At 45.6% G+C, this 72,089-nt stretch overlaps 1 long non-coding RNA gene across 1 annotated transcript; it reads left to right on the forward strand.

Annotated features, from left to right (window-relative positions):
- Positions 1-17,396: 17,396 nt before the first annotated feature.
- LOC123935467 lies at positions 17,397-37,516 on the forward strand. The gene is made up of 3 exons (XR_006816914.1): positions 17,397-17,432; positions 17,505-17,631; positions 36,998-37,516. It is a non-coding gene; the product is annotated as an uncharacterized LOC123935467 (long non-coding RNA).
- The last annotated feature ends 34,573 nt before the right edge of the window (positions 37,517-72,089 follow it).

Raw genomic sequence — 72,089 nt, forward strand, 5'->3', positions numbered from 1 at the left:
TTTGGCTTCAGATATAGCTGGCATCTCTTTACACCACAGCTTCACTCTGTAATCCACCTGCTCCCTGAATTTTGACTGGCTTTACCTAGTAAAGGTGGACTAGGTGGAACTCCCATCTTATCAAGACCAAAAGGGGCTTGGGAGGTCAGGGCCTGCACAAACCCCTGGAGATCATTCCTGAGCTTCTTTTGAATCTCCTGAGGTGAGTGGGAGTGATCCTGCCTCATAAAGCAGCCTGTTCCATAGCTGGGATATTCTGGGACAGGGTTCTTATGTATCTTCAGCTTCACATCACCCCTCTGTAATTCTGCTGTGGCAGAATTCTAAAACTAGCTCCTCATCTATAGTATGGCTCATCAACCAGTTTAAACCTACTCTTGTTGACTCCTTGTGTCTTATCTCCACGCACAAATGTCCCATTTCTTCAATTATTTCTTATATATTGAAGTTCCCAAAACCCTTACCTTCCTGGTCACCAGGCTCTGACATGCTCTATTTAGCAGTATCCTCCTTTCCCGAGCCTTCTCTGGTATGGCCTGCCTAAGCCCGGTTCTGAATGTCTGTATTGGCAGCCATGTTTTGCTTGTGATTCACACTGAACCAAAAATTGCCCAGGGGATTTTCAAAGGAAGCAGTTTTCCAAACTGGGGCCGTTGACCATTTGAATCCAGTGCAGATGGTTACATTTATCTTTCTTGAATTTCATCTTGTTTCTTTCACCCATTCCGTCCATCCGTTGAGATCTTGAGTCCTGAGTCTCTCGTCTACTACGTTATGGCTCCTTTCCAGTTTTGGTCACCACAAATTTGCTAGATACTTCTCTTTTATCTTCATTGTTGGAGAAAATACTTGAAATAGATGTGACCAAATGCTGATCCCTGTGGCCTTTTGCTAAATCAATTTTCCCATTCATTTATTCATCTACTCGCTCATCCTTCCAATAAACTCTGGTGAAGGGCTACTGTGTTCTGGACACTGGGCTTGCTGCTAGAGACACTGAAGCAAATAAGGCATGATTTCTGTTCCTGAAGAGCTCAGTGTCCAGCAGGATGATAATCTGCTTCCAAACCCTCATCTGTGATAGCCTACTCATTATCAGGATACTCATATCCTGTTGGATCATTGTGACTCTATCACCTGCCAGGCCAGTCAGGCTCCCACTCCCCTACCATTTACTTTCCTTATAAAGTGAGGACCAAGATCTTGGGATTTGGAAGAGGAGGACACTGAGACTGAGAATATCAAAATGCAGTAGGCTTTACCGAGAGGAATGAAAAGGGAACAGGAGAAGGAGGGAGAGGGAGGGAGGGAGGGAGACGGAGGGAGAGAAGTGGAAAGGGGAAGGAACGCCCAGAGGAGGCTGGGAGGGAAGGAAACCCTTTGACCTCTTGGCTGGTTGGGTAGTCCAGTGCGGCTGGCTGGATATGACTGAATGTATGTGTGAGGTGAATAAGCATCAATCAAGACATGCCTGTGTACACATGCCTGTGTAACCAGTATACAGATACACGGCATAGCTTCTGCCGTGAACAAAGCAGCGCTCGGTTGTTTGACTTGATTCAGGGAGGATAATCTTCTCCAAAACCTGTGTGCAAACTAAGCAGGTCTTATTTTTATTTATTGTTAGGTAATAGATGGTTACAGTCACTTCAGTTCACACTTGAGCAATGCAGATGTCCCATCTAAGACGGCAAAGTCAGAACTCCAAACTTGGCTTGGCACTCAGTTTTTCCCTGCATGCGTCAGGCCCCCTTTAGGCAGAAAGGCTGTGACGGGGAGGTTGGGTGGGGAGTGGAACTTCTCCTCTGTCCCTGCTCACCACCACCATTTGTTGGGGGCCATTTTGCCCCAGCCACCATTGGTTGGCCCTGGGAGAGGGACAAGAGGCCAGGAAGCAGACAGCTCTAACTCGCTGGCGCCATTGCCCTTCTTGGGTCTCATTTTCAGGTTAGAGCTGGGACCCTGGATGGGCATGAAAGATAAATAAAACCAGCTTTTCCTCTCCTGAGGTGTTCTCTTGGGCCCTTCAGAGGTCTCATGGCTGGAGACCTCTCTCCAGTTCTCTTGACCTTGGACTGATAGGTCACCATGAAGGGTGGTGGTCTAGGCATGCTCCTGAGGTAGCCAGCTGGCAGGATCTCCTTAGCCTCTTTCAGCTGGGATTATCTTGCCCTGTGACTCAGGACCCGAGTTGGCTCCACATCAGCTCTCTTTCTTCTGTGGCTGCTTCGAGTCTGTGGGTCACACTCCTACATCTCCTGTTCCAATATATTCTGGGAGACCAGGGTCACCCCAAGGCAGTAGTCTCTACTGACTTGGCCATGAAAGCACCTAATGGCCTTTCTGTCCCCCCACGCACCCAAATGGCCTCTGGAGGCATGGTCTGAAAGCAAAACCCAGCCCACAGTCTGCTTTAGCTTTCAGGGGCATAGGTGAGCTGCTCTGGGGCTCCCAGCTGCAGGGAACATACTGCAAAACATCTTGAAGACCTTCACCAGGCTTGGGGGTAGAGTGACACCGCAATCCTTGCATTAAAAGGAAGAGAAGAGGGCATTCACTGTGGAGCTATGGCTCTTTACCAGTGTCCTCACATGTAATCCTCTCCTCCCCACTCTGATGTGTTTTCTACTCTTAAAATGGGAGATGGGGCTCAAGAGTCAAGAGCTGCCATTTAAGAACACAGTTTGGTGTTAACGTCCTAAGTTGGGATTCACACACCTAGGTATAGACCCGAGGGAAACCTCAGCCTGTCCAGTGGAAGACACATATAGACATGTTCGTAGCAGCTTTGTTTCCAGACTAAGGCTGTCAGATAAAACAGAGGATGGCCGGTTAAATTTGAATTTCAGACAAGCAGTGAATACTTTTTTGGTAATAAACACGTCTTAAATGTTTCATGGACATACTTATCCTAAAAAAATGGTCTTAAAATCAAAGTTAACTGGGTGCCCTCTATTTTTTACTTGCTAAATCCGGCAACGCCATCCCAAGCCAAATGCCCACCAAAAGGTGAGCAGAGGAATAAATTGTGGCATAGGCGCACTGTGGGAAATTACACAGGAGACTGAGTGACAGTGACATAGGAAAATAGCAAAATCTGGAGGGAAAAAATGCTCCAAAAGATTATGTGCAGAATGTTCTTCTTTGTTGAAGTTAGAAACAAGTAAAATAAGGAGTTTTAATTTTAAAAGAATGTACATAGCTGCAGTAAAATATATAAAGTATATAATATATATAAAATATATAAAGTAAAATATAAGAAGGAAGGAATTGGGATGATGAATATATGGTTCGAAAGTCTGATAAACCCTGTCAAACAGGGAGTCAAAGTCATAGGTTAATGAGGGGTGGGGGACGGTGTGTAGGCTAGGGTCACGGTCCTGCCTGGCTTTGCTTTTGGGTAGTAGCTTTGCTAGTGCTTATGGAGTATGCATGAGCCAATGATGAGAGTAAGTCATTCATCAGTAATTATAAGTCATGCAGTGATTGCCCTTGATATCCAGAAATTAAATTAAATTAGAAAGATGAAAAAAAAAAAACAGAGGTAGGGAGAATCCCATCGTGAAAGCCTACTTCTAGTGCTTTCCCACGTAGGAGGGGGAAGAGTACTGGCAGAAAGAAGAGGCAAAAGCCGAAATGGACCTCGAAGGATGACTGAAAGTTCACCAGACGGAGGAAGAAGGGGAAGCATTCCAGGAACAGTATGTTGGAGAGCCACACAGTGCCACAAAGCCTGGTCTGCTTCCAGAACAGCAGCAAAGCCCAAGGTGGTCCCAACCAGAGGAGGGTGGCAGTGGTGAGTTGAGATGGTAGGGGAGGAAGTCGAGATGTGGAAGAGCTTACGTCCCCTGCCACGGAACGTGGCACTTACCCTTGAGCTTCAGAGCAAGAAACAGCAAAAGGGTTATGAGGGAAGCTGTCCTTGGGAGCCCCTAGAAAATCCTCGCCGTGAGAAGGGGAGTCTCTTGGCTTCACCTATGCAAACTATTGCTAATAAGGCTTTCGCAGATGATGGAGGGTAGCGAGGGCTGGCGAGGCAGAGGCTTTGTGGATGCTGAGCAAAACATGGTCAAGGGATGGGTTATACCTCGGGTTTAAAATCATAAAATACAGGATGACTGACAGGTCGGAGAATAGAGGTGGTTATCGACTTGGTGGAAGAGGGAGCGAGTAGCAGTAAAGGTTGGCTAATTCTCCAAAGGCGATCCTAAGAAAAATTTAAAAACCACTAACAAAGAAATATAGTAGAATCCCTTGGTGGTGCCTGTGGATTTCTTGTGTCTTGCCTGCACCAGCTACTCCTGCCCTGCTAAACCCACAGCATTCGTTTTTTGAATATGTTCTGTTCTAGTAACCAAGCTCACTGACCACCCCATGTCAGGTACTGGGTCAAGTGTTAGAAAGACCAAAATGAGTAAGTTATAGCTTATGCCCTTATCGAGGCCACAGCCAAATGCAGACCATCTACGACTAGTTATACTAACATTTGGAAAGTACCAGAAGGGAGGATCAAACAAGTCACTACAGGAATACAGAAGAGGGGGCTGTTGGTGCTTGTCTGACGCGGGGCTGTCAGAAAAAGCATCGCATTTGAGCTAGAGGCTGAAGGTCAAGCAGAAGTTGGACAAGCTCAGGAAGGGGGGGGTGATGGGCACACATAGCAGAGAGAACAGCAAGAATGTAGGGCCTGAAGGTGAAGCAGCCCAGTGCAGGCTGGCACCAGGTTGGGAAAGGCCTTCTAGATCCTGTTGAGGAGAGTGAACTTTGTTCTTCGTGTCCTGGCTGTTCGGCAGGGCAGTGCCAGGAGCAGATCTGGGGCTTCAGAGCAAGCCTCCTGGCCACGTGCAGAGGATGGAATGGAGGGGCCAAGGTTAAGGTCACAGGGACCAGCTGGGAGGCAGCTTCCAGGGTTCCTGTGAGTCCTGATGAGCCTGCGGAGGGGCTGCAGGGATGGACACCCGGTGATGCTGGGACCAGAAAAGGCCTTGGTTGGGAGGTAAGTCATTCCCCTCCCTGCCAGCCACATGGGTGGGTCGATGTGTGAGGGACATCAGCCTGCAGGGAGGCTGGAGCCCAGGCCAGGAGAGGCCATGGATTTGGGAAGGGCTACAGCGACAGGAAGGGTGTTCCTTCTGTACACCTGCCAAAAGAAACCTGTGATTCAGTGGATGGCATTGTCTCATTACCCAGAAGGCTTTAAGTCTCCGCTTATCCTGAGTCCTATCTACTTCCGTAATTCCACATGGCCTCAGAGCTGGGATGGCAGCCAAGGGGTGGCATTTCAGGGAAGCTGCTCTGTAGAAGGCATAGACCATGGGAAGGTTGATAAAGAGCAAGGAAAACATCTTCTTTCAGGACTGCAATTCTCCCCTCCAGATTGGTGTGATTTCTTTGTGCCAGAATTGTGTTACAGATATCAGTCACTGATAATATCAGGTGACCTCCTGTTGCGAAAGCACGCACTATAGGCTAAGAGCCGGGTCAGCTACACTGTCCGATTTATTCTGCAGAACACCTCAACGTGGTAAACCTCACACGCTCCATTTTAAAGGTGGGGAAGTAAGGCTGAGAGAGTTCGAAGTGCGCGCTCATCGGGAACCATCTAGAAATAGTCTCCCTCTCCAACAGGGTGATGGACGTGCTTACAATCTAACCTGTATCTTGTTTTCTTTGCTAATGAACACTGGCCACATTTTCTGATGAAAAAGCCTTCCCTGCCTCCCACACAACAAAGTACTTCTGCAAGCAGTCACTCCGAGAGCCATGTTTATTGAGTTGCAGGGTCTTTAAAAACGCAGCCACCGTGGGAATCACGTTAGTGCAGGGCCGGGTCTGCGACAGCATTCGGCGATGCCTGGTATTCTCTTTGCTTCAGATGATACTTAACAGTCCAGCGGTTAGGAGATGGAAAATAATTAGTCCGTCTAGCCGGGAGATTGAGTGATAAAAGGAAACTGGGCTGCTGATTAAATTGTTTATTTAAGCTCAAGTTTAGCTATGTTTTCGGCATAATGTGTTGTCGGAAGAGGATAGGGATCTGTCCTCACGGAGAGACGCCGCCAGCGTGGCCGTCATCCCCACCTCCGCTCACTCACCACGGTCTGCTGTGCCTTCCTCTCCTGCCTGGCTCTGGACTGTGAGGATTTGGGGACTGGACAGAATGACAGGAGGGCAGACAACGGCCTGGAGTCAGAGTCCATTGAGCTCTGATCTCGTGTTCTCTGTCTTGTGTTCCTCCGAGTATGTGCTGTCCCCACCAAGACACGCTTTGCCTCCTCTTCCTCCTGGCTCGTGTCTATATTCTTCTCTCCCTGGCTTACGAAACAAAAGTCAGCTTCCTTTCTTCTCTGGTGTCACTGTTCTCCTTAATTCCTCCTTCTCTGTGTTAGAACACATGTAATTTATATGTAACACATAATTTCAACACTCACTTTGCCCATACTTTGAGCATAGGCAAGCCCAGCTTTCTAGGAATGTACTACACCAGCAAATTACAGCCCACAGGACAAGTCCAGCTTGTTTCTGTTTTTGTAAATAAAGTTTATTGGACACAGCCACGCTACAGCAGCAGAGTAGTAATTGAAGTAGAGACCGTATGGTCTGCAAAGCCTAAAATATTTACTATCTGGCCCTTTACAGAAAAAGTTTGCCAACCCCTGCCCTAGACAAAGGTATTACAAGCTAAATTCCAGTTTAGATCATTCTTGCCTCTAGAGAGTCCTGGGCGTAACTTTTATGTCTGCAGAATATGGGAGACCTGAGCCATGTTTGCACTGAACTGTCAAAGAGGATTCAGGAAGAATGTTGTGGTTCACTAACCAAAGTACAATTTCATTTTTAAACTTTCATTTTTGATATGCTGAACATTAAAGAACCTCAGATTCAGTTTCCTCTCCCACTTTAAAACAAAACTAATTTTTTAGAGCAGTTTCAAAAATTCAGTTGATTTAACATATAGCGTATTATTAGTTTCAGGGGTAGAATTGAGTGATTCATCAATTTTATATAACACCCAGTGCTCATTCCTTCAAGTGCCCTCCTTAATGTCCCCTACCCAGTGACCCCATCCCCTCAACCCCCTCCCCTCTAGCAACCCTCAGTGTTTCCTGAGATTGAGTCTCTTATGGTTTGCCTCCCTCTCTGTTTTTGTCTTATTTTATCTTTCCTTCCCTTTCCCTATATTCATGTTTTGTTTCTTCAATTCCACATAGGAGTGAAATCATGCAGTATTTGTCTTTCTCTGACTGACTTATTTCACTTGGCATAATGCCCTCTAGCTCCATCCACAGCACTGCAAATGGCAAGATTTCATTCTTTTTGATGGCCGACCAGTATTCCATTGCATATATATACCACATCTTCTTTATCCATTCATCTCTCAATGGACATCTGGGCTCTTGCCATATTTTGGTTATTGTGAACATTGCTGGTGTAAACTTTGAGGTGCATTTGACCCTTCAGATCACTATGTTTGTATCCTTTGGATAAATACCCAGTAGTGTGATTGCCGGATTATAGGGTAGCTCTATTTTCAACTTCTTGAGGAACCTCCATACGGTTTTCCAGAGTGGCTGCACCAGTTTGCATTCCCACCAATAGTGTAAGAGGGTTCCCCTTTCTCCGAATCCATGCCAACATCTGTTGTTTCCTAACTTGTTAATTTTAGACACTGACTGGCGTGAGGTGGTAGCTCACAGTGGTTTTGATTTGTATTTCCCTGATACTGAGTGATGGTGAGTATTTTTTCATGTTTCTATTGGCCATTTGGATGTCTTCTTTGGAGAAATGTCTGTTCATATCTTCTGCCCGTTTTTTGACTATTTTTTGTTGTTGTTGTTGTTTTGGGCATTGAGTTTGATAAGTTCTTTATAGATTTTGGATACTAGCTCTGTAAATGGTAAGTCGTTTGCAAATATCTTCTCCCATTCCACAGGTTGCCTTTTAGTTTTTTTGACTGTTTCCTTCACTGTACAGAAGTGTTTTATCATGATGAAGTCCTAATAGTTCATTTTTGCTCTTGTTTCTCTTCTTGCCTTTAGAGAAATGTCTAGCAAGAAGTTGCTGTGGCCAAGGTCAGAGAGGTTGCTGCCTGTGTTGTCTTCTAGGTTTTAGATTCACAGCAAAATGGAGAAGAGGGTATGGAGATTTCCCTGACAACCCCTGCCCCCAACACATGCACAGCTTCCCTGTTATCAGCATCCCCCCTGGAGTGTACATTTGTAAAAGTTGATGAACCTGTTACTGGTACATCATTATCACCCAGAGTCCATAGGTTATGTTAGGGTTGACCCTTGCCGTTGAACATTCTATGGGTTTAGACAAATGTAGTGATGTGTATCCACCATTATAATATCATATAGACTATTTTCCCTGTCCTAAAAATCTTCTGGGCTTCACTTGTGCTTCCCTCCCCTATCTCCCCAGCTGCCCACAACCACTCATCTTTTTGCTGGCTCCAAAGTTCTGCCTTTTCTAGAATGTCATATAGTTGGAATCGTATGTAGCCTTTTTAGATTGGGTTCTTTCACTTAGTAACATGCATTTGAGGTTCCTCTTTGTCTTTTCAAGGCTTGATAGCTCATTTCTTATTAGTGCTAAATCATATGGCATTGTCTGGATTACCACAGCTGATTGACCCATTCACCTACTGAAGACATCTTGTTTGTTTCCAAGCTTGGGCAATCATGAATAAAGCTACTATAAACATCTACATGCCAGTTTTTGTGTGGGCATAAGTCCTTTCCCACTTTTTTTTTTTAAGATTTTTATTTATTTATTTATTTGACAGAGAGAGAGATCACAAGTAGATAGGCAGGCAGAGAGAGAGAGGGAAGCAGGCTCCCTGCTGAGCAGAGAGCCCCATGCGGGACTCGATCCCAGAACCCCGAGATCATGACCTGAGCCGAAGGCAGCGGCTTAACCCACTGAGCCACCCAGGCGCCCCAGTCCTTTCCCACTTTTAAGTCTTCAGTGTCTTTTCTTCCATAGGTCAGACCCTTATAGCTGTGCCAGCCCCTCCCGCTGGCTGGCCTTTGCACCTTGGATGTTTCCTGGCTGCGATCTGAACCACCTTGCTCTAGGCAAGACATACATATACTCCAGCAAAATTTGTCCCCCCTCTTTGGCATAAAGATGATTTTAGGCTGATTATTTTTAAGGAACAGCAGACTTTGGAAAAACTCTGAAAACTGAGCACAAGTTACCATTTTGTAAGAGAAAATTACATGTCTAAGGGAGCTCTCCTTTTGTAAGGGTGTCTCCCTCTCTGTATGAGGATGACTCAATCTCTAGAAACTCTGATCATTGGAGAAGGCAATGACCTAAATCTGCATAACATCTTTACTCTTGATTACTGTGCTTTGCTGGGAAACCTCCTAGAACCAGCCTCTCCTCCCCCGATGTCTTCTCTGGCCTTTAGCTGGAGATGGTATTTAAGGGGGTGGCTTGGGCCAGTTTGGAGCTAGTCTATTTTCCTGGATGTCTTCCATGTACATGGAAGGTATGCATATCATTAAACATCTGTTTGTTTTTCTCCTGTTAGTCTTTTATATGGGGGGGGGGAGCTGTCTGAGCCAAGAACCTAGAAGGGTAGAGGGAAAGTGACTTTTCCTCCCCCACAGACAGACATCACACAAGGCGCAAGTCTAGAGGGTGTAACTTCAGGACCATAGTCTCATTCAGTGTTGTACCCACTCTGCCCCATAATAAATAAAAGTTCTTTCTTTCATCAGGTACTCTGAACTAAGGTATTCCTTCTGACATTTTCCTTTCCTTTTTTTCTTTGCACCTTGCATGTGCTGAGACAGGAACCTCTAGTATTACATTTTATTGATGATCTCCTAAACTCATGGAATTTCAAAGAAGATCCATCCAGCCTCCCTTCTCTTGAACAGCCACGTTTTTATGCCTCTTCTTTTCTTTGGTCATAAATGAGTCTCTCTATACAATATAATTTTTTTCCATTTCCTTTCTGCATTTCTACCTCTTTGTCTCCTCCCACCCCCTGCAGTACCTAAGAACCGAGTCTACAAAGAGCCTATTTTGTCGAAAGTTCTTCATGGATTACAGTGCTCACCTAATTTGCTGAGAAAAAATTGTCATTAGGTTGTGTTAGAGTTTTCTGGAATCACCTGGAAGCTGAACTCCTAGAGAACATGTTTGGGTCTGGATTAATTGAACGGAGCATGGGCTTCATTGCCTGCTGCCACCACCTCAGTGGGTGACTGGCATCCGTCCAGCTGCATGCTGGATCTGAACTTTACTACCAGGGAAGACAGATGATAATGTCTCACTCCTACAGACCTACGATAAGGTGGGAAATGAGGCAGTGTGTGTGCCCATGGAACGTGGAGTTCCTTTGAGGATTAAGGCTGAGACTCTGGACTCAGTCCAGCCAGTGGGGCCTCCCGATGTCGCAGTAGCATCTGGGCTGTCCTGGCACCTCCTTGTGTGATGCAAGTTGACCTGGTGGAATGCGCTGCCCTTGATGGCTTGCCAGTGAGGGGGAAAAGGAATTGTTACTGTAACATGGATGCTCTTCAACAGTTTCCTTCAGGCCAACAACTAGATGTCGGGGGTGAGGAAGCTGAGGCCTGAGGTCAAAGTCACAGTGGTGGGTTTACCATAGTCGCTAAGCGGGAACTATGCTTCACAGAATTCTCGCCTTTTCCCTCCATGGTCGGGGTTGGCCAGAAGAGAAACTTGTGTGAAGTTTCTGCGGTTCGACCGTCCGAGCAGGACAGGCACGGTCCCAGCTCACACATGTCACCCATCTGCCTTCTCACGTCATTGGTGTGGGTAGCAGCGGGTCCGCAGCCATTGCCACCCCCGCACCAGGCTTCTCTGAGTGCCGGGGCCGCTTGGGTGTGCGTGCTGGAAGGCCCCCCACCTGGCCTGTAGGTCACCTGCATCTATGAAGTTGGAGGCTGTGAGAAACTGGGAAGGCTCCCTTCTGTCCAGCTGGCCTCCAGTTTGTCCTTGCCCTCCTCCACTTCACGTCCATCTCTCCCTCCTGACTGCCTGTGCTGCTGTTTTCAGGGTCCACACTGCAGACCTATCGCCTGCTCAACAGGTCCTCAGCTGTGGAGCGTTCTGCCCTATCACGGGGCACTTACTCCACAGCCACGGCCCTTGTGACCCGCTTCTGGCCGAACTGCAACATCCAGTCACATAGCCTTGCTGCAGAACCCAGGTCCCTGGGCTTCTGGAATGAGCTCCTTGCTTCCACGGTCATCCCACTTCGAGGCTCTGTCTGAGTGTTGCAATGCCTGTGTTGCTAAACGCTGAAAAGCAAACAGGGAGGTTCTGACCAAGGAAATCCTCGGGGCATTGAGCCAAGAATTTGTCATCAAAGTGCTTGGGCTAGCCCTGAGCTGCAGCTTCCCAGTATAAGCTAGACCCTGCTTGCATCCCTCTCTGAGCCCGGCCAGAGTCTGTCAGCGCGGTAGACCCTAAATCAATCCTGGGTGCTTGCGTCAGAGACTCAGACCAAATCAGAGGAGTCCAGGACACAATCGAGTCTCTTCAGAGGCGTCTCCATGCTTTCTGTGGGGAAGGGTCAGCCAAACTTTTATTGAATCATTTAGTGTACGGTGACAGTTTTTGTAGGGACCTGGGGGTGGGGAGCGGAGAGGGACACTTTCAGATCAGCCTCCCTCTTCCTACACGTCTGTGGCCAGGATGCCCCCATCTGTGAGTTGAAGCATTGGGGGCTTTGGTGTCTGTCCAGGAAGTCGGGGGTGGGGCTTCCCCTTTAGTTAGTAACTAATCAGGACCCTCTCAGGGACTAGGTGGTAGCTGATGGAGAACCAGGGAGTATAGGCCCCTAGCGACGGCTCTTAAGAGACCAGCCCAGCAGAACAGGCTGATGAGGTGACCTAGGCACTGGCTATGATGTTCGGTGACATTCTACCACACTTAGAATCTGCAGCGACAACCTTCGTGTTTCCATTTCAGCTCCACTGGCCCCCATGGTGCCCTTGGTCTCTGGCAGGCCTGCTTCGACCTCAGGTCATTGGCACTTACTTAGAAGGAGCCCTCTACTTGGGTCCTCCTTCCCTCAGAGTGCCTCCTAGAGGGGCTCACTCCTTCATCTTTGCTCAAAAGTCGCCTCCCCCATTCTCCACCCCTCTCCTGGATGTATTGTTTCTTCCTTTTTAAAGATTTTATTTATTTATTTATGGGGGGCCAGGCAAAGGGAGAGGGAGACAGAGAATCTCAAGCAGACTCCCCACTGAGCACGGAACTGGATGCGTCGTTCAATCTCATGACCCGGAGACCATGACCTGAGTCGCAATCGAAAGTTGGATGCTTCACCAACTGGGCCACCCAGGCGCTCCTCTCCTGGATTTACTAATTAGAATGGAAGCTTCAGGACAGAGACCTGCTCTGTTTGGACATTGGCCTGTCCCAAATGGTGGTTCATAGTGGATGCTCCTTAGGGCATTCGTCTTGGCCAGTGACACCTCTAGAAAGAACTCCATGGACATCTGTGGGAAGAGGGCCCCCTAGACCTGCGCAGATCAGCGGTACAGGGCCTGGTGTTCGTTGAAAGGAGGCCAGCTCTCCCTGCTTACCTCCACGACCCACTGGCCTCTCTCAGTTCATTCCAGTGGCTTCGAATTCCGCAGCTGTGTTTCAACCTTCCCTGTGTCAGGATGGGGAAGCCAGCATGAAGATCGGGGCTGATTTTTTTTGTTCATGGTTTATGTGCAAACTTTGACATCTTATTTCAGAGCGATGTGAGAAAGGCACTTGATAAGCTGCCGGCAGGCGTTTCTCCTAAGGGGTCTGCCAAAAACTGGGATTTCAGGGTCTGGTTTTCTTCGCCTTCTTCAGGTAAGCTTGTTTATAAGGAGGAAACATTTGTGCCGCTCAGCAGGTTTGAGAGACCCTGTGGGAATGGCTGTTTATTTGTCTTTTGATCACAAAGCCTGGGGTTTGACTCCGAGGCCAAAGTTCTTGAGGCCTCTTTATCTCCTCCCCTGGAGACTCGAATCTCTCCTCTGACATTCCTTGGGCCCCTGGAGTGTCTGGGGACTGTGGGAGGGGCTCCTGTAGGTGGACAAAATCCCCTAGCTGCCTGCACCCCCGTGCCTGCCCCTGCCCTGCTGTAGCTGTCCTTAGCCTGACCTCCCACCAGGAACTGTAGTTCCTCCAGAGCCAGGCCCCAGAGCCTAACCTCTCCGTCCCCTTCGTCTTACACACCACCAAGAGGAAGGGGAAACAAAGTTACCCACCCTCCCCCAAAGCCCTGTCAACATTTATTCAGGGGAGCGAGGCTTTTGTGTTTTATGCCACATCTTAGCCCTTGCCTTCTACCGAATCTGGGGAAGGGTCGCAGTGCAGTTCACTCCCTCTTCTAACACGGAAGCCAGCGGGCCGCAGAAGCTGGGGGGTGGGGCTGTCTGTAAAAGTGGCCAGACCGGGCCCTGGCTGTGGGATACCCCCAGTCTGTGCTCGGGGCGCCCCCACCGCCTGGTGGAAGGCGAGCTACCCACGACGAGCCTTCAACCTCAGCGAGCAGAGAGACGGTTTTCCTTGAATCAGCATATGCGACGCCACGCAGCGTTCCCCGCAGGGGCACATATTGAGAAAATGAAATTCAAATCACCCCTCTGGTACGCTTTTCATTCCCTTTCCTGATAACGCACAGAGAGAAGCCGATTCTCTAGGTGAGCAGGTAGGTGCTTAGAGGGTCTATCTTGTGTCCCCAAGTGCTTGCAATGGGACTGACAGCCAGCAGCCTGGGCGGAGATCACAGTCCCCTCTAGGACCTTGCTCCTTGCCTTGCGGCTTGCTTGCTTCCCCAAGGAGCGGGACAACCTTCTAAGGTCAGTCCCTGGCTGTACCCGCCTCCTGTCTCCGCCACCTCCCTTGGCACGAGACTTGAGCGAACACCTGCATGTTTGGCAAGCTCGAGATCACGCCCTGATTTTGAACTTGCTTTCTCAAGTCATTCCACTTCACAGTAGATTGCCTTACAAATTTCTCTAAAAATAAATAAATAAATAAATAAATAAATAAGTACAAATAAATGAAAAGTCTTTAGCTTGGTGCCGTGGTTTTACTGATGCAGAAAAATGTAAAGAGACAGTTCCGGAGGACGGGAATGAAAATGGCGGCCTCCTAGTCTCCGGCCCGGAGGAGCCGAGAGCCTGGGGCCCCACTCCTCAGTGCGCCCCCAAAGGACAGCACCCAATCACTCCCGTATCCCCAGCCTCTAGCCACGCTCCGAGCTCACCCAGCCCGCGACCAGTTCAAGGGATTAAAAACAAAACTGAATCAAGAGCAGATTATCATGAGGGATAGAGGAGAAGATGATGAACAAGAACCACAAGAAATAGAACAATGAGATCTCAAGTAGTTGGAGAGGCAGGCAGAGAGAGAGAGAGGAGGAAGCAGGCTTCCCGCTGAGCAGAGAGCCCGATGTGGGGCTTGATCCCAGGACCCTGGGACCATGACCTGTGCTGAAGGCAGAGGCCTAACCCACTGAGCCACCCAGGCGCCCCGGACTGAAGGGTGAATTCTGTAACCTTTCAGAAACAGCCTGAAGGACCCCAAGGAAGGGCACGTGAGGATGAACGAGGCCAACCAGACTAGCATGCAGGAGTGGATTCGCAAAATACTCTCCTACATCATGATATTAGTGCCACATCATTTATGTGCATTTTATTGAAAGCTGCCACAAATGTTTTTAGGGGTCTCTCATCAAGCTGGAGTTGAGATGTTGAACAGAGCCATGCCATCAAAAGGCTTACCTGCTGCTGGAAGATCAGCTTGCAAGATGACTCATTCATGCAGTTGTCCCTCAACAAACAGGCCTCTTCATCAGTTGAATGACAACTGGGTAGTTGGCTGGCACTTTTTTTTTTTTAAGGTTTTATTTATTTATTTGACAGACAGAGATCACAAGTAGGCAGCGAGGCAGGCAGGGAGAGAAGAGGAAGCATGTTCCCTGCTGCGCAGTAACCCTGATGAGGGGCTGGATCCCAGGACCCTGGGATCATGACCTGAGCCGAAGGCAGAGGCTTTAACCCACTGAGTCACCCAGGTGCCTCTGGCTGCCATCTTCCTGTCTGACTACTACTCCATGAAACTGCTGAGAGTTTAAAGTTGCTTAAACTATACCTGGAATATGGTAAATAATCTGAAAATGCCATTTATTATTTATATATTTTTCTGTGTATAATACTATTTAAGCAAATTACTAAGGAAGCCATAAGAAGGAACAATGATTCAGATGGTTGAGATAAATGAAGAAACCATAAGTAAATGGCATTTAAGTTGTGCTTCAATTTAAAAAATGAAAAAGGAAAATCCCTTCTAACAGTTATAAGAGAGACAAAAACACTCATTTTTAAGAGAATGAGTGTATATAGGATGGATTTTTTTTTCTAATTTTAGAAGTTCACAGGATGCCCTGTGGGAACTGAAGAAAAGGTTGAAAATAAAAATCCATAAGATAAATTGAGATTAGATTTTGAAGGGTCACACCAAAGCAACCTAAAAAAACTGAGTGGTCTATTTTGTTGAATAAGTAAATATAACTGAATTGCAAAACATGCACTTGTATATAGGAGGAGGCTGAGGGCTATAGGGAACAGACTGGGCAAAGTCTAGGTTTAGATGTCATTCTACATTAATAAGTAGCCATCAAGATCTTACTGGAAGTAGTTATACAGCAAGGAGTTTGTTTTATCAATAAAAATTTTTAAAACACACACACAAAAAAAAAAGAAAAAGAAAAATGTAAAGATAAAGACGAAACCCCCCCACCCCCCCAGAGCAAACCTTTGTGCTCTCTGGCTCTCCTGGGAAAAGAGGCCAGGCAGGGCCTGTGTGCACGAGGCAAGAGCTGCTTTTGCAGAAATGGAAATGCTCCCCCATCTTTCCTTCCACATGAAGTCGCTTCATTATATTTTCAGGCGAGCAAGTCATGGGTTCCTGGTGCGCGGTGCTGTCTTTTTCAATTAATGCTTTTCACAGAAGTTCAGGTTTTAAACATCTCCCCCTCTCTTCCCAGGTCTGTTACATTTCCCAGAATGGTTCCCAGCGCTGGAGATAATTCCTTTTCGGAGAACCTACATTTCTCACCTGCTGATTGCAATTAGCCACTGCCAGCTGGGGCCTGGTGTGCAGCTGAAAAGCTAACAAGAAGTGGAGACCACGCGGAACCCAGACAGGGCAGAGGATGTGAATAAATAAGGAATAGTGCCCGTGTGCATGAGCCGCTCCCGTGAATCCAAGGTTTCCCAACCCTCTGGATGGCCCTCCCTCTTCCGGCTCTGTACTCCCCACACCTCCCCCTCACTATTTTATTTTTTATTTATTTATTTATTTTTTGGTCTCTGGCTTTGTAGCCTACACTTAACATCACAGTCACGAATTTACCACTAAGTACATTTTGTTAGGCAATAAACAGCCTCGGAAGAAAAATGAAATCGGACTAGGGCTTCTGTTCCAATCATGTTTGGGAGCTGTGGTGGAATCAGGCGGGCCCTATGTGCAGGCCCTGGAGCTAACCTCGGATATGAGGACTGGCAGGACCTGGAGAGGCCTTGGGGACCACTGGATCCGAACCCCTTCGTTTTATGGGTGAGGACATGGAGTCCCAGAAGGAGGGAGCATGACTGATCCAAAGACTTGGAGGAAGTTGCAGGGCTGGCTGAAATCTCTGTCTCCTGACCTCCAGCCCAGTCTCTAACCACTGAACGGCCTTGCCTTTGTCCATCCTCTAGAGTGTGTGAGGAAAGCACCAAGGAGATCACCAAGGGTTGGAAGGTAAGCCTCTGTTGGGCAATGTCATCTCCAACCCAAGCAGATACTTCCTTCCTTTCTTCATGGGCCAGGCCTGGCCCCAGGACCACAGTTATCACCCCCGACCCCCGCCCCGGCCAGTGTCCTCCGGGGTTGTACATACTCATGTTCCCATGGCTCACAGCTGCTGACCTTGATCCCCTGCCTGGTCTCTAAGGAGAGAGTGCTGGGCCTTCGGGGTTGCTTTGTCTACGTACTGCAGGCAGTGGTAGGGAACAGACAACCAGCCAGGGGGAAACGAGCAGCTCTCTCTTCTAGCTCCACAGTGGAGAGATCTGGCCCAGTGAGGTCTGTGGCTCCTGATGCAACCGTACCTACCTGGTAGGAGCAGGCTGCGTCCCTCCTAGCTCTCCTCCCCTCCCCACAACTCACACTTAGAGGCTCAGGCATTCTCTGCCTAGCTCACTTTTCCACAGGGAGACGTCGCCTTGTACGGTTTAGGGTCAGAGAGTGGGTAAGCTCCCAGGCAGCCAGCAGTAACCAAACGTGCCTGGACTGTGGACGCCAACCTGGCCGTGTTCTATGATAGGCATGTTCCTTAGCCTGTCTCGTCATTTGAAACTTGAACCCTCCTAATGCCTGGCTCACTGGGCTAGCCGAGAGGATGAGGGAAGGTAACGTAGGTAAAAGTAGGTTCTGCATAATCGTTCATTTTCCTTCACTCTAGTCCTGTCTCCATTTTACAGGGGAGGAAACCTGAAGTCAAGGATGGTAAAGCCACTGTCTCCAGCCACCAACTTCGTCTCCTGTGAGGCACTCAGGGAAGAAGCCTAACGCAAAGTCCGTTCTCCAAAGACGAGCAATTCTGAGCAGGTAAATGTTCAACAACTAGCTGGGGGTGGTGGGGAGGGGGAAAGAAAGGGGAGGGAGGAAGTTCTGACTTGCAGGGTTGTTGACTTTTATTTGGAGATAATCGTAGATTCACATACAGTTGTGAGAAATAATATAGCAAGATTCCCCTGTACCTTTCATCCGGTTTCCCCCAGTGATAACATCTCAGAACACTGCCGGGCAATCTCACAGCCAGGATATTGACATGATATCATCCAGCAGTCTTTGTGTTTTCCCAGTTTGACTTACACTCATTTGCCCATGTGTGTACTTGGACCTGCGCAGTCGCCTCCCACGTGCAGGCACGTGGAGACAGCACACAGTCAAGACAGAGCAGCGCAGGGTCCCCCTGTTGCCATCTTTACTCCCTCCTGCTCTACCCCGTCCTTAGCCCCTGACAACCTCTACTCTGTCCTCCGTTCCAAAAGTCTTGTCATTTCCAAATCTCCTATAAATGGAATCATATAGTACGTAACCTTGGGGATTGGCTTTTTTTCCCCCCACTCGGCATAATTCCATCAAATTTGATTCCAGTTTTTATATGTATCAGTAGTTCATTCTGTTTTATTGCTGAGCAGAAGCCCACATTATGGATGTATGAGTTTGTTCAACCAGTTACCTATTAAGGGACATCTAAGTCATCTGCACATTTTGGCTATGATGTATAAAGCGACTATAAATATTCATGCCCAGGTGTTTGTGTGAATGTCAGGTTTCCATTTCTTTGGAAATTCTGCCCTCTCCCCAGGGGTGTGATTGTTGGCTTGTATAGTAGTTGCCTGTTTACTTTGATAAGAAACTACCAAATTGTTTTCTAGAGTAACCGTACCATTTTACATTCTCACCAGCAGTCCTCGCCAGCATTTGACATTGTCACTCTTCTTTATTTCAGCGGTCCTGATAGGTGTGTCATCATATTTCATTGTGGTTTTTTTCTTTGCCTTTCCCTAATGGCTAATGGGGCTGAATGTCTCTTCGTGTGCTTATTTACCATCTGCATACCCTCTGCAGTGAAATAGCTCTTCATGTCTTTGGCTCATTTTCTGATCGGACTATTACGTTTTGTTACTGTTGAGTTTTGCGAGTTCTTTGTATATGCCACATACTTGTCCTTTGTATCAGATACGTGGTTTGCAAACATTTCTCTCCAGTACATAGCTTGTCTTTTCATCCTCTTAATAGGGTGTTTTGCAGAGCAAACATTTTTAATTTTGGTGAAGTCCAATTCACCAATTTTCTTTTACTGACTGCGCATTTGGTATCAAGTCTAAAATCTCTGCTTAGCTGGAGATCACAAAGATTTTTTCATCCTTTTTCCCCCTAAATGTTTCATAGTTTTATGTTTTACATTTAAGCCCATGATCCAATTTAAGTTAATTTTTCTTTAACTTAAAAGGTCTGGGTTCAGTTTCTCTTTTTTCCCCCTTGTGTATATCTAATTGATCTGGCAGTATTTGTTAAAAAGGCCATTTTTCTCCACTGAATTACTTTTGCACCTTTGTCAAACATTAATCGGACATATTTGTGGAGGGCTATCTCTGGTCTATTCTGTTTCATTAACCATGTGTCTATTTATCCAGCAATACCACTGCCTTGATTACTATAACTAACAAACCTTAGTATTAGATAGAATGATTCCTTCCTTCTTTTTCTAGATTATTTGGCTATTCAAGGGATTGTGCTTTTCCATATACATTTTAGAATAAATTTGTCGGTGTCCACAAACAACCTTGCTGGGATTTTAATAGGAATTGCATCAAACATATATATATCAAATTGGAGGGAATTGACATTCTAACTATGCTGAGTCTTCTAATCCCTTTAATGGAATGTATCTCCATGTATTAGAGATCTTCTTTGACTTCTTTTACCAGTTTTTAAAAAATAATTTTCAGTATACAAATCTTGGATATGTTTTGTTAAGTATATACTAAAATATTTCACTTTCTCTGGCATGAAGGTAAATTCTATCATGTCTTTCAATTTTAGTTTCCACATGCTCATGAGTAGTCTATAAAATGCAGTTGATTTTTGTGTGTCGATCTTATGTTCCATAAGCTTGCTGAACTCACTTTTTGGTTCTGAAATGTTGGGTGTTTTGTTTTGTTTTGTTTTTTTAAATAGATTCCTTGGGATTTTTTACATAGACAATCTGAAAATTGGCACAATTTTATTTCTCTGTTTCTTCTCTCTGTACCTTTTATTTCTTTTTGTTGCCTGTGGCACTGGCTAGAACTTCCTGTACTCTGGTCAGTATGAGTAGTAAGAGTGACCATCCATCCTCACTTGGTGCCTGATCTTAGGGCAATGCATCTAGTTGCTCAATTAAGTACGATGTTGGTGGGTTTCTTGTAGGTGCTCTTTATGAAGCTGTGGTAGTTCTGTCTGTTTCTAACTTGCTGAGAGTTTTTATCATGAAGCATGCTGCATTTTCAAATGTGTTTTTTTCTATTTTCATTGATATGATCATATGATTCTTCTTGTTTAACTTGTTGATATGATGGATTACATTGAATAATTTTTGAATGTTGAACCACCTTTGCATTTTTGGAATAAATCCCCAATTCATCGTGGTGTATAGACTTACTCGTATAGGGACGCATGGGTGGCCTAGTCAGTTAAGTGTCTGACTCTTGATTTTTGGCTCAGGTCATGATCTCAGGGTTGTGAAATGGAGCCCTGCATTGGGTCCCACACTGGGCATGGAGTCTGCTTAAAATCCTTTCTCTCCCTCTCTCTCTGTGCCTCTGCCCCAATAAAAAATAATAAATAAGATAAAATCCTTAAAAAAAGAATTATTTGTATACATTGTTGGATTGTGTTGGGTAATATTTTGCTGAGGATTTTAAATCCCTGTTTTAAATTCCTGAGAGATATTGGATCTGTGGTTTTCTTTTTTTGTACTGTCTTTTCCTGGTTTTGGTATCAATAATAAGAGTTGGCAAGTGTTACTTCCTCTTCTATTTTCTGGAAGAGATTGGGTAAAATTGATGTTAATCTTATTTAAATGTTTGGTAAAATTCTCCAGTAAATCCACTGGGGCCAGGGAATCTCTTTTGTAGTTTAAATTACAAATTCTATTTCTTTAATGGTTATAGTATCTATTTTATCTCCACTGAAGTTTTAGTTCAGGGTTTTTGAGAAACTGGTCTATTTCTTCTAAGTGGTCAAACTTACGAGAGTAAAGTTGTTTGTTGTATTCCTTTATTATCCTTTTAATGGCCACAGAATCTATAACAATATCCCCTATTTTGTTCCCAGTATTGGTGATTTGTGTCCCCTCTCAATTTATATGCCCATTTCACTGGAGCACTATTGATTTTTTTTTAAAGAACCAGCTTTTTGTTTCATTGATTTTTTTTTTCTGTTTTGCTGTTTTCAGTTTCATTTATGTCTGCTCTTATTTTTATGATTTCCTTCCATCTGCCTGCTTTGGCTCTACTTTGCTCTTCTTTTTCTAGCCTTTTGGAGTAGGAACTTAGATTATTGATTTGAGATCTTTCCTCTTTTTTAATGGAAAGACTGAGTGCTATACATTTCCCTCTCAGTAACGCTTTAGCTGAATCCTACTGTGATAGGTTGTATTTTAATTTATCTCTATGTATTTTTAAATCTTTTGGAGACTTCCTTTTGGGCCCATGGGTTGCTTAGTAGTATACTGTTTAATTTCCAATTGTTTTATTTTTGTCTTTCTGTTACTGATATCTACTGTGATTCCCTATGTGTTCCCACAGAACATATTCTGTATTGAGGTTTGCTTCATGACCCTTTAGCCATTCTTTAAATGTAGGTTTACTAGCAGCACATTCTCTTAGTTTTTCCTTGTCTAAGAAATGTCATTATTTCCCCTTCATTTCTAATAGATAGTTTCACCAGGTACAGAATTCATGGTTGACAGTCGTTATACTTCTGCGCTTGAAACATGGGCCCTTTCTTCAGGCTGCCATTGTTTCTGATGAGAAATCTGCTATCCTTTGAATTGTTATTCCCTCCAGTTCATTCATTATTTTCCCCTGGTTGTTAAAAGAAATTGTTTTCTTCATCTTGAGTTTTCAATGTTTAGTTATTATTTCTCTTTGCACGAATTTCTTTGTGTCTACTTAGTTGGGGTTCACTAGGCTTCTCGATTCTGTAGGTTTAGGTCTTCTGCCTCTTTGATAATTTTTCAGCCATTATTTCTCCAAATACATTTTCAGCCCCACATTATTTTCTCCTTCTGAGACTCTGATGAGATAAATGTAAGATTTTTTTTTTTATTGTCCACATTGTCCTGGGAATTCTGTTCTTTTTTTTTTTTTTTTAAGTCTATTGTTACTGTGTTGGTCAGACTGTGTAAATTTTATTGAGCTTTTATTAAGTTCACTGATTCTATCTTCTGTCATCTCCACTCTACCATGAGCCCGTCTAGTAAGTTTTTTGTTCAGTTACTGTATTTTTCAGTTCTATAATTTCCACTTAGTATTTTTTAAATATTTTCTCTTTCTTTGCTGTGGTTTTATTTTTTTATTTGTTTTAAGAGAATTCATAATTATTTGTTGGAGCAATTTTATGGTGACTGCTTTAGAATATGTCTCATATTCTAAAATCTGATTCATCTTCTTATTGGTTTCAGTTGATTATCTTTTTTAAAGATTTTATTTATTTATTTATTTATTTACTTATTTACTTATTTTACAGGGTGGGGAGGGGAGAGGGACAGAGGGAGAGGAAGAAGAGTCCCAAGCAGACTTCATGCTGAATGTAGACCCTGACGTGGGCCTGATCACATGACCCTGATATTACAACCTGATGTGAAATCAAGAGTCAGGTGCCCAACTGACTGAGCCATCCAGGTGCCCCAAGTTGGTCATCTTTCTAATCCACGTTGTGATTTTCCTGGTTATGGAAATGATGAGTAATCTTTTTATTGTATTTTGGACCTTTTAATTTTTATTTAGAAGACTCTGTATTTAAATCTTTTATTGTATCTGGCATTTGCCCTGTTTCGGTTTCACTTGCACATTCTGTCCTACTTTTTTTTAGCTCTCAGTTCCAATGACAATTTAGTTTCCTGAGCCCTTGCTATGGTATTCTGGTCTGTTTGATTCATGTGGCTCTGCCTGAGCTTCTGTTAGATCCCTGCTAGTGCCATTTGTGAGGATGAACAGTGTTTCCTGGGCCTCTCAGTATTCTTAAGTAGAATGTGAGGGATTCTAGACCTATGAGAGGGAAAACACTACCCTTGGCCTATTCACTGGCCACCTGTGTCATTTGGCTTCCTGTCCTATTTTCCTATTTTCGTAGGTGCTTCTGGGGGAGTGAAGAGCCTACTAGAGCTTCCTTCTGCCATTGTTTGGAGAATCAGGAGCCATGGATTTGGGTGATTCTTTACCATTAGGTGAAGGGTTGAGTGACATTAACCTTGGGTCACTTGCAGCCACTGAGTGGATAGCTAGAAAACATGGAGCATGCTAGCTCCATTGATGCCTGTTTAAATGTTGCTGGTCTATGTGGGGGTGGAGTAGATGGGTCTGCTCTGGACCCACTCTTGCCCCTGCTGTGGACAGATTGAGCCTGCTGCTCTTGTTGGATGTGGACAGGGGATGGGACAGCCTCCTGAGCTCTGCTGGTACCACTGCTGTGAGTAGATTGGCCTGCCATGCCCCTGGGTGTGTCTCCCAGTTAAGTCCCTGATGGGCTTCCCTTTTCCTGGAAAAAAAATGAAAACCCAGGGATTTATGACAGTATTGGTGTTCAAGTCCTGAGGTCCCTAACTAGTCTGTCTTCTTCTACCCAACATTCTGAGTTCTTTTATCATTGTCTGTTGAATTATTTCCAGGGTTTTTAGTCATACTTTGAGGAAAAAAGAGGGAATATTGAGTCTATGCTATCTTATCCCAGAAACAGAAACCAATTTTTAACAAATTAAAATTACTGCTCAGAAAAGGAGTCCATTCAGTGTGGTGCGTATGCAAGTGTTTGTTTTAGTTTATTATTTATACATTCCCATGGATTTGAAATATTAGAAGTAGCTCTTTGTAAGGTGGTACCAGGTATAAGGTAATCAGTCTCCCACTGATTTTGCACTGTGTCTCCTATTGTAGTTTATTATATTAATTTGATGAACAAAATACTTGTTCGGTCAAGACACATTAGCTGGAAATGATTTCAGTTGCATCCAAAATACTAATTTTGGATGACCATCTGACAGAATAGAGTTAAAAATGAGGCAAATAAATTTAGTGCAAATGTAGTCACCATGCTTGGGAACATGGCTTCATAATTGCAAGAGTTAGATCATGATGTAACCAAGCCTTTTAAGGATCACTTGTAAGTGGTTACCTTTGGAGATGGTAAACATAAACCTATAGGGTGAATTAAAAAAAAAACAACTATCCCAATACGGGGATGAAAACTTAATGCCTCAGATATTTCCAGTGACACCATTAAACATAGACTAAAGAGGGCTGTATCTCAACTTCAAGGGAAGTGAGGATAACGTGTGACCTCAAAAACTACGTTCAATGTCACAAACATATCCCTAAATGTGTTCTAAGAAAGTCACTGACAGGGGCGCCTGGGTGGCTCAGTGGATTAAGCCTCTGCCTTCGGCTCGGGTCATGATCTCAGGGTCCTGGGATCGAGCCCCGCATCGGGCTCTCTGCTCAGCAGGGAGCCTGCTTTCCCCTCTCTCTCTGCCTGCCTCTCTGTCTACTTGTGATCTCTCTCTGTCAAATAAATAAATAAAATCTTTAAAAAAAAAAAAAAAAGTCACTGACATCAAAGATGCATGATTAGTTTAAAAACAACTGTTTCACAAGGCAAAAGTACAGTGTTTCCAATTAATACTTCTTTTTATGTAAAACATGTTTATAAATATGGATATGTAATTTTATTAGAAAATTAAATAATGTAAGTAAACCTTTCACTATTTCATCTGTATCTTTGAAAGTTTGTGTATTCAAGGTGATAAAAAAATTTCTCTTTTTAGAGAGAGAGTGAGAGAGAGAGAGCACATGAGCAGTGGGGGAGGGACAGACAGGGAGAGAGAGAATCCCAAACAGACTCCACACCCAGCATGGAGCCCAACACAGGGCATGATCTCACAACCCCAAGATGATGATCTCAGCTGAAAATCAAGAGTCACACACTCAACCAAATGAGGCATCCAGGTGATCAAAAAATCTTCCTAAAAGATCTTTTCATTTGGAAATTTGGAGGCTATGTTGCATTTGGTATAGATTTATATATACTTATTTTAGTATTTCAAATGCTCAGAAAACTACAGTTGTGTATCTACTATCCAGATTATGAAATATTAACCTCTGGTCATATTAACCATATAATTTTTAAAAAGGAACAAAGTCTGCAGTGAAAGTCCTCTGTGTACCCTACTTCTATACCATTCCCTTCTTCCTTCCCCCAGAGATTGGTATTCAATTTACATGACTATCTATTATGATTGCACACAGATATATATCTGAAAACAACACTTGGAATTATCTTACAAATTTTAAAACATTGCATAAATGAAGTCATGCTGCATATATTCTATAATACTGATATATTTGAGATTATTTTTATATTCCTATTTTGTGTTTTCTGCTTACCACACTTGTTCTCCTTTCAAACTAATAGACTGGAAAAAAATTAATTGTCCCTTTTATTCGTTGCCAGTTTGGAAACTGTGTGTTATATTTCTATCCAATTTTACTAGTTACTCTTACATTCTAAACATGCATATTTAATTATGTATTTTTTTTCAAAGTCTAAAGCTATTTAATATATCTGTTCTCCTACTCCGACCTTTAACTAGCTCCACTAGTCTCCTCAATTTCTTTGTTATTTTGTCTAGAACCTTAATCCCGTCTCTTTAAAAAGACAATTTATGGGGCGCCTGGGTGGCTCAGTGAGTTAAAGCCTCTGCCTTCGGCTCAGGTCATGATCTCAGGGTCCTGGGATCGAGCCCCGCATCAGGCTCTCTGCTCAGTGGGGAGCCTCTTTCCTCCTCTCTCTCTGCCTGCCTCTCTGCCTACTTGTGATCTCTGTCTATCAAATAAATAAATAAAATCTTAAAAAAATAAAAAAAAATAAAAAGACAATTTATGGGGGTGCCTGGATGGCTCAGTTGGTTAAGCATCCAATTCTTGATTTCAGCTCAGGTTATGATCTTGGAGTCTTGAGATCAAGCCCTGTGTCTAGCTCCATGCTGTGTGTGGGGCCTGCTTAAGATTCCCTCTGTCCCTCTCCCTCTGAAAGAAAAAGACACAATTTATGGCTCTATTTTTTATTGGTCAATGGTTAATTAAAATTATTATTCTATATTATTCTATATATATTTCTTCATCATAGTTTCTGGTAACCTACTTTTTCTGGGTTCACTTTTCAGCTTATTAAATTATATCCTCTAATTGTTTACTTAGTAAATATCTGTGAGTCTTTATTTTTGAAAATGTCTTTATTTGTCCTCACCTTTAAATGTTATTTTTGCTGAAAATTAACACCTAGGTTGACAATGATTTTTCTTTAGTAATTGGAAGATACCATTGTCTTCTATCATCTTTTGCTGTTAGTACTTTTTCTTTTGACAGGAATTTGTCTTCTCATTCTTGTAGTTTTTGACCTTTTCTCTTTGCCCTTGATATTCTGAAGTTTTATATGAGTTTAGATTTGTTTTTATTCATACTCTTTAGAATTTGTGTGACTTTGAATCTGAGTCCTAGCCTTCTCTAACCAGCATGATTCTGGATAATTAGGTTCCCTCATTTTGAACTTCAATTAGATGTATATTAGAGCCTCCCCCCAAGTCTCTCAACTGCTCTTTTTTTATATCCTTTTACCTCTTCGTAGTGTATCTTATAAATTATGCAAGACTATCATCCAATTCACTAATTTTCTCTTTGATTCGGTTCATAATTCACTCAACAAACATTTGCTGGGTGCTTTATTATGTGTCAGGTGCTGTACTCTTACAGATGAATGAGTTAAGGCCCTACTTTTGACAAATTCCTTGTGTTGTCAGGAAGAGATGCAAAGTAAGAAGCAATCTCACGTGGTGTCGGAAGTGTTATGGCAAAACGTTGATATTGCAAGTACTGAGGCTGGCTACCTCTAAAATCAGACTAAAATCAGTACTAAAAATCAGAAGGGGCCGCCTTAGATAAAAGCTATCCACACTGAACCTGACAAGCCAGGTAGACTTTTGCCAGGTGCATAAGAAAGTGAAAGCACGTGGCTGTCAAAGAGAACAACTATAAAAAGAGGAGCAGGAACTACTGTGCCTGTCAGTAGATGGAGGAGTGGCAGGAGAAGATCTGGGGGAAGCGTGGGAGATGACACTGGGGAGGTAGGCAGGGAGTAGGTCATGAAGGGCCTTGTACACTCCATTCTTGAATGTGATTTCATTCCAAAGTGGGAGGGAGTAATTTAGACATGTTAAGTGGAGGAATGGCATGGTTAGATGTGGATTTTAGGCATGCCATTCCAGATTGTAGGAACTTCGGGCTAGATGCAGGAAATAATGAGGATATGGATTCTGGAAACAAAGAGAAATGCAAGACAGGATGGCATAGTGGACAGAGATGCTTGGGAGGCAGACGTGATTGAGCTTGGTGGTGGAGAGGCTGAGGGGTCTGAGAAAAGGTAGGAGGCAAGAACAATAATCAAGTGCGGGAATCTGTGATTTAGGTGGATAGGATGTTGTCGTGGGCAATAAGAAGGAGGAACAGATTTATGGGGAGGATATGGGGGTGATAATAAATAGGGGTTGAGACATGTTGAATTCTAGGAGCTTATGACTTTCATAGAGGAAGATGTGAACAGTAGGTAGACGTGAAGATCTAAAACTCACAAGAGAGCTGTTAGAGTTACGTGGAGGAAGCTGTCAATTTGGGCTCTTTGCCCATATGTGAGTGGTTAGAATCACCTCATTGATAAAGGCAAATGTAGAATGTTTGTCTGTTTTCCATGTATCATCGTTCTCACAAAGAAAAGACCCTAGATTGTCCCCGTTACTGAGAAAAGAAGGTGATAGGACCTGGAATCATTATGTCCAGGAAGAAAAGATGTGCGATGGTCTTGCTCTCTCTCTTGGAATGCAGTGCACTTCCATTATTCCCTTGTCCCTCTCTATGGCTGTGCCAGGTCCCTCCTCATTCAAGCTACCACGTGTAGCAAAATGCCTCCCATCTGACTGGGGAACTTACAACACGGGGCTCTGACCTATTCCGCAAGAGCTTCCTACCAGATGCAAAAACCATAGGGAATGGTAAGCAGTGTGTTTTAGGTCCACCAAATGACCAAAAAAGAAATATACTTTGGTTTAGGTTAGGCACAAGGGAAACTTCCATGAGGATCTTGGCTAAGTATGGAAATGGTTTACCTCAAGCTCTGTCAGGGAATCTCCTCCCTTAAATGCTCCAAGAAAAGTACAAACATTTGTTTTACTGGACAAAAATGTTAAGATAGCTTAGTGAAAGCATCAGCATTGTTTGGTGGTTCTTTCACTGCCTCTGGAATGAAATAAAATCTTGGCCTGGCTCACACAGCCTGTCACCATCTCTTCCCTGCTTGACTCTCACCACCTACCTCCCTTCAGCTCAAACATGTTGAGTTTTCACTCTCTGCAAAGCTCCACACTTTCTCCCCTTGGGGCTTCTCTCTACCTGGAACCCTCTTCCTCGTGCCCTTATCCCTCTGTTGCCTCTGACTCGTCCTTCGAGCCTCACTTGAGATGCTTCTTCCTTCAGGAAACCTTCACTGATCTTCTGAATTGTAACTGTCCCTCCCATGTGCTCCTATTTATTAATTAAATCATTCAGTACATGTGTTTAAGAGCCTCTCAGAGGTCAGACCATGCACTAAATTACAACAAAATAAGTCTGCCCCAGTAGAACCTACTGGGGGGAAAGGGAGAATAAATGAGCCAACCAACGGTATTAATTAGTGTGAAAAGTGAACTCCTATACCAAAATACCCAGCAGTAAAGTAGTGTGAAGAACAAAGACGTGCATCCTCTTTCAACAGTCAGAGATGAGTGTTCCAGGTCAGTGAGACGCTCAGCTTCAAGCAGTTGTGCTTGACCGTGAACGGGTCTGCCATCGTCATTGCATGGCTTCCAAAGTCAAAGTCCCTCTAGTCCACTGTTCTCCAATAGAATATTCGATGATGATAGAATGTTTCTATTAGTATCTGTAGTAACCCCTAGCCACATGTGGCTACTGAATACTTAACTTTGTGGCTAGTGCCACTAAGGAACAGAATTTCAAATTTTAATGAATTAAAATCTGAATTTAGGGGTGCCTGGGTGGCTCAGTGGTTAAGCCTCTGTCTTCGGCTCAGGTCACGGTCTCAGGGTCCTGGGATCAAGCTCTGCATCGGGCTCTCTGCTCAGTGGGGAGCCTGCTTCCCCCTCTCTCTCTGCCTGCCTCTCTGTCTACTTGTAATCTCTCTCTGTGTCAAATAAATAAATAAAATCTTTAAAAAAAAGAAAATCTGAATTTAAATCATGATGTGCAGCTAATTAGCAGCTACCATATTGGACAGTGTGGCCTCGTTTCCGCTCCAGCCAGGGAGCTGGGAGGAAAGGGGGAAATCTAGGACCTGGGGTCTCCTCTTAAGCAGGCGAGGCCAGATTTATACCCAGAGCTTCTGCTCACATCCTATTGGGCCTACCGTGTTTCATTGCTTCTAAGTTGACATCAGTTGTAAGATGGATCATGGTCTTATGTGTTGCTAAGGAAGAAAAAAAAATGCTGCCAATTAAACTGTTATAATGCATTTTAAAAATCACATCCACTTGTAATTTTATACTTATTGAAAGGGCCTTTCAGATGTACTAAGTACGCACACAGAGTAATACATAAGTGAAATAAGTCCCTAAAAACTTCTTTGCATTGAGTCTAACTCTCCTGAAATATTTTTCAACTCCGACTTGCTGATGCATGTGCTTTTCCACAGGTGATTTTTCTCCATGCCCCCAAAACATCAGTGATATGGTCTTTCTTCCCGGTGTGCTCTACTCTTGTATCCAGGATTTCCTTCCAAGAAACTGACACCCAGTTGGCAACTTTTAATTCTGGTGCTTTACTGTTTGATTGAATGGAGGGTACTGTTTTTCCCTTGGTTGAAACAAATGTTGCTAGAAGTTGGCCAGTTTGGGACAAATGGATATTCATTGTCTTAACAATGATCTTGCTCAACATGTGAACTGGTCACGTCAATCTCTCACTTCTTTGACATTTCTTTTGTCTGTTCTGAAGGATTTGGCAATTTCTCCTGCTTTCAATTGCATTACAGGAGATAGGCCGTCCTTTTGTTTATATCTGGGAAGCACAATGTAACACAGCTTCATCTACTTGTAGATGTCTTCCTGCCTTGGGTCTTGTAAACACTTGGCTGTTGCTTTGAGAAGAAAAAATTACAAAATTGCTACCATTCCTCCATAATGAATATTTGCTTTGCTAATATCAAATGTATGCCCCACCGCTCTGTTTACCCGCCTTTCTGTGTACGCGATACCTTTTCATCTCAATGAGAAATCATAGTATAATCTCTCTGAAGACATTTTAAGCAGCAGTTCAATTTAGCACGGATAACACTGACAACGCACAGATCTCAGCTGGCGCGATGACGATGTGAATAGCTATGACCGGCATTGCATGGACCGGGGCAATGACAACCATTTCACGATTGCCATCCAGCCTGCAGCAATGGTGACATGCCATTGATGGCGGGGAGGGGGGGTGGGGAGGCACCCAGGAGTCAGTGCTGAGACAAACCAAAGCCAAAGTCAAGCCAGTGGCGGGTGAGCTAAGAGGATTCTGGTCTGTGGGGAAATAGAAGAAAAACCCACATAGGGGCAGAGAGGTGAAAATGAGAGCCTGTGAGAGCCTAGAGAAGGAGTGAGAGAGGGAGGGAAGACGAGAAGGAGAGTTCTTCCCTGAAGACTCCTCGGCTTCAGGTCGGTGATACACACGTACACACGCCCCCACACCTAGACATGCGTGCACACACGTTTCTGTTTTCCTTCTTGCCCGAACTAGCACAAGTGGATTTCTGTACTTGGAAACAAACAAAGACTAGAACACTGGCCTTTTAAGATCTGTTTCAGTTCAAGGGGTGACCTTCAGAAAAAGTCCAAAGCAGCTGATCTGACCACAAAGGGAACTGCATCGGTTGGGTCAGTTTGAGGGATTCTGACTGAAGAAGAAACATGAATTTCATGCAGCTTAATAGGAGCTGACGCCAAAGCACATTCCCTCTATAGGATTTCACCCGTGACTAATAAGCCTTTTAATCATGGCAAGAAGACACGGAGATTTTGCAAACATGCTTTCGCAGTACCCACATTTAGTGTTCCTGACCCTGTTTTCTTGCCAGACTGTGAGAAGCACCTGCTCCTTTTCAAGCAGTTGTCAGATCAATATTTAATCAATTGCCTTTTGATATTTGGTAGTGCTGAATAAATGGGATGCCGATATTTCTGCTCAGAGCTGCTCCTCTGGTGTCCCTCATTCCGTGTCTGTGAAAGCCTTCAGGAACCTCTGAACACTAAGTGGCATGTCCTCTGAGTTGTCTGATTACCAGCCCCCCCCCCCCATTGCTGCAGAGGGGCTCCGTGGCCCGAGGAGACGTGGGATGCTGGTTCCAGGGCCACTCTTATTAAAGCGACGTCCAAACTGAGTCATGAAAGCGGGGGAGCAGAGCTACATTCGGGACACTGGGGGGCTTTGCCAGGTGAGGGCTATTTAATAGACCAGCCACATTAAAGAAAAGCAATGATGTAGTGAAAGGAGCCTAATGAGCAGAAGTGAGGCTACCGTACCTAGAGAGAAAAAATAATGAGCTGCGAAATATCCCCCAAGGCGAGATTGCCAGTCTTCTGCAAGGAGGTCTCAGCCTATAGGTAAAAAAGCCTCATGTGGTCCCTTTTCCTTGCATGGTAAACAGAAGTTCTGTGGGCAATTAGGGGCTGAGCTGAATGTGAGATTTGAAGACCGGGAATGATGCCGCCAACTCTTTGGAGATTTCCACACCCAAGACCCCAGCTTTAATTCCCAAAGGAAAGTGGGAACATACGCGGCCTGTGAATAGAAATTAGGAACATCACATCATCAAAAACAACCCTCTCGGTGTCTGTGCAGCAGACGGACATCTGGATGTTTGTTCGAGAAATCTCAGGGACTAGCACTACGGAATCTTTCTAAAGCTGTCCTCGGGGGCCATGCCATGGCGCTGCCTTGAGGGCAAAGCCACTTTCTAATGAGACCCTCTCTGTCTTTCAGTAATGACCCCTCCTAGAGTGGGATCCGAGCTGGGCATGCCGTAGCCATACAAGGTTCTGCTTTACAGTCTGTGTGGGAATGCCAGGCCAGAGTTCGGGGCACATGGGCGGGGGGAAAAAATTATTAAACCCAAAGCATTACTACATCCCTAATGTGAAGGAAATCAAAGGAACAGAAGACCTGGTCACTGCCCTTAAGAAACATACAAACGCCTGCCATATTATAGACAATGGGTCATTTACAGAGAAACTTTTCAAGTTCACACAGTGGGAAAGAGGTTGAAGCCTGTGCTTTCCAGATGAGCGAGGAGACAGGATGATGAAAGATACATCATGAAAGTGGAAAAAAGATAGAGCTTTATGATAACAAATCCTTACTACTTATAAATGCTTTCTTCAGCATTTTCTAAATAAGTGTTCACAGCAATCCCATGAGACAGGCAGGGTGAGGATTGATCCGCCATCTTACATGTGGGAAACTGAAGCTTCCTAGAGATTGAGTCAGGAATTTCTAATCTTTGAGCTACGGGGGTGCAAGGACAAGTAGATTTCCCATGCATGATGCGCTCTCAAGGTCATAGCCAAGTTTAGAAGAAACTCATATTTCTAGGGTAAATAAATAGTACTATAAACATTTCTGGCAAGGGAGGGAGCGAGGCAGAAATAGGCATTGCATTCACAAAAATTTTGCAAATACATGAATAATGAAATCAATGTTTAAAAATACCAGATTTTAGCAAGAAAAACTCTAGAGAGATGGCCAATCAGGGCTCATGTAAGTACTATATTATTTTGACTCCCCCAAGCAAGCCATGGAACCATTCGTGGATCAGTGACAATAGTGTATGTGCCATTAAAGTTGTTATTTGACAAATTACCCCCAAACTTAGTAGTTTGATACAACAGCAATTATCTTTCACTGTTCTAGGATGATTCTGGCTTGGGATCTCTCATGTGTTTGCAATCAGATAGTGGTGGGGTGTGGTGCAGCTGAGGTCTCTCTCTCTCTCTGTAATCTTAGGACTTCCCCATGCGGTCTCACCCCATGGGCTAGTTTGAGGTTCCTTACGGCGTGGCAGCTCGGGGTTCCGGCTTGAGTGTTCCAGCAAGCAAGGCAGAAGACCTAGCCTGATCTATGGTCACGAGCGAGTCACAGGTCCTGCCTAGTTTCAAGGGGGAGAGGACAGACACCTCCCCCCTCTATGGGAGGAGTGTCCAGGTCACATGGTTCCTGAACATGTGAGAGGGAGTGACCGCTCCAGCCATCTTCAGCAAATAAAATCTGGCAGAGCATAGCTCGAACTAAGGATTATGATGAATCTTATTTTGTGCCTTTGAGGTCTGCACAAGGAAAAAAAAATGTGCTCAATCAAATTTTCCTGAAGGGAACTTATTTTTGAAAAAATGAATCTTGAATTTTTCCAGACTCCCATTCCATAGATAAATGTAATAAAGCAGTAAGCATGCAAATTGAAAAGGAAAATATAAATAATTTTTATTTTATTGTTGAATATCACAAAAGGTAGACTTTATAGAGACAACATCTTATTATAAACATGAAAAGCATTTATAATTTCTCTTGTGTTCTCACTCTGTCTGCCTTTTATTTGGAAGGTGACTGTTGTATCATAGACAAAAATGTTCCTAAGACCCTTTTCAATCATGTGCAATATAGAAACCCAAGCACTTCTTTTTCTTCTCTTGTCTCTCCTTGCAGTTTTGTTATTAAAAATTTATCGTGGGGAGGTGAAATTTCAAAAGAAATGGAAGCAGCTGTCGAATCACAACTCATGGGTACCACAACTTCTATAACCATTATAACTAACTCCTACTGATGGAGTGGTAATTGTCTGGTTTGGCTGAGACATGGCTTAAGAGTTTCACGAAATTTCCACCTCAAGACCCATATTGGCCAAGGACAAAGAACCGAGTTCTTGGGGTCCATAGCCCCAAGCAGCCCCACGTCTATGGGCACTCTTGAAAATTCATGCACATTTCACTCTCTCTTTCAGAAGGCATTTTTAAAAAGATTTTATTTATTTATTTGACAGAGACCACAAGTAGGCAGAGAGGCAGGCAGAGAAAGAGAGGGGGAAGCAGGTTCCCTGCAGAGCAGAGAACCCGATGCAGGGCTCGATCCCAGGACCCTGGGATCATGACCCGAGCTGAAGGCAGAGGCTTAACCCACTGAGCCACCCAGGCGCCCTGGCATTGGTGTTATCTTCATATACAAAAGATGTTTTAGATACTATCAGTTAACTTCAGATGGCCGTATCTGTCACGTGGCTGCAAGCTCCTCTGCGTACCCTCTTATCAGTTCAGCGGGCAATGGAATGCCCAGTCCCCATGATATGCTGGTTATAATTTCCCCAATACTTTCTCGCTCCTTTGAGGAAACACATAATAGTGCAGGTAAATCAGAATGATCGAATTATTGGCATTACTTTGGATTCACTCTAATTTATGTACTTTAAGTTGCTTTCAAGTCTCAGGACTTGGCTATTATTGGAAGCTAATTACTCGAGGAACACCTCCCGGTGATAATAATACCCTCGAATGCTGGAGACACTTCTGCTGAGAATTTCTGGGATTAGTGACTAACCCAAGGTCATGTGGTTAATTAATAACAGTGCTGATATTCAGACCCTATCTTTGGAGTCCTTATCTTGTGTATTCTATGCTACACTTCAGAGTCATAAAGACTAGTAACAGCAATTCACATTCCTAAAGAAGCCTGGGGACACGAGGTAGGTGTAACAACATTTTGCAGAGAAAGTCAACTTAGTAACTTAGGCTTTGTTATTTATACATTCAATTACTTATTTATTCTGAGAGGATTAGAGACAAAACATGTGGTCTGGTTTTTAAAAAATTTTTATTTATTTATTTTTAATTTCTTTTCAGTGTTCCAGAATTCATTGTTTATGCACCACACCCAGTGCTCCATGCACTATGTGCCCTCCTTAACACCCACCACCAGGCTCACCCAACCTCCCACCCCCTCCCCTTCAAAACCCTCAGTTTGTTTCTCAGAATCTACAGTCTCTCATGGTTCGTCTCCCGCTCCAATTTCCCCCAACTCACTTCACCTCTTCAACTCCCAATGTCCTCTGTGTTATTCCTTATGCTCCACAAGTAAGTGAAACCATATGATAATTGACTCTCTCTGCTTGACTTATTTCACTCAGCATAATCTCTTCCAGTCCTGTCCATATTGATACAAAAGTTGTGTGTTCATTCTTTCTGATGGAGGCATAATACTCCATTACATATATGGACCATATCTTCTTTTTCTTTTAAGATTTTATTTATTTATTTGACAGAGATTGCAAGTAGGCAGAGAGGCAGGCAGAGAGACAGGGGGAAGCAGGCTCCCCACTGAGCAGAGAGCCTGATGTGGGACTCGATCCCAGGACCCTGGGATCATGACCTGAGCTGAAGGCGGAGGCTTTAACCCACTGAGCCACCCAGGTACCCCCTGGACCATATCTTCTTTATCCATTCATCCACTGAAGGGCATCTTGGTTCTTTCCACAGTATGGTGACTGTGGTCATTGCTGCTATGAACACTGGGGTACAGATGGTCCTTCTTTTCACTACATCTGTATCTTTGGGGTAAATACCCAGTAGTGCAATTGCAGGGTCATAGGGAAGCTCTATTCTTAATTTCTTAAGGAATCTCCACACTGTTCTCCAAAGTGGCTGCACCAGCTTGCATTCCCACCAACAGCGTAAGAGGGTTCCCCTTTCTCCACATCCTCTGCAACACTTGTTGTCTCCTGCCTTGTTGATTTTGGCTATTCTAACTGGTGTGAGCTGGTATGTCAATGTGGTTTTGATTTGAATCTCCCTGATGGCTAATGATGATGAACATTTTTTCATGTGTCTGTTAGCCATTTGTATGTCTTCTTTGGAGAAGTGTCTGTCCATGTCTTCTGCCCATTTTTTGACATGATTATCTGTTTTGTGTGTGTTGAGTTTGAGGAGTTCTTTATAGATCCGGGATATCAGCCCTTTGTTTGTAGTGTCATTTGCAAATATCTTCCCCGTTCCGTGGGTTGCCTCTTTGTTTTGTTGACTGTTTCCTTTGCTGTGCAGAAGGAAACAAAAGCGAAAATGTGGTCTGTTTTTAAGCCAAGCCAGATGTCCCTAACTTTGTCATCCCCGCCCCTGCCAGTTTCAGAGCAGCATCGCTCTGTGCCGGCCCCCCACCCCCCGCCAGCCTATGTCCAAGGGGCTATGTAGGTGCCAGGAATGCTGGGACTCCACTGAGCCTTGAGATGACAAGCAGAAACGCCATGTCATAGGTCTCGCAAAGTAACGAGTGCCACGACCAGTTAGGGTGAGGGTCCCACAGAGGGCTCTAGAGCTGAGTGGTGTTTCAGCAGCCTGGGGCAGGGGGTGGGGGGCACTCACATCCACAGGGTGGCAGGGTCTTACCACTGTTCGCCATCATGTTTTATCCAGAAACCGTCCTTTGCCTCAAAGATGTAGGTACGGTTGTTGAACAGTCCTCGCTTCTTTCCTTATGGGGATTTCCCTCCCAGGGGCTCTGTTTCTTCCATGAGACCATGTTTCTTTCAGCGACCTTCTAGAGAAGTATCAGATATATCCATGGGTCTGTACCCCAAGGTTCTTTTTTACCCAGAAAACACTTCTTAGCTCCTGTTAAAACAGTGGACATATATGTAGTATATGTATGTGCGTGCGTGCGTGTGTGTGTGTGTGTGTGTGTGTGTGTGTGTGTGTAGTAGTAGTAGAGTAGGGGGGAGGGAGGAAGTCACCAGACTTCGTTCACTATACGGATCCAAGTCTGAGCTTTGTGTACTCTAATAGAGCTTGTTGCACTGTCTATAGGAAGATTGTTGGTGAAGGGTCTGAGAGAGAGAGATTGAGAGAGAGAGCGGCTGGCACTAGCACCGAATTGCTGAAGTAGCTCATTGCATGCCCTTGAATCCATCACAAAATACTGAACAAAAAAATGTGGAATGCAGGCCATTAGGATATCATAGTTGCGGTTTCCTTCCTCCCCTTCGCTCCCTCCCTTTTTCCCTTTTCTTCTTTCTTTTTTTTCTTTCTTTATAGGTTGGAGATGGCTAATGCCTCCCCCTTCCCAAGCATCAGTCCCTCGTGTTTTCCAGAGGCTTAGACGAGACGGTCTCAGACTTTGCAGTACTAACACGCCATGCTTCCATGAACTTGTGAATTATGCAAAGTGATCAGAGTTGTGAGATGCCTACACAATCACCCCCTTCCCCGGTCTCCTGTGAACTTCCCCAGAGGGGAGCTGGCAAATTGTTAAACGGACTCATGCGGAAAGTGCAGAAAGTTCTGAGTGTCTAATGGGGGACCCTGCAGCATCCTGGAACTTGGGACCCATTGGTTGCCTGCCTCTCCATAAGTCTAAATAGATAAAACCAGAAAAAAAATAGCTGGGCTTGGGCTATCTTTTAAAAAGTCTGAAGCAAAGAGAATGCAGGTAATCTGTAAGGATGAGCAAGAGCTCGCATTCCAGAAATGAATGTTCCTGGGGGCACCTGGGTGGCTCAGTGGGTTAAGCCTCTGTCTTCAGGTCAGGTCATGATCTCAGGGTCCTGGGATCGAGCCCCACATTGGGCTCTCTGCTCAGCAGGGAGCCTGCTTCCTCCCACCCCCTGCCCCACCTACTTGTGATCTCTCTCTCTCTGTCAAATAAATAAATAAAATTAAAAAAAAAAAAAGGAAAGTCCCTGAAAGTATGAATAAAAGAGTGGTTGAGTTGAACCTTCTGTGCCTAAAAGCCCGAGTAAAATGCCTCTGTGGCATAGGTTTTATTGAAACTGTCAAGAGGCCCAGAGAAGAAGGCAGTGAATTGCTAACGAGAAGACCTGAATGAAGCCAGTGGCCATGCACCTTGCACCTGGATCCCAAGTCCCCAGAAGGGAAGGGCCAGCAGGTGGAGGTGAAGGACAAAGGGTCCACTCTGGTGATGAGTGATCCAGTTCTGGGTTACAGGCTTCAGAAACAGTCTCAGAGTACAAACCAGAGATCTGCTCTTTCTTCAGGAAGTCTAGGGTTTTACATCAGGAAAGGGTCTTGCTCAAAAAAGGATCTCAATTACGTAATGAGCACCCAAACAATCCAGGTCTGCCAGGCCCTACATTAAAAAAATATGTGTTATATTTGAGGTGCCTGGGTAGCTCAGTCAGTTAAACATCTGCCTTCTGCTCAGGTCACGATCTCAGGGTCGTGGGATCGAGTCCTGCATTGGGCTTTCTGCTAAGTGGGGAGTCCGCTGTTCTCTCTCCATCTGCCCCTGCCCCCCACTTGTGTGCTCTCTCTCGCTCTCTCTCATAAATAAAAATCTTTTAAAAAATCAAAAAATTATATTTAAGAGTCCTCTGTCCATTCTTCTCCTTGATCACTTCCCATTCATCCACCAATACCTCACTCAATGTCCCACTCCCCTGAAATTCCCCAGGTCCAGAGACAAGAGGAAGAATTCCAAGAGGTAGTCTTCCCCCCACTCCCAAGCACTGACATCTCACCATAACCCACCTCTCTGTTACAGGCCAGATCGTGTCATGTCCTAAGGATCTCTCCCATTTTTGTATCAGTTAGCATGTTTTGGTTACCAAAACAAAACAAAATAAAAAAAAAAAAACAGCTTAAACCAAAAATGAGGATTTATTGGTTCATGTCACTGAAAAACTCACCTTCCTTTGCAGCTGAGTTCAGTTGCCTGACAAGTTTTCCAGGATCTGTCTGGGTGAGCTTCATTCTCAGATCTCCTGTGTTCTCTGGATTAATATGTTGTTCCTCCCAAACTTCGAATTTAAATAACCTCAGAACTCCAGCCAACATGAGACAGAAACTTCTCTTCCCTGAAGCTACAGTAAAAATGTGAGACATGAGTCTTTTTGATGCTGATTGGCCTGGCTTCGATCATGTGCCCATCTCTCACCAATCACAGTGGTCTGGAGGACGGAAATCTCTGATTGGTTTAAAAGAGGTCACCTATCCTACCCTTAGCATCTAGTAGTGGAGGCTGGACTCTAAAAATAGCAAGTGCCTGTCCCTACACTGTGAGCTCCTCAGGGCATATCACCATGTCGCATACAGCAGGTGCTTAACAAACGCTGACTGCATTCCTGAATTAGGAAGAGAATGAATACAGCCTGTTCCCACTTCCTTCTTTCCACTCCACATTCATCCATTGCCCACCATGGCCATGGCAAGCCGTCAGTCTTTCTGGGATTGGGCCTTAGACAGTTGGCGTCTTCCTCCACTTTTCTTTCTCCCAAGCTCTAGCCAACATAACTTTGATGGGTCATGATTGAATTGCTTTTGTTCAAGAAGCCACAGAAAGAAATTATTTCTTGCTAATATTCTTGAAGGATTTTCCACAATGTGATTAGATTATTGCTAATCTAATAAGACACCAGACTAATGGTGGTATTAATAATATTATGTGATTTTTGCAGCAATCGCATTGCTCACTGAATGAAAACTTTGGAACATTCTCTCTCTGGAAAGTTTTAAACCACGGAGATACAGATAGATTTAGCTGCGTTACTCTGTAGCCACCTTATAGAACATTCATAAAACCAAGCAAACAAATGACAACTTTATATTCCTATAAAGTAGTGGAATTATGAGTGTTTTATTTCCTTCTTTATGCCCGTGTGTATTCTCACTTTCTCCACAATGAGCAGCCTTTGATTCATACTTTGGATGCTTTTTTATTGAGGGGGGAACTTTATAGAAGATTCCATTCTCATCTACTTAATGATCACTTTGGGGCAGATTCCTCAAGACTAAGGTGGATTGGACTCAGGGGCTCTTTGGTGAGACTCAGAAGCACCATCCCCAGGCTCAAGCCCATCCTTAACATGTGCAAAAACTCAGAGCACACCTACCAATGGAGGCCTGCAGACCCTATGTCTGACTATTTACAAAGTATAATGAAGCTTATACATTGTTAAGTGAAATACATCCGTTCTCCTGCCTTGACAAATATAACTTCATACCAATCTGGAAATTCAGCATTGCTTTTAGGATCTTTGGACTCAGAGTTGTTCACTGGAATGTGGTGGCAGGGAAGAGGGGAGTCTCTGGCCCTCAGACCACTGTCCTTCTCTTCTCACCCCTGGTTCCAGCCCCCATTGTGAAGGTCCCATGATCCTCCAAGTCCAAGCTCCATCACCTCACTTTGGAAATACCCATTCCTTGGCCACTTTGGAGGGTTAGGGGGACACATCAGTGGTCATCCATCCTCAGGGGGAAGGCCCTGTGTAAGCCTTAGGTATATTTCCTTGACCCTCAGAACTCCCCACCCCATGAGGAAGGCCAGAGGGGGATACTGTAAAGCACAGGGCCCAGGGCAGGGCACCTCTTATCTGGGCCAGGAAAGGGACTGCCAGCGACTGAGGGTGCTGGGTCACAAGTAAGATGGGGTGACCTCTGTCATTATGACTGTTGCTCCAAAGGTATTCCCATTCACCACACACACACCATTGTCTGTGTCTTGCAAATGGTGTCTATAGCAAAAAGAAATCTGTCCTTACATGGAGCTATTGTTGAATGTGGAAGCTGCTTGTCGGGAAGCCCCTTGGATGTGGGTGTTTTCTGGTTCTGGGCCCCTAGCTCCCTAAGACCCCACTAAGGGGCCAGCCATCAGAGTTATTTTAACAGATGTTGTCTCTCCCCTGCCCAGATTCCTTCAGTGCTTCCCATTACAGTCTTTGCCAACAATGTCATTTTGTGCACAACTGAAACTCGCCACCTGACAGAATTTCCACATGGGAGCATGGGCAGTCCAGAAGGGCCAAGGGGTTAATGCCTTTGGGAGCCCTGCTCAGCCACTGGTGGGGGAGCTGCAGGGTGAACACACCAGCTGCCTCATCCCTCTAGTAGAATCATTCTGAGGCATTAGCCCTACAGTCTCTCTCATAGGTGCCTGACAAGATGGAGTCCCAGTGGTCTACAATGTCAGCGTGATCATTCACGCACCCTTTGTTACGGTCCTTCCATCCCCTGGCACACTTCTCCATTCTGTTTCCTGGGACATTTTCCTGGTATATTTTCTGAGTGAACTCCTTGTACCCACATCTTTTTCTTGGGGTCTGCTGCTGGGGCAGCCGACCTAAGATAGTTGTCTGTTTCCAGTTACATCGGTTTTGATTGCTTATGGCATATCCGGTGCTGTTCTCTGCGTGTGACCATTATCATCTCAGTTTAACAGATGAGGAAACCAAGGCTCAGTGAAACCAGATCATCTCCCTGAGCATCCCCAACTATAAAGCAGCAGAGACAGGATTTGAATCACATGCTCAGACTCCAGAACGCAAATGGTCGATTATTGAGCTATAATTGCATGACATGTGGTGCTGATGGCCATGCTTCGCTTGGGCGTAGATTCCAACAGGAGAGTGGGACAGGGTTTTTGAGATTCCAACTTACTTTCTTCTTGGTCTGACCCTCCACTATCTTCCCTGTCTATTGGCCATAGTAGTAGTAGCTACTTTCCAGAGTCGTTAGGGCAATTAAATGGCATGGTAACTTCACAGCGCTTCGTACCCATGCCAGGCCCATGGGCCATGCCCTGTGCATGTGCGAGTTGGCCTCCCTGTCACCCCATCCTCCTCTTCATCATACCCATTGGCTGGGCTGCCAGGAAGATGGGTAACAGTGGAGGAGAACGCAGCCTCAAAAACCTGTTGTTTCCAGCAAGTATCTGGCTAATTTATTTCAAAAGGTTTTGCTTCTATGAAGTTTAATAGAGTTGATGAGTATTAAAGGAATCATTTCATCTTCATTTGAATGTGAGCAGTAAATGTGTTTTGGAGATTATATTCATTCCCCAGTGACTCCAAGTACTTTCCCATTCCAAAGCTGATTTTCATCCATCAGAGCAAAGGGTTTTCAGCTCTATGGAGCTGTCTGAATGAAAAGCAGGAGTTCTGCGCGGAGGGTGCTGCTTGGCTTATCCGGAGTGAGGTGGCAGAGCTTCCTTCTGGGCACAAGGGTACCCCTGCAGGTGTGCAGACATGTGACTCCCTCCTGGCCTCTCTCCTCCTGTCCTCAGCTGTTTCCGAATCCGTGCGAGGCTTTGAGTCTCTGTAAAGCAGCCTTCAGAAGCCCAGGACTCTGAGACAGGTCTAGCTCCCCTTCTCGGCCTGCTGGTTCTCGCACCTTACTGCACCTAATGGGGGGTCAGCCCCATTTGCGAGAGGTGAAGCTGCTAAGATCTGTCTGGGGAGGCATTTCACCAAATGAATTTTAATAGCTCGGAATCAGGTTAAACTCATGAAGAAGGAAGGAAAAGAAGGTTTCCTTGGTATCAAATGTGTAATAACTCCATTTTTACAATCTGTAAGCACTTGGGATATGCACGTTGCTTGGAGGGCAGGAAGAATTTGTGCTTCCGGCCAAGGGCAGTTTGATCTTTAGCAAGGCCCGGCAGCTCTGGAGGGAGGCCTTGGAGCTTAGGGTTTCCCCTGTGGGTGAGCAAAACATTCTCAAATCAGAGCAAAACATTGATGGGCTGGTTATGCAATTAGCTGTGCCCTGAGTCCAACAGGGGGAAATGTGTGAAGGGTGCATTGATCAGGAGGGAAGGTGGCCGAAGGTTTCCAAGGGGGCGGGAGGAGGGGTCTTATGCCTTCCTGCACTGTGTCTCTCACCCCCCACAGGACCCTCTCAAGGGTGGCCCAGGCACATGGGGCCGTATTTTCTCAAATGGGAACCCTGGCAAAATTCCAACCCCAGTTGGGATTGGAACCCAAACCTTTCTCAGACACCTGTGGATCAGGAGCGAGGCCTACATTCAAGGTCAGTTCTACCACTCCTGTCTTCTCGACCAAGTCATTTACTCGGTTGGACGCCCTGTTCCATCAGTAGAATGGGAACGTTCATGCTGATTTACATAAACTTTAAGATCATCCTGAGGAGCAAAAGCACGTGGAAGTGATCAAAAGGCAACTAAGTGCTATTCAAATAATTATTTGTCGCTTGCTGGTGACGGTGGTAAGGATGACCCCAATGCTGGGGGTCATCATGGCACCGGGGACAGCCAGTAGGTGACCTTTTCAAGCAGGGGCACTCGAGAGCACGAAGGTCGCCGGGGAAAAAGCCACGGGATGTGGTCTTGGCGAGGCTGCTGCTAATCAAGTAGAGAGAAGAAGCCAGACACCAGAGAATCAAAGGCAGCGTGGGGCAGGAAGAAGGGCAGACACGTTCGAGTATTCAGGTGGGGAATTCAGACCAAGAAGCCAGAAATAAGGCAGTAGCTGACGGTCAGTGGGGGCAGAGGCCAGCACGGCAGCAATGGAAGGGGCAGGGGGAGAAGCCGGGTGGGACCCAGGCCCTGAGCAGCAAGGAGAGCTGAGTGCGTTTGTGGGCTGTCGGTTTCAGGTCACATATCTGAACAGCGAGCAGGCAGCTTTATGCCAGAACCACCCGGGCCCGCTCTGCGACGAGCCCCCAGCTGCACGAGTACACGGAGGTGGAGTCTTACAATATTTATGGGCTTGAGATGCATGTCCTCAGGAACTCCAGGAGGCGAAAGCACATTCCGGTTGCATAAAGGCCGAGCCCCCCTGCGTGAAACACCATGGGAGGCCCTGGTTACGATGGTCGCCGCTGGGGCTGGGTGGCTGCGCGGGCAGATGAGGTATCCAGAGCTTCAGGCCCACAGATATTGGGGCAGGCCCTGTCTGGGGTGACTCTTCATGTCGCTTTTTTGGCAGAATAGCAGAGAGACCCTGCCTCGAGGGGGGAGGTGGTATTTAACATGACCCCTTGAATGGGCTCCTGTGGGAGTATGAGTGTAGCTGTCTGTTGGCTCTTTCTCTCCCCGGTTCGAAGTTGAACTCCTAAGGGGGACAGAAGTAGGTTAGCCTTGTTTCCGAAGGTGCTAGAAGTAAATCCAGCCCTTCCTCGGTGTCTGTGATACAAAAGGCAGCTTGTTCTCAGCAGCTAGGGTGGCTGCCGTGCCTTGGCCCCAGGCCTCCGTCTGCAGCCTCTTGGCAGAGGGTTTACAAAGGAGGGACTGTCCTGAGGCAGAAAAGGCCACAGGCTGTCGAAGGTGAAGGGGGAAAGAACAGGACCTTCTGTCTCTTCGGGCTGGGAGGAACCATCTGGGGCTTCTCAGGTGTGAGTTCAATCTGTCTGTGACCGTGATAAGGTGTCCCTTTTCTGGACCCATGGTCTATCGCCACACCACAGTGCCCCTTCATCACCAGCTGAGTAGCCAGGGCCGTGTGAGGTCATGAGGGGTAACAGCCAGAGAGCAGCAATCAGGCCTTTTGCCCTTTGAGGGAACTTCAGCTTCTGGTGGGCACACAGGAGGGAAATGACAGCAAAGCACTGGGGTGACCGGTTCAGCACGATTGAGGCTCCCCCTCCCCTCAGAAGTGGGCCAAAAACCCCAGGCAGTGCTTCTCGGAAAGGAGGGAGGCAAGGGACAGTCCTAGCAAGGGTGAGGATGGCCTGTTTCCATCCACTTGAGCTATTCGGAGCTCTAAGCAGCCAACCCCAAAGAAACAGATGACTCCTAGAAGGTTCGACACGGAAAATATTGTCTGGCAACCACAGAACTGAACAATGGTGATCTCAGGGGGTCCTTAGGGAGTCCATGGGCTCAATGTCTGTGTCTGACCAGCTTGGAGGGTGGGGGGCCCCGTTCTCAGCTTCTGGAATCCAGGCCATCTTTCCACTGCTCCCTTACGTCTGCTCTACTTCGTAGGGTGCTTATGAGGATACGCGTAGAGAACCAAACAGCAGCTGTGAGTTCAGTGTGTAATAACCTTATTGGTGGAACTCGTCCAATGGCCGTCCCTTTGCGAGAAACCCTTGACCATGTTCTGCTGCTCAATCTAGAGCATTGTTCTAGGGAACAGATGAAACATGGCCCCCATCCTCAAGGACCTTAGAATTGAGGGGAAGAGATGCAAGTAGGAAGAAAGGCAGCCGCAGAGTCAGTAAGTGGGCGCTGGAGAGGCATTGGAAGGGAAAGCGACTGAGACTCCACGGAGTGGGAAGTCTTCCAGAAGAGAGGTTGCTTCAGTTAGCTCTGATGGGCAGGCAAAGGTGGCCCAAACAGAGAGAAGGGGCAAAGGGGCGCTCCCTTTGGACCAGAAAGCATTGTGTGAAGGCCCAAAGGTGTGCAGAAGCAGGGCACCGGTGAGGCACTGCCAGCAGGTTAGTGGAACATAGGACAGACCTGGAATGTGGCAGAAGGGGCCGCTGGAGAGGCCGGCAGGCCGCCACCAGACCAGGATGTCTACTGGGGATTAACCAAAGACACTGAAGGTTCCCCCAGAGTTGCTGCTAAAAAACTTTTCAACAGGGAATGCTTTAGCCATGCTTGTATGTTAGAAAAACTGCTCCAGTCAGATCCCAGCTACAGGCTGATTTGGGAGAGAACTAGGTGGAGAGACCAGTGATCCAGGGGACAAGGATCAGGGTCCGAACCAAGTCACTTGTCATGGGAATCCGGGTGCTAAGGCTCAACCTGAGGAGAGAGACATTTAGAAAGTAGACTCTTCACAATATATTCATCTAGATGGATGGGGGACAACAAAGAACAAACCAGAAGATGGAGTCCTACTGCGCCCTTCCTTCTCTCTCACCTCCCACATCTAATCGGATCATGTCATTTCTTTCTGGTTAAATGCTTTCCATGATTTTCCTTAGCTTTCAGGAAAATGTTCCAACCTTTAGATTAATCAAATAAAGCTTTTTCTAATCGGGTCCGATAACCTTTGCTTTAGCAGGAGCAGGGACAAAGTTTGTTTGCTGGTTTCCCCAGGTTGTACTTCGAAAATTTGTAAATTGCAGGAAAGCCGCCCAAATGGTCAGGAATGCCTCTCTGTGCTTCATCTAGACGCATCCGCATCTGTTGCTAACAGTACTCTGCGCCTACCTTCCCTCTCCCGCTCCCTCCCCCGCTCCCTCCCTCCCTCTCTCCCTGGCTCCCTCCCTCTCTGGTCTGCAATGTGTCCACAGTGACACGCAGAAACATGTTTTCCCCGAACCGTTTGTAAGATGCAGACATCGTGATACCTTACAGCTCGATACATCAGCATGTATCTCCTAAGAGCAAAGACATTCTCCTACAAACCTGCAATTCTCAAGAAATATAACCTCGTTTACATCCAATCTAATCCACAGTGCATATTTAAATCTCCCCAGATGTCCCCACGTATGTGCTTAATAGCTTTTTTAAAAATCTAGGACTCAAAGATCATGGATTCCATGTGGTGGTCCCATCTTTTTAGTCTCATGTCATTTACCACAGTCCTCTCTGCCATTTTGTGTCTTTTATAACATGATCTTTTCTCAGAGCCTAGGCTGGCTGCCTTGTAGAATGAGCCACAATATGAATATGGCTGATGATTTCCTCAGGATAAGATTTGGGTTGTGCATTGTGTGCGAGCATTCTACATGGATGATGTTGTATCTTTCTTTCTGTGTCTCATCAAGATACACATAATAGCTGTTTGACCCGTTATTAATGATGCTAAGGTTTTTCTTTTTTATGATGCTAAGTTTGATCTCCCCCCCTGAAAAAGCACACTTCTCCTTTAGTAATCAATCAGTAATCTGTCGGGGTGAAGCTATGTGAATGTGTAAATATCTTGTTGGGAATGTCTCGCCAGTTATTATCCAGGAATGACCTTTGCCTCAATCAGTTACTCCATTGTCAGTTCTAAAATACTGATTTCCAAAACTTTCCGTACCTTATACATTCATTAGCTGGCTTTCATCTGTAAAGAAGAGCTTTACCTCTCCACTTCCCCCCACCCCCTCACCATTTTTAAAAAGGTGTTACTACGGACTCCTGGATTCCTTTTTTTTTTTTTTTTTTCAAAAAATAAGAGTTTATTTATTTATTTGAAAAAGAAAGAGCACAAGCAGGAGGAGGGGGAGAGGGAGAGTGACAAGCAGACTCACCACTAAGTAAGGAGCCCAATGCAGGGCTCGATCCCAGGACCCTGAGATCATGACCTGAGCCTAAGTTGGACACTCAGTCAACTAAGCAACCCAGGTGCCCCTGGACTCCTGGATTCCTTTAAAAAAATTAATATATATATAATATGTATAATATACATAATAAATTCAATATATCATTATACATGTATGTATACATAATGTGTACATATATATGACAACATATTTATTATATACAATATATTAAATTTATATTATGTATATGTGTATATTACATGTATATGTATGCATGTTTATGTACATGTATATCATACATACATATTACACATATATAATACATATATAATTATATACAATATAATACAATATACATCATATATTATGTATAATATGCATAATATATATTGTATTATATATAATACACATAATATATGTTATATATATTACTACAGTCATTCTTTTTGATGTTCTAACTGTCCCAAATCTGGCTAGTGGGAGCCCCTTTAAACCAGCTATTGTGTCCTTTTGGCATATCCCCCATAGCCTTTGAGCACTTTGCTTTCTGACATACTATTTTCCAGCATCATCTGGTAATTTCCTGAAGGACAGAGTTTTGGGAAGAAAGGTGATGAGTTTTGTACATGCTGCATTTAAATTTGGCATACCTCTATGACATCCATGTCTGGTAGGCAATCGTGTATGTGTGCACACACACATGCACACACACTGCAATTTATATCTTCATTTTTGTTTCCAATATGTTCAAATGGTGGTATTTTTTTCTCTTGAAAGTCCACGTAGCCCCTCCCAGCTCTGCCACTATTCTGGAAAGGGAAGCATGAATTGGTGGCAGACTGCTGTCTGTCTCTGCCATAGGGAGTAATTGGTTTGCCAGTCACTAGTCTGTGAGAATGATGTGATGCAAGATAGTCCATTGGGTGGGAGAAGAAATGATTAGACCTTCTATTTAGATTTATTTGTGTCTATCTGTCACACTTCTATTATATATGCTTTAAAATATATGGAGTACAAGAAGTGCATAAGAAAGTACAAGAATGCATAGATTCACCTGTAGATAAATAACTACATATACAGAGGGGTCTACGCTCAATTCTTGAAATAAGAGCATGAACAAAAATATTTGCAGACCCTTGGTATAATTGTAGTTGAAGCTATGGGTTGAAAGAAGTCATCCGGAAGGTGTTTACAGAATAAGAACTTAGGGTCTAGAATGGAAGCATAGGGAAGCTTCAACCTTCAGGACACGAGAAAAGGACTAGACCAGACACCTAGAAAGGAGACAAAGAGAAAGCTGGCCAAGAAATGGGAGAAAACCTTGGGAGAGTGATGTTATCAAAACACACAGAATGGTGGACACGGCAGCAGTTCCAAATACTGGCGAGAGCTGAGGAAAAGAGGCCGAAAATGTCTCTGATGGATTGCAGTGCGGAAAGTAAGGACAACTCGAGAACTGTGTGAAGGGAAGGAGAGAGACCAGAGAGAATGTGGAACCAGCTGGTGCCACAGTCCTTTTAGCTGCTTCAACAAACAGCCGCCGCTGTGAAGCGGGGATGATGCTACGACGCTGTGTGGAGTTTGGAGAGGCTTGTGTAATAGCCCAAAGGCTTCGAGAGAAAAGGGCTGTGGAAGTCCAACCTGCCGGGGCTGAGAGCTGAGCGCAGCACAAATGCACAGTGTGCATGTGTTCTGACAGCACAGGGCCAGGCACAGAGCAGGTGTGCCCTCAGTACTCGCCAACTAGCAATGACTTTCAATCGTCCTCCACCATGGATGGACCTGGTCTGAAGGATTCCAGTGGGACCCTATGTAGCCCAGACCGGTCTGCAGCAAACCCGTGACAGACTTGCTTCCATCTTTAGCGCAGCTTGCCTCGCATCTCGGATCCTTTCCTGTCCTGTTAAAGTGTCACTCCCATTCCAGGGCATGCGGTCCTCTTCTGTGCCCCAGCTGGCCCTTTCTCTGATTCCCCCACCATACAGAATCTTTCACTCCAGACCTCCCCATCTATTTCCTCTGTCAGCATTAGCTCCTCTTGGGAGCCTTGTCCTCTGCCAGATGATAATAGGAAAATTATGGGCACTAGAAGTTGCGCTTGCTTGTGTGCATCCCGGAAATGAGCTTTGGCCCTGCCTCAGGTGAGGAGTCAGGGAAAGGACCCGTGTGCATGGGTCAAAAAGGCTTTGGTTCGCATCTGGGTTCTGTTGGTTCCTATTATGTGAGGCCTGGAGCAAGTACTGAAGTCTGCCATACCGTTTCCTCACCCATAAAATGGGGACAATGCTGATAATAATACCTAGCCTACAGGTCATTATGAGAATTCACTTAAGTAATTTTCAAAAAGGTTCTTAGCATGTTACAGTAAATCTGTTCATAGATGTATCCATTCACTAGCTATGCATTGAGCCTGTGTCTGGAGCCAGGCATTGTTCCAGGCACCGGAGATCTGGCGGCGGGGGTGGGGTGAGGGAGAAAGAATCCAGACCTTGCTCTCAGGGAGCCTGCTCTCTAGTGAGGGAGACAAACAGGAAGCACACAAATGTCTAACATGCTGTCAGATAAGGAGTCCTGAGAAGGGAAAGCAAGAAAGGGGGCACAGGGAACGAGGTGGGGGCTTGGAAAGACCCCCTCTGAGGCCAGACTGTGAGCCCAGGGCAATGGGGGCCGGAACGCTCCAGGCACAGGGAGGAGCAAGCGCAAGGGACCTCCGGTGGGAGCACACCAGAAGAGCACCGAGAGACTCCGTGCACCTGCGTGAGTGCGTGCCTGCGTGCCTGAGTGCGTGCGTGCGTTTGTGCGCAGGCGTGCGCATGAGCAAAAGGGGATGAGATCAGAGTGGAGGGCGGAAGCTAGGTCATTTGAATCTTAGCAGCCTCAGTAAGAACTTTTGATCCAATTTTATGCTGAAGCTGTTAAAAGCCGCTGGGCGGTGAGAACAGAGAAAGATGGCGTGCTCTGAAGTGAGCCTTTTGGCGTCTGTGGGGAGAGCGGATTGCAGAGTGGGCAAGAAGGGAGCGGGGACACCTCATAGGCAGCTGTCTCAGGGGCCTGGCAGGAGCGGTGGTGGCCTGGACCCTGGCAAGGAGGGGTCAGACTCAGCATCTGGTTTACAGTTCGAGCTGGCAGCATTTGCTGAGGAGCTAAGAGTAGAATGTAAAGAATGGAATCCAGGATGACGCCCAGGCTTTTGGCCTGGGCAACTCGGTCAGTGGTGGTGTCCTTTCTTCTGTCCAGCATATTGCATATTAGCGGCAGCAGCCATATAACGGGAGCATCTTGACCTTCGACCCCATTCAGGGACTATCTGGAACACTGCCTTGAGAGGATAAGGGTCCAGAGGCCATGATCAGGGTGAGCAGAAAAGTGAATGCTGACTGATGTGTCATGCCATGGGCACAGAAGCAGGGCGAGGTGGCATATATCCTAAATACTTAACAACCTGGGCCTACACCAGTGGTTCCCAAAGTGTGGTCTGGGGACCAGCAGCAGAAGCTGGAACTTGCGACAAATGCAAGATCTTGGGTCCCACCTCTGACCTGCTGAATCAGAAACTGGGGAACCGGGCTGAGTGCTCTGTGTTTTGACTCACTTTCTAGGTGATCCTCACACACGCTCGAGTGTGACAACCCACTGCGGTTGGGAATCCAAAGGAGGCTGCCACATCCCCCAGGAATGGATCATCATGCCCCAGAAGGTGTGTGTGACAAGAGCCCCATATTTAGGAAGGGAAAAGGAAGATGGGAAGCGGGGAGAGAAACTAGGAATCGAAAAAGGGTATTGTTTGGGGTGTTGGAGCCCTTGGAGATGGGGGCCAGAGCTAAGTGAGGTATCAGCTAGAGTAGAATTAGAACCCTTTACTTGCTAAAGATGGCTTTGTTTGTACTTGCACTTGTGTTCGTTTTCCTTTGTTTGCCCTTAACATTTTAGATTTTACTTTTGCAATTCATAGCCTCCTCAGTGGTCTGAACAGTTTATTTATTTTTTATTTTAAAGATGTTATTTATTTGAGAGAAAGCTAGGGAGAGAGCAAGAGAGGGGGGAGGGAAGGAGGGAGAGGGAGAAACAGACTTCTCACTAAACAGGGAACCGGAGGTTGGGCTCGATCCCAGGGACTCTGAGATCATCACTTGAGCTGAAGGCAGACGCTTAACCAGCTGAGCCACCCAGGGGACCCGGTCTGAACAGTTTAAAGGGAAAGGCCTTTTATGCACACCAGGGCCAAAATTTCAAAGGGATACTACTCCCGAGACTGGCTGCTGAGGTAGAGGTGCTTGGGGACCTCCCGGTGGGCATCACTCCCCCACCCCACAACCCAGTTGAAAGATACTCCTTCTGCACGCTGGACTGACCTCAAACCTTGCAGAGCAGAGGCTTTATTCTTATAAAAGAGGCCTCTTTTCCTCCCCTGCAAAACGAAACAACAAAAAAGGCACGTCTTTAAAAGAAGGTCTTAGAGTTGGGAATTTTACGGTCTGTTAGGCAACATTTCCAGCGTGGTGTGCCTGCTTCTGGCGGTTGCTGGAGCAGCCTCCCGGTCTGGGCTGAGGCGGGCTTTCTGATCCCTCAGTCCCCATGCTCCGGCAGGCAGCTGTGGGACTTCTAATTGGCTGATCCATTAGTTCCAGTTCCTTGGAGTAATGGCAAGATGCTTACACACACGTGGGTCCCACGGTGCCCAGGAACACCTGGGGAAGCAGGAGGCCTGCCTTGTCTCTTGAAGTGGAATTGAGTTCAGTGTCAAGGAAAAACTTTTTCCCAATCTAAAGCTTCAAATGCACATTGCTGTGGCCTGGGTGGCCTTCTGTGCTCTGGGTAGGGTCTCTGTGACTGGCTGGATGGTCTTGAAGTGCCTCAACTTCTCTTTAAGGCTTTCTGCCTCTCCCACCTTTGAGGTTGGCCACAGGCCATTAGCGCTGCTCCTATCAGAGTCACTTTCCATGTCTCTGCCTATCTGACATCTCAGTAGCTTTTGGCACTGATGAACACCCTCCACTTGGAAAATTAGGTCCCTTTGGTATTCGTGACCTCTGATCCACTTCGACCTCCCTGGCTGCTAGGAGGCTCCTCCTGTTGTGACTGATTCGTAAGGGTTGATGCTGTTCAGGATTCTGATCTGGGCCTTCTTCTCTCAGGTGGTCTTATCCATCCCTAGGATTTCAGTCATGTCTGCCTGTATTCTCATGTGTCCCAATCTCCAACCCCGGCCCAGACCTCTTTCCCGAATTTTAGACCGTGTGTTCCCTTGGAGTCCCATGGCCCTCTCAAACGTGGCCTGCTAAAAATGTGCTCCAGTCCCTCAAGCCTGACACCCACACCCTGTCCTCACCTGCCTCCTCCTTCTCCCTCCCAGAGCCGATGACTCACCAAGTCTCCTTCTATGAAGTGGCTCCAGATCCATGACTTCTCCTTCCCCTTCTCCTTCTCTTGCCTCCTGCTCTGCAGGCATTCCTTGTGTTACTTCCTCTCTTGGTAACACTTGCATCTCCCCTAGCCCACCACCATCCCCCTTTGCTGGCTTGCCCCTTGACTGTTGAGTCTCAGCAGTGTCTAGGACATAAGGGCACAGGGTGGACAAGATGGAGAAGCTTTTGCCCAGCAGACATCTAAACCAGATCTGGGACTGGTCTGGGGTCTAGAGCCCTCAGTGTGTGGGCAGAAGCGGTTATCTCAGTGGGCTTTTTCTCTGTGCTCTGTCTGGCGTCAGTACAGGGAAGCAAGAAGAGTGGGCAGAGACTCCCGGCGTACCTCCACACTCCCTTCATTGGGCCAGGTGGCTCTTGTGGGGCTGGTGGCCCCCGCTACCCAGGAGGTTATAAATGAACATGCCCAAATGAGACATGGTCCTGTTTGGCTCAGTCGTCTTCAGCCAGGAGTAAAGTGAGTGGATAGCACCTGTTTCCAAACCCTTGTCTGTGGAGTCTGGAACCCCCTTCCTGCGTTAAGTCCCTTAGGGGACAGTTCACGCACCCATGACATTTGTCACACTGGTTTGTAGTTATTTCTGTAGACCTCTGACTCTGGGAGCTTGGCAGAGACTGGCTTTCACACCGCTGTCAGGTCTCAGGTGAGGGCACGGGGGCTGGCCCAGAGAGCACTGGAGGAATAGCCCAGTGGAGTACTGTTCTCTGTTGGAGACGAGCCGGGAATGGCAGTGACGAGTGGCTGCCAGCACCCCGTTCTGACCGCAGGAAGCTTGTCCTGCCTTCTCTCAGCGTTATTCAGGGAAGGATGCCACAAGCTCCTTCTGGGGGGTGCTGGAGCCGCTGGTCAGGTAACTGGTTAGGTCGTGCTGCTGTGTTACCGGATCAGGGATCAGAGCATGATGCAGGGGCCGTGCTGCAGCACAAAGCAAGGAGGAAGTGACACGAGAGGAGACTAGGTGGATGCCCTGACCCACTCCAGGGAGTCCGCCTGGGTGCTGCTGCATCTGGCAGGCGTCATAAACCTGTGCATCCCATCTGCAAAGGAGCTCAAATGCTGCACAGTATTGGGGCAGATGTGAGACCGGACCCAAAGGATCGCCCTTTCCCTTTGCCAGAAGGCAGCTGCCTCTGTTACAGAAATTCAGGAAGGGAACACTTCCCCAGCTGCTGAACACACAGTTTCGACCTAGTGATGCAGACGTGAAGTCTCTTGGTTTGGGTTGCCTGGGAAAGACCCTTTCAGTCACAGATGGGCATGCAGGAAGTATGTTGGGAGCTCTCTGGGGCACTCGGGAGCAACACCCATTCTGGAGGGAGGGAAGCAGGACAAGGCAGAGGGAGAAGTCAGAATGTTTGCCACGCAGAACTGAGATCAACTTGTACAACTGTCCCAAACTGAGGCAAAGGGACTGGGCCTTGGTACTGCCTCCCACTCACCCTGGAAGGTGCTGTGACCTCGGACAACAAGGCTTCCCATCAGCCAAGAGCAGTCCCCAGAGGGAGACTCAAATACCAGCAGTCTTTTTTTTTTTTAATTTTTAATTTTTTTTTTTTTATTTAACAGACAGAGATCACAAGTAGGCAGAGAGGCAGGCAGAGAGAGAGGAGGAAGCAGGCTCCCCGCCGAGCAGAGAGCCCGATGAGGGGCTTGATCCCAGGACCCTGGGATCATGACCTGAGCTGAAGGCAGAGGCTTTAACCCACTGGGCCACCCAGGCACCCCAAATACCAGCAGTCTTGGTGGCCAGGGGCCGGGGTGCCTTGGAGGGGGGCGGATCTGGCCACCGTGGCACCTGCCACATGAGGTTGAAAACACAAAGCCACCCAAGGCAAGCAACAAACTGTTTTTCCATGGCCACCAAGGTGTAGATGACAGATGCCAGAGCCTTTTCTGATAAGGTTTGGATAAGGGTCAGGGGAGTGGATTTGAGGTTGAGGTGAAGAGGACTAGGGTCACAGAAGAGGAGAAGGGGGTGTGAGGAAGGCCAACGAAGGGGACTTTGGAGCCCTAGGGACTCCTTGCTTGTGCAGTTCTGCTGGCAGCATCTCTCCGAGGAGTGCCAAGGACCTGGAGTCAGGCCTTGTCCCCACAGAGACCTTGGGCCGAGGAGAGTCTCTCCGCTCCCACTCTTCCCCTTGGCACATGAGGACGAGTGAGGGTACTGTAATCTGGGCGGGGTGGAGGGCGTTAGTCTTTATGGGAAAGAAAGGCAACATACATTTCCATGGCTGCTCAAGGGACAGGGAGGTCAAAATGAGCTCTTTATGAGTTGGAAATAAGACTTGCCAGAATCACAGAGGCTCAGAGCTGGAAGGGGTCATTCAACCTCCTCATCTTACAGATGAGGAGACTGGTTAAGGGAGCAGAAGTGACCTGCGCAAGGTCACCAGGTCTTTAGGGTCAAAGTCAAAAAGAGGCCCAAGGTCTCTGACTTGTGGCTCAGTGCTAGTTCAGAACACTTGGCTTCTATAGTCTTCGCGGGGCTCCCGGCCTTCAAAGCAACCCCGAACTCTGGCAGACTTGGGATTTTCGAAGCCAGTTTTCTCTAAGGCAGTCCTCTGTCTTGGAAGCTTATCTTCTGTGCAGAGTTCTACAGCCAGTGGCCATGCCAGCTGGAAGGCTGGCCAGCCAGAGAGGCCTCGGAGACATTTGCATTTGGGTGAAAGGGGCTGATGGTCTTGGACTCGCAGCTGAGGGTTTTCTGGGGTGGAAATTAAAGTGGCAGCAGGAAGCAGAATGCGACCTAATTAGCAGTTTGGTCTCCAAGGCTGACCTCCTTTCGGGAAAGCTGGCAGTCATAGGAGCATAAAGCAGCTGTCGCCCCTTCCCTGCCTGGCCAGGTGGGCTCAGAACGGTGCCAGCCCAGCCGTCCCCCCATGCCAGATGCCCTTCTGGAAAGAAGTCTCACCTCGCCCTCCAGAGCTCTCCATCCTCTGGCTCTGAGGGGCTGTGCAAACAAGGCACAGTCCCAGCACGGAAAACCCTTAAAAAGGGCGGGAAGGAGGAGAAAAAACAAAAGGCTTTCATGTCTCTGGAGGCCTGGCGGCGGGGGCAGAGTAGTGTCAGAGGCTGGAGGACATGACCAGGGATCAGGAGGCCAGGGATCAGGAGGCGGAGGGGCTGCAGAGGGGAGAGGGGACGGGGTGGCACGGGGCAGCGGATGTGTTCCCTGGCGTCTCGCACCTGTTGTCTGCCGTGACCACATGTGCAGGTGACCCCGGGAGCTGCAGCTAAACAGGCGAGCAGTGTAATTAATCCATTGTTTAGCATTATTGGAGCTCACTGCTGTGCCGCGGATTCTTCCTGGCAGTTCTCCCAGCCCCGCAGGGGTTGGGGGTGGGAGGTGGGGGGTGGGGTAGTCACAGCTCTGGAGCAAGGAGGGAGCTGGAAGGATTGAGAAGTCAGGTCCAGGGAAAGAGGGTCCTGCCTCAGGGACCCCTTCCTCGGCCCCAGCCTGGCCCAGGAGGGAAACATGTACAGCACTTCCCAGAGCTGGGAAGTGGGTTGTCTGGCTCCCACAGACAAGGCTGGTTTCCACCCTGGTCCTCCAAGGCTGGCTGAGCTGTGGGCGCCGAGCGGTTGAGGTTTGCCCGGAGGCTGGAGCTGCTTCCTGCCGCCTGGCTTCTCATCTGCTGTGCGGTCAGCGGCTCTTCCCCTGGCATCGGCGCCCCGGCATCATGACAAGGTCTGAGCGGCCTCCTCTGGAGCTGAGAGCCAGCACTTTCACAGTTCTGACTGAGCGCCAGGCACCGTTCCCAGCACCGGGCGTCTGTTCTGTCCTTGAATCTGCACACCTTCCCGACTTGGGAGGCGCTCTCATCATCCACATTTTACAGATGAGGTCAGACAGGCCTGGAGAGGCCGAGTAACTTACTCAAAGCAACACAGCGAATAAGAAGTAGAGGCAGGATTCAAACACAATTTGGCTCCAGAGCCTGTGCCCACAACGTACAGTCCCTTCCTGGGGTCATGGTTCTCAGCGCACAAGCCTAGCCCCACTGGGACCTACATAGTTTTTCTTGGAATCTCAGTCGTCCCATCCACCTGCCACAGGACATTGCCATGTCTGCCTTGTGGATGCAGGTTACCCTTAGAGGGGCCCAGGAGTCTGAATGTTTAACAAGCTCTCAGCATGTGTTTCACCAGCTGGTCTGTTTAGTAGGTCCTGGTGATCTGGGGTTATTTCAGGGCAGTGGTTCTCAAACAGATGTGTAAGAAGAAACAGACCCCATGGAGGTCATTGACTGTACTAATTCCTGACCCCTCAAGCCCCCAGATTTCCGGGTTGGGTTCTATCACCCCCTCGCTTTAGTAGATGAAATAAGCCCGTGAATTCCCTGCGCCTTCCTGTTCCAGCCTGGTACCCGCAGCCAGGAGGGCCAGTGCAGCCCTGATGGGCAGCTCTGGGCTAGGGCTGCCCTTGCAGGGCAGGGCTCACCAGCTCTTGAAGGCATGGAGAGGACAAGGCACACCAAAGGACTGGCTGATGGATTGGGGATCCCGAAGAAGCTCCCATGATCACCTGCTACCTCACTGGAGGCTTCCTGGATGGGGGTGGGGGGTTGCTGAGCCTTGCTAGCTCTTTGCTCAGCAGCCTGCGACCAATGCAGCCAAGATGATGAAAGAGGCTCTTTGCTTCCCTGGACCCATGTGGACAGTGGACAGTGCCTTCCTCTCTGTCCCAATTCCAGCATACCAGCATGCTGAGAGGAGGGAAGCACATTCCTGGAACTGGACATCCTCAAAGGGTAAAACAGACCATCCACACTTAGCTGTAGGAGAGACACCATCTCTGTCTATGTCTGGCCACCTGATGTGGGGCCCACGATAGCATTTTCACTCCCAAGAAGAAGCAGTCTTCCCCGTGTGAGTACAATTGCCCCTGCTGGTGTACCTTGCCTACTGGCTATTCTCAGCTGTTTCTTCCTGTTCCATCCTTCAAAGATGCAGGGAGGAGCCAGCCACCAGCTGCTCGGTAATAATCCTTCATGTGCGGCATCCGAGAGACACACAGGGAAGGGCAGGGTTAATGGGAGAGCTTCATTCCAATTCATTCATGAGGGGACCTCAGGAAGTTTTGTTGTTGAATTTTTCCCCCCTGAACATCAACTCTGCATAATGAAGTCAGTTCAGGACGGGCTTTAAGCCTGAATTCACTTGCTTTGGGATTTGTCACTCAGACTCCTATATTAAATTCACCTTGGGGTCTATGGTAAATTTTATTAAATGTGACTTTCCTCTTTACGGCTAGCATAAACATTTATTATACATCCTGTGATATATGTTTTCAGGAAGTGAGGAAATGCAGTTGTGGAAAGATATGATTCCCAACTGATTTGAAATATAGACGAATAGCCTGTTTTAGAAAGGGGCCGGAACTTTAATGGAAAAACAGTAGTTATCAGATTTTTTTTCTTGTCTTTCTCTGTCTTCTCTTCCGGCACCAGTTAAAGGAACATTTCTCAGCCCTTCTCCCCATGCACACAAAAGATGATACCTGATAGGAAATGCTGTCAAATCCTGCTTCATTAAAGCCCACAAAAGCTAACGCACAGCTCCCCTCACACTGCCCTAAAATGGGAACAAAGAGGCAGAATAATGTCAAAATAGAACACAAAGGAAAATAGTTTGTCCTCTGGGCCCGGGAGATGAAAGATAGCAGGAATCATCCCTGAATGTTGGGCTGGGCCCCTGTTTCTACAGCTCATTTCGTGGATGATAGGGGATTGTCAGATGGGGCAAGTGGTGTGAACACCGCGAAGGTGCAGGAAAGGCCTTCCAGCAAGGGCCCAGGCAGTGCTCCTGTTCATAGTTGGATCATTGGTCACAAGAAGGAGTCTCTGGCCCAGGATAGGGACCACTAAGCAGGGACTATGGACTCCCACTCACACGCCGTGCGGTAGAATACCCCCAGAAGATGAATTTTGTCTGGAGACGTGAGCTTGGTTGGGGGAGTAAGGAAACAGTTTCGAGCAGCATTCTGAGTTCTTCAAGGGCAGTGGCTGTAAGGAAAAGCAAGTCCCATAATGAACTCTGCCACTACTGGTAGCATCAGCAACCCTTAAGACCTAGGCCCTTAGCTTGGTGGCTCACCAACAGAGTGTGGTCTGTCTCAGATGGGGTTGGCATATTCCACCAGGTCAGAATAGAAGCCCTGGAAAGGTGAGCGAGCGGATTTGGAATGACCTAGTTGCCACCATCAGGAAATAGCAGAGCTAGGATTTGAGATCCAGCCCCTGGGAGGCAGTGAGATGATGCCCTCAGTAACAGTAGTGACAGAACATAACCCGGCCCCCTTCCGCCATCCCATACCGCCTCTTTGCTTTGACTCCCAGCCTCCCCTCTGTGCTTCTTCCTTCTGTGTTCTGCCAGCCACAGCTAACACCAGTTCCTGGGGGGCTGTCACTGACCCTGCCACTGGGATCATAGCCTCTTTACTTGGCAAGTGAGGCTGTGGCTATGTCTTGCGTGGATTACCCAAAGCAGAACCAGAAATAAGTATCTGAGAACAGGTAGTTTGCTTGGGAAGTGATTCCAAAGAGCAAGAGTAGGGGAGGAGAGAGTGGAGATAGGGATGGAGAGAAAGCCAATAGAAGGGGGGGTTATCAGGGCCTAGTTCGGCAAGGGCCTTCTAAGACACATACAGAATACCTCCCAAAAATGTCCCCCTAAAAGACAGGAGGAAGCCATCTTAATTCCCTGGCTCCGATACCCCACAGGCTGAGGGCTAGCCTGGTGTGTGTTGACACTCCTGAACTTCTGAGCTGTGCCTGCAGTGGCCTGGCACTCATGAGCGCTGTGGGGCAGAGAACAAAGGCATGGTGCTCACTTCTGGTGTGGCTCATAAGCCTAAGCTGACGTAGAGCTGTCCAACCCAGCCACCATCACAGAGATGTGACCAGTAGGGTGTGTGACAGGGCACCGGCCATACCCACTACAGGAAGTAAGTCTGCTCAATGAGGAGATGACATTAGGCTACCACAGGGGAGCCAAAACATGAAAGGAACTTGGACAAAAGTCCTCTCGGCAAAGGGGCTGATCGGGGATGACTCAAACTGACAGAAATAAGGAAGACTTCAAAGAACAGCTGGGGAGGGTTCCGGGGAGCTGGGTGGGGGAGACTATCAGAGAAAAGGGCAGAAGTCCTTCTGGATACCCAGCATCCCATGCATTGGAATGCACTTGAGCCCTGACCCAGCAGAGTCCCTCAACATGAGGTCATAAAGGAGGTGAGACCAGACTGTAATGAGATTTTCTGGTTCCAACCTTAATAAACCTCTGTGGGTAGGGACCAGGACGGCCTACATCGTATTGATTTCGGGGCTATGGCAGGGTCATGCCTTTGTGAGACTATTCAGAAAGCTTGCAGTGCAAGGGATGGGGTGTTGGGAAACAGGGAAGGCTTGGGCCAGAATCTTGATGAGACTCTGGGAGCTATTTGCCCTACAAAGCCAGAGTCTAGACATTGCCGCTCCGACCTGCCACAAAGCACCTTGGGAAGAGTTGAGGGTCTCTGGGGCACAGCAAACTCAAACTTGTAAAGAGAAAGGAAGCCTCCCCTGTGCACCTGTCAGAAATGCTTTGAGAGAGAGTCCAAAGATTGCGAGCCTCTGAGATGAGCAGGATGAAGTCTGTCTGGTTGAGCTAATTAAATATTATGAAAGGATCAAATAAGATTCATATAGCAAAGTCCTAGTAAGTCATCCACCGGCAATCAGCAATGTACTTGGGCCTCCAAATGCCACAGTCTTTGAAGTTACAGTGGCCATATCTGATTCGCCTTTTCAGTGTCCCACCTTTGGAGAACTGATCTCACCTCCCCTCTGTGTGGTTCTGGTAGGATGGTAATCACAGTGCCTTGCTCTCTACCCACCTCCGCCACCACAAACCCCAGCCACAGATGGGTCGTAGAAGGGAGGGCCAATCGAATACCCCCGTTACTCTGAGCACAGCAATTCCTTCAAGGATGAGTGCGTGACTTAAAACCGGAATAATGAAAGTGTTCCCTGAGATTTGATATATGGATGCTGGCAGAATGAGGGTTTCTCATCTGTTTGTTGGTGAAGCTTCTTGAAAATAAAGTGGCACCAAGAGGGAAGAAAAGTTGAAAGATGGGGAGACTGAAAGATACTGTTGAGTTCTGTATGCATCCATGTCTGACACCAGCGTCTCTTCCAACTTGCCAGTTACATGAACAAATAAATCCCCTTTTTGCTTAAGCTAGTCTGACTTGAATTTCCGTCATTTCCAATGGAGAAGATGTCTGACTAAGACAGTGTTGGCTGAGCACATAATGTACTCTCTGCTAGGTATAGTGAGTTGAGTGTTGGTCCCCAAAAGCTATGTCCCTATCCAGAAGCAGTGAATATGATTTATTTGGAACACGGTCTTTGCAGACATAATTACATTAAGGATCTCAAGATGAGATCTCTTGGATTATTGGGATGGGCCCTAAATGCAATGATGAGTGTCCCTATAAGAAACACACAGATTAGAGATACACAGACACCAAAGGAGAGGATACAGACACACAGAAGAGAAAGCCATCTGAAGACAGAGGCAGAGATTGGAGTGATGTAGCCACAAAGAAAGCTGGCAGCCCCAAATGCTGGAATAGGCAAGGAAGGATTGTTCTCCAGAGCCTCCAGAGGGAATACAGACCTGCTGACACTTGGATTTCATACTTCTGGTCTCCATACTGTAGGAGAATACATTTCTGTTATTTTAAGCCACCTAATTTGTGGTAATTTGTTATGGCCGCCATAGGGAACTAATACACTTGTTGCTTGCCAACAATTCAAATTTGAAAAGAAGTATCATTACTCTGGAGGTAGTGGCATAAATTTATCATTTATTTTAAGTAATTATCACATAATAGCTGTGTTAATTCAAGTGTGTGCAAAGTGGAATGAGGGCAAAGAAGAATGGTTCATGCAATGGGGTCATATTATAGATGTAGAACTATATGGTGGCTAAGAGAACTTCTTGTGTTCAAATCCTGGCCCACTACTTGCTCCACCATATATAGCTGTGCAACTTTGGGTAAATTGCTTAACCTTTCCAGGCCTCAGTTTCCCAATCTGTGAAACAGGAATGACAATAATACCATCTTCATAGGGTTGTTGTGAGAGTTAGAGATAATATACATTCATTGTTTAGAACAGAGTCTCACACATGGTAGGTACTTGGTAAATGCTATTCTGGAGGAATTATTCTGTAACATAATTGCCCCAGGGAAATGAAAAAAATCTGGGGATATCATAGAGAAAGAGAGGCTTGTGAAAGTAAGCCCGTAAAGTTGTTCATGAATTTCTGCGATCATCTCAAACTTGTGCATGCATGGATGTGATCCTGAACAGCATAGGACAGATTTTGAGACCTGTACCAAGAAATTGACCAATGTCCTAGTCAAATACTGACCACTGGGTCATGCACATATGAGACAGATCCAAATTGTATAACAAAGGCTTTGAAAACAAAACTGACATCAAAACCGCAACCCACAGAAGGCTCGTTAAAATTTGTAGCCTGAATGCAACTTCGTTTACTGCCTGCTAAAACAAAACATAGTGACATTGTCCGTAAGGTTTAAACAAGAACCAGAATCTAAAAACAGAATAGTCAAAACATCTAGATGCAATCCAAACTTAGTATACAAAGAACCAGGATGCAATGGTAAAATGGCACAAATGTGAGAATTATCAAACTAAGACTTTAAAATACCTATTATAAAAATATTCTAAGAAAGAAGGGTAAACACTCTTGACATACATGGAAAGACAAAGTCTCAACAACATCAAAAAAAGAAGATATGTGAAAAACTAGTGGGGGTTTTAGAACAAAACAGTACAATAACTCAAATTTAAAAAAAAAAACCCACACTTCATTGGATAGGCTCAATAACAGAATGCAGATGGTGGCGGAAATGATCAATAGAGATTAACCAATCTGAATAACAAAAAAAATTTGAGAAAAAAATGAACAGAGCCTTGGGAACCTCTGGAAAAATACCAAAAGGCCTAGTAATTTGTCATCAGAATCCCATAAGAAGAGGAAAAGAACTTTGTTTTGAAAAAACATTTGAAAAAATTATGGTTGAAAATTTCCTCCATTTGATAAAATACATAAATCTATAGATTCCAGAAGAAGAGTGAACTCCAAGTAAGATAAATTCAACTAAATCTATAACCAGACACAGCATAATCAAACTACTGAAAATTAAAAGCAAAAGCCATGATTTATTTGTAAGAAAACAATTATGTCAATGACTCTGAATTTCCCCTCAGAAACCATGGAGGGTAGAAGAAAATGACGATATTTCTCAAGTGCTAGAAAAAAAAAAAGAACAGTTAAATGAGAATTCTACATGTAGTGAAAGTATTCTTCAGGAGTAAAGGTGAATTAAAGATACGCATAGGTAAAGGAAAAGTAAGAGAATTCATAGCCAGCAGGCCTATTCTAAAATAATTGCTAAAGGAATTTCTTCAGCCATAGGAGAAATGATACCAAATGGAAACTTGGAAGATGAGGAATGAAGGACAAACAACATAAATAGTAATGTAAATAGTAAATATTTATTTACTAAATATTTTTTTATTTATTACTAAATATTACTAAATATTTTATTTACTAAAAATATTTACTGAGTAAAATTGACTATTTCTCTCCTCTTCAGTTTTTAAAGATATGTTTGATAGTTGGAAGGATATTTATATCATTGTTTGATAGGGTTTTCGATGTTTTTAGATGTAATATATAAGACAGTTACAACATAAATGTAAGAGGGTGAAGGGACCTATATAGCATTAAGTTTCTTCATTCCACTCAATTCTAAGTAGAATGGAAAAACCTAAATATGCATATTCTAATACCTAGAGAAACCAGCCAAAGATCAACAAGAAGAGACACAGTGAAAAAACGACAGATGAATTAAAACATATATTGGGTTGCCTGGGTAGCTCAGTTAAGTGTCTGACTTCAGCTCAGGTTATGATCATGGGGTCCTGAGATCCATCCCCAAGTCAGGCTCCACACTCAGCAGGGAGTCTGCTTATCCCTCTGCTTCTCCCTCTGCCCCTTCCCCTGCTCAGGCTCGCTCGCTCTCTCTTTCTCTAATAAATGAAATCTTAAAAAAAAAACATATATTTTAAAATGTTCAAAATAAGCAAGAGAAGGCAGGCAAGGAGAAACAAAGTAATGAAAAAGAGAGGGAACAAACAGAAACTGACGTTGTAGAAATCAAAACTTTCATAATTACATTAAATAAAAATGGTCTAAACATTTGATATTTAGACCAAGAGATGGTCAGAATGGATTTTTCTCAAATGACTGACCTATAAGTTATTTATAAGAAACTAACTTCAAATACAAAGATATGGCTAGGTTGGGGCGCCTGGGTGGCTCAGTGGGTTAAGCCTCTGCCTTCGGCTCAGGTCATGGTCTCAGGGTCCTGGGATCGAGCCCCGCATCGGGCTCTCCTCTTGGCAGGGAGCCTGCTTCCTCCTCTCTCTCTGCCTGCTTCTCTGCCTACTTGTGATCTGTCTGTCAAATAAATAAATAAAATCTTTAAAAAAGAAAGGATATGGCTAGGTTGGAAATGAAAGGATGAGGAGGCCAGGGTGGCTCAGTTGGTTTAGTGTCCAACTCTTGCTTTCAGCTCAGGTCATGTTTTCAGGGCCCTGAGAACCAGCCACACATCAGGCTCCAGGCTCAGCATGGAGTCTGCTGGAGATTCTCTGCCTCTCCCTCTCCTTTTCCTCCGACCACTTGAATGCTTGAATGCTCTCATAAATAAATAAATAAATAAATAAATAAATAAATAAATAAAATCTTTTTTAAAAGTAAAAGGATGGGGGGCGCCTGGGTGGCTCAGTGGGTTAAGCCACTGCCTTTGGCTCAGGTCATGATCAGGGTCCTGGGATCGAGTCCTGCATCGGGCTCTCTGCTCAGCAGCAAGCCTGCTTCCCCCTTTCTCTCTCTGCCTGCCTCTCTGTCTACTTGTGATCTCTCTCTGTCAAATAAATAAATAAAATCTTAAAAAAAAGTAAAAGGATGGAAAAATATACAAACTAATTAAAAGAGAGCTGGAGTGGCTACACTAATATTAGATAGACTTCAGAGCAAAGAAAATTACCAAAGATAAAGGAAGAAAGCACATACTGATAAAAGTCAGTTGCTGAGAAGATATGACAACTCTAATGAGTATGAATCTAATGACAGAACACCGTAGTACATGAAGCAAAAATTGATTAAAGGAGAAATAGACAAATCCACAATTACAGCTGGAGACTTCAACACTCTTGTCTCCAAAATTGATAGACCTAGTACCAAGAAAATAAGGCTGTAGAGGAAGTGAACAACATCAACCAACTGGATCTAATTGACATTTTTAGAAAATTTTATGGAAAACCATCAGAATACAAATTTTGAAGTCAACATGGAGCATTCACCAACCCAGACCACCTCCTAGGTCATAAAACAAATCTTAACAAATTTAAAAGATTTACAATCTGACAGAGTATGCTCTCTGGCCATAATGGAATTAAACTATAACTCAACAGAATGATAACAGGAACTTTCCAAACATTTGAAAATTAAACACACACTGGTAAATAATCTTATTAATCCAAAATGGAAGTCCCAAGGGAAATGAGAAAATATTTTAACTAGACATAAATGAAAATAAAATATTCAAAACAATGCTTTGAGAGAAATTTGTAGCATTCATTGCTTATATTTGTTAAGAAGAAGGGCCTAAATTAATCTAAGCTTAAACCTTCAGAACCTAAAAAAGAACACAGTAAGAGCAATGCAGGGGTGCCTCGGTGGGTTAGTCGGTTAAGTGTCTGACTTCAGCTCAGGTCATGATCTTGGCGTCCTGGGATAGAGCCCTGCATTGGGCTCTCTGCTCACTGGGGAGTCTGCTTCCTCCCCCTTTGCCCCTATTCACTGTTCATGCTCTTTCTGTCTCTCTCACAAATAAAAATAAAATTTTTTTTAAAAGAGCAATGCAAAGGACAAGGGAAAGTAATAAAGGTAAGACAACATGATGAACCTGAGAATAGAAAAACAATAGACAACATCAATGAAACAGGGCGCTGTACTTTGAAAAGATTAATAAAATTGATAAATCTCTACCAATATTGACAAGGAAGGAGAAAAAGAAACCAGATTACCAATGTGGGGAATGAATGGAGGTATACCAATACAAAGCCCATGGTCAATGATAGGATAATAAGGGGATACTTTGAACAGTTCTACCCACATGGATTTGACAAGTTAGTTGAAATGGACCAATTCCCTGCAAACCCAAATAACCAAAATGCACCTAAGATAAAGTAAATAACTTGTATCATCCTGTAACAGATAAAAATATTGGTAAAAAACCTTTCAAAAAAAGAAGTATCGAGGAGCACCTGGGCAGCTCAGTCAGTAAAGCAACTGCCTTCAGCTCAGGTCATGATCCCAGCATCCTGGGATGGAGCCCTACATTGGGCTCCCTGCTCAGCAGAGAGCCTGCCTCCCCCTCTCCCTCTGTTTCTCCCCCTACTTGTGCTCTCTTGCTCTTTCAAATAAATTAAAAAACTTAAAAAAAAAAAACAGAACTATCAAGGCCTAGATGGTTTCACTGGAGAATTCTACCAAACACTTAGAGAAAAAATAACATCAATTATATGCAATCTCCTCTAAAATATAGAAGAGTATAGAACATTTCCAAATTCATTTTGTGAGGCCAGCATTACCTGATACCAAAATCAGACAAAAGTATTGTAAGAATAGAAAACTACAGACCAATATCTTTCATAAACACACAAACATCCTCAACAAAATAGAAAATTGGATCTGGCAGTGCTGACTGCAGTCATTCCAAGATCCCTAAAGAACTGATGGGCACTTCCTCCATATTCTCCCTCTGCCTCACTCCAACAATAAAATCGAGTTGGCAGAATGTCCCTGGAAGGAGCTTGTGCACACATCTAGCCGCCACCTGAGGGATGGGTCCCCAAATCACCTAGTTTTGAGAGCCAATGGGACTTGTTCAGGAGTGTTCAGGAGTCCTACAGGATCATCGCAAACAGAGAAGCAGTTTTTAAATGAGCCCAGGAACAGCCTCTGTGGTTATGGACCCAGGCTGGGCACAGAGTAAGAAAGCAAATATGCCCATCTCAGCTGCTGTCTGAGGGTCCAGCTTCCAATTACCACACATCTAGATGCTGATTGTGATCCTCCCCTTTGGGACACTAATGAGTCCTGGCACACCCTCAACTACTAGAAGCCACTAAGAACAAAAGCAGCAGCTTGGACCATCACAAAGGTTTGAGGAGCTACCAGGAGCTCAGGCCAGGAAGACTGATGAGACTCATGTCCGACATGAGACCAGTCTGGCAAGACTGGGAGAGGTGGCTATTTTATCTAATGTGTAGAAACCAACACAGGGAATCAAGGGCAATGCCAAAGAATGTGTGTCAAACAAAAGAACACAATGAACCTCCAGAAACTGGTCTAAATGAAATGGGAATAAATTATTTACCCGTTAAAGAGCTCACAATAATGATCATAAAGATGGTCACTGAGGCCATGAGAACAACGCATGAACAAAGTGAGAATTTCAACAAAGAGGCAGAAAATAGAAGAAAGTACCAAACAGAAATCATAGAAGTGCAGAGTATAGTTAACAAATGAAAATAATTCAGATAATTGGATCTAGAAGACTAGATCCAATAGAAGAAAGAATCAGTGAACTCAAAGATAAGGCAGTGGAATTCATCCAATCAGCGGGACAAACAGAAGAAAAGAATGAAAAAGGGAAGATAGCCTAAAGGAATTATGGGATGCCATCAAGCTGACCAATACATGCATTACAACATAACAGCAGTATCCAAGGTGTGGAAAGAACCTATGTGTCCATGGATGGATGGATGAATAAAGCAAATGTAGATACACACACATTGGAATATTACTCAACCTTGAAAAAGAAGGAAATCCTGTTATTTCCCCCTTGGATGAACTTGAGGCCATTATGCTGAGCGAAATAAGCTGGACAGAAAGATAAATGCTGCATGATATCTCTTACATGTGGAACCTGAAGGAAAAAAAGTGAAACTCAGAGAGTAGAATAGAGAATGCCAGGGGTTGGAGGGTGGGAGAAATAGGGACAGGTTGGTAAAAGGGTAGAAACTTTCAGTTATAAGATGAGTAAGTCCTGGGTGCCTGGGCAGTTCAGTCAGTTAAGCGTCTGCCTTCTGCTCAGGTCATGATCCCAGGGTCCTGGGATCAAGCCCCGTGTTGGGGTCCCTGCTCAGTGAGGAGTCTGCTTCTCCTTCTGCCTCTGCCCTCCTCCCACTTATGCTCACTTGCTCTCTCGCTCTCTCTCTCTACCTCTCTCTCACATAAATAAAAAAAAATCTTTAAAAATGAGTAAATTACAAGGATCTAATGTATGACCTGGTGACTACAATTGATAACACTGCACTGTATAATTGAAGTTTGCTAAGGGAATAGAACAGAGGGTTCACACACAAAAATAAATATATGGGGTAACGGAGGTGTTAATTATCTCAATGGTAGGAATCCTTTCATGATGTGTACATACGTCAAGTCACTGTATACTTTAAATGTATTACCATTCAATTTGTCCATTACACCTCAAGAAAGCTGAAAGAAAGCCGCAAGTGAATGGATAAACAAACTGGTCCTTCCATACAGTAGAGTATTATGCAGGAATAAAAAGGAGTGTACTATTGATAAACACAACTTGTTCAGCTCTCAAAGGGTGAGTGAAAGAATCCGGTCCCAAAAGGTCACATGCTGCATGATATCGTTTCTATGACATGCTCTGAAAGATAAGACTGTGGTGGCAGAGAAGAGACTAGGGGTTTCGCCAGAGGGTAGAGGTAGGGGTGGGGACAACTATGAAGGGACTTGGTGAGAGTTTTTTCCTGTAATGGAAGTACTCTGTATGCTGATACAGGTGGTGGTTACATGAATCAAAATATGTTGTTAAAATGCCTGGAAATGCCTGCCCTCCTCCCTCCCCCACGATCGACTTGGATTTATGTGACTCTAAACAATAAAATGGAAAAAGAACAGGATACTAATCATTAACACAGTATTAGCACTGCTCGGATCGGACTTGCACTATGCCAGACCATGTTTTAAGGTGTCACTATGTAGTAACTCATGTGGAAAATAAGACCCAGGGATTTGCCTATGCCAGTGTTTCTCAGACTCCACCTGGGGACCTTGATAAAATGCAAGTTCAAATGCAAGAGGTGGTGGATGCATCCTGAAATTCTCCACGGGTTGCCAAGGCCGCTGGTCCGTGGACTATACTTTGAGTAGCCAGGGACTAATGTGCCCCACCTTGTAAATCCAGACCGAGGTGCGAATTCTGGTCGTCGGAGACAGAGCCCGGTGTTCTTTCTATTCCACTACTGCTATCTCCAGAGGGTTTTTTCCCCCTCCTGCTGCAGTTTGATGGAAGGCATCATGGCAGTTAATAACGGGCTGCCAGTTCCCAAGTGCAGCGCCGTGCCGCAGAGCCCAGAAAGCACCCGTTTTCACAGTCAGCTCTGGATACCTGTCTAACCCCTAGTAGATTTAACCACAGGTGCATTGTGCTTCAGGATAGAACTTTTAAAAAAATAGTGTGTTGAGGCTGATAAGCCAGTTGCAGACTTTGCTGGGGCCCCTGGCAGGAGAAGGGAAGAGAGGAGGGAACGGGCTGGAGTAAGCCATTGCGTGGCAACTGGAAGAGGATGGAGTTGCGGGGGGTGTGAAAATGTCTGAATTCCTTCTGGGGTCTGCAGGGGCACGATCGCAATAACAAGGGAGTTACAAGCATGCTGCTAATGCTTCCTGGTTGGGAGCAAGGCACAGCTGCTCCGGTAGAGGGTAGACGGCTGAGCAGCACCTCTGCCCATGAAGCCTGATGATTACTTATTTGCATCACGGAGTCCTTGTCTTGCGGGCCTGGCTGTCTCAGCCTGCGTGCTGACTGGCTGTCCAGCCATCCCTGATGATGATGGATTTCTGAGTTAGCCCCGTTTTCTCCCTTCATGGAATGCCACTTGCTCTGGAAAGAGGATGCTGTAGAACCGTGCATGACCCTCATATTCCTGGAACAGGGTGCCAAGGACTAGTGAGAGGCAGGGCTTGAAATATTCAAGAGGTGCACATGACTCTTTCATTCTTGCTGGGTTTGGGTTTAAAAGCACATCCTGGGTTATGCTGGCAGAGGCTTTTTTCTTTTCCTCTGTAGTTTACTTTTTATAATGAGATAGACCTGACATGTAATGAAAGAATAAATCTCAAGTGTGACAAATTTGTATATACATACATATGCAACCTGCCATAGGATTTTGAGCCTCTTTACCAACCCTACAGACAGCGTATCCCCAAAGCTTATAGCACAGTGGATATACTAATGGGAACCACCTTCATTGTGATGAATCAAGTTCCACTGGCTTTTGTCCCATCACTGGTACACGGTGCCTCTAACAATTGGTCCTTCAGGAGGTGTTCTTTATATGCTCAGGAAGAAGTCTTTCTTACTGAATCAGCTACTGTCTCCACAATGTTGCTGCATAATATATTAACTCAAAAACCTCCGTGGCTTTCAACTATGTTTATTGGCTGTGCAACTGGGGGTGGGGGCTATGATGAGCATTGGCTGATCTAGGCTCCATCCAGCGGGGATGATGACTCCATTCCATGTGAGCCCAGTGGCTATCCCAGGCATGTTTTTCTTTAAAAAAAAAAAAAAAAGATTTATTTATCTTAAAGGTGGGAAGGGGCATAGGGAGAGTGAAACTTAAGCAGACTCCATGCTGAGCTTAGAGCCTGACACAGGCAGGGCGCGATCCCAGGACCCTGAGATCACGACCTGAGCGGAAACTAGGAGTCAGAAACTTAACTGCCTGAGCCACCCAGGCATCCCTCAAGACATCTCATGGCAATGGCAAAAGAAGGAGAAAGGAGACTTGCAGCTGGCACAGCATCACTTCCACCTCCTTCTGTCAGACAAAGCAATCAATGGCTGAACCCAGAATCAAGAAGTACACTGTGCCTCTTGATGGCAAAAGGTGAAGATGGAAGGAATGGTGCAGTGTTTTGATCATTGATGCCGTGTATCACACTTGCCAAGAGATGCTGCTCTCTCTTTCATCAGGCACTGGAAAGTCCTGCTGGGTACCACCATTGTTCCACAGTATGGGCAGGCCCACTGTGGAAGCACCAGATTCATGTCAAGGCCTCCAGCTGTGGGGGAGGAGAGGAGAATGCAGGGCTCCCTTCTTTATTATAATCTGAGACATGGATGCTTGTAACCCTGAGTCTTTAAGAAACCATGATAAAAGGGTTTTTACTTATGACCCTTCTCTCCCTAGAAACAGCGTCACCCTTAGAGTTGGGATGGGATGAATTTAAGTGCAAGCCCCCAGCTATACTCAGAAAGACTGCTTTCCTCCAAGAATGTGGTCAAACTGGAGCCTGTCTTTTCTTCCGAAGACAACCTCAAGGAATACCAATGAGGTTGTATCAAGTTTCTTTGCCTCATTAACAGATTTCTAGCCACTTCGGCATGATTTGGGTGTGAAATACATAAATCTGCTTCTCCTAATGACAGTCCAGTTAATGAATTTTTGTCATAACAGCTTTTAGAAAGTTATACCACTTTGAGGGTGCCACTTTTTCTTTTTTCATTATTCCTCTATTTCATTTTATTTTGATAGAATTTTCTCACCCCAAAACACACTAAATAGAAGTGATATTTTGACATTACAATTCCAGGGAATATGCCAAATTAACTGACATATCAGCTTTTAGGCAGAGCGTATGATATGGCATGGATTTGCACTGTGTATAATGTTTGGATTAGCCCAAAATGTTTGGCCTTGCCTATGTAGACCGACATAGAAGGATGAAGGGATAGCATCTTCTGTGACCTTTCTCTGTTGTTCATGTGTACTCCTTACACATTCCTAAAGCATTCCTTTGCTTAGTCTTTATTTTTGTCCTAGAGGTGTTTTTTCTGTGCTATAACATTATTTTTAAGACACTTTGGGGGCACCTGGGTAGCTCAGTGGGTTAAGCCTCTGCCTTCAGCTCAGGTCATGGTCTCAGGGTCCTGGGATCGAGCCCTGCATCAGGGTCTCTGCTCAGCGGAGAGCCTGCTTCCCCCTCTCTGCCTGCCTCCCTGCCTACTTGTGATCTCTCTCTCTCTCTCTCTGTTAAATAAATGTAATCTTTTAAAAAAAGACACTGTGAATGCAGGATAATTATGAGTCCAGGTAAGTTGAAAACTTGGAGAAAATGGTAGAGAGAAAAGAATGTGTTTTCCAAAGAATGATTCCCTTTCACCTTTCCTCCATCATTCACCACTGCTATCAAATTTTCTCTTCTTCCTTTGATAACACTGTACTTTCATGACAAGATATTGTATGTACCAACTATATTTCTTTACTTTCAAGTTTATTTTTTAAAGAAACTTGTTTTATTGTTTAATTGTTAACAATTAACAATTAATATCTCTGTGGATATTCCTTCTGTATGTTAGGTTGAGATGGAACACATCATCATTTTCCTTATTAAAGTAAGTGGGGGGGGCGCACCTGGGTGGCTCAGTGGGTTAAGCCTCTGCCTTCAGCTCAGGTCATGGTCTCAGGGTCCTGGGATTGAGCCCCGCCTCGGGCTCTCTGCTCAGTGGGGAGCCTGCTTCCCCCTCTCCCTCTGTCTCCTTGTGATCTCTCTCTCTCTCTCTCTCTGTCAAATAAATAAATAAATAAAAATAAGTGGGATTTCT

This window comes from Meles meles, chromosome X, assembly GCF_922984935.1.
Source record: "Meles meles chromosome X, mMelMel3.1 paternal haplotype, whole genome shotgun sequence".
NCBI classification, from domain to species: domain Eukaryota; kingdom Metazoa; phylum Chordata; class Mammalia; order Carnivora; family Mustelidae; genus Meles; species Meles meles.